We start from the raw sequence: 72,089 nt of genomic DNA on the forward strand, positions 1-72,089 counted from the left end.
AACAAGGGAAGTATGCATACGTGTCGGAGTGAACCAAAGCGGTGTTGTTCGGACATGGAGGAGATACAGAGAGACAGGAACTGTCGATGAAATGCTTCGCTCAGGCCGCCCAAGGGCTACTACTGCAGCTGATGACCGCCAACTACGGATTATGACTCGGAGGAACCCTGACAGCAACGCCACCTTGTTGAATAATGCTTTTCGTGCAGCCACAGAACATCGTGTTATGATTCAAACTGTGCGCAATAGGCTGCATGACGCGCAACTTCGCTTCCGACATCCACGGTGAGATCCATATTTGCAATCTCGACACCATGCAGTGCGGTACAGATTGGACCAACAACATGCCGAATGGACCGCTCAGGATTGGCATCACGTTCTATTCACTGATGAGTGTCGCATATGCCGTCAACCCGTCTTTGGAGGCAACCCGATCAGGCTGAACGGCTTAGACACACTGTCCAGCCAGTACAGTAAAGTTGATGTTCCATGCTGTTTTGGAGTGGCGTTATGTGGGGCCGACGTACGTCGCTTGTGGTCAGGGAAGTCGCCGTAACGGCTGTAAGAAAGGTGAATTTCATCCTCCGACTGATAGTACAACCATATCGGCAGCATATTGGCGAGGCATTCGTCTTCATGGACGACAATACGCGTGCCCATCTTGCACATCTTGTGAATGAGTTCCTTCAGGATAACGACATCGCTCGACTGGAATGGTCAGCATGTTCTCCAGACATGAAGCCTATCCAACATGCCTGGAATAGTTTGAAAAGGACTGGTTATGGACAATTTGACCCACCAACCATTCTGAGGCATCTACGCCGAATCGCCGTTGAGGAGTGGGACAATCTGGACTACCAGTGCCTTGATGAACTTGTGGATAGTATGCCACGACGAATACAGGCATGCATCAATGCAAGAAGACATGCTACTGAGTATTAGAGGTACCGGTGTGTACAGCAATCTGGACCACCACATCTGAAGGTCTCGCTGTATGGTGGTACAATACGAAATGTGTGGTTTTCATGAGCAATAAAAAGGGCGGAAATGATGTTCATGTTGATATCTCTTCCAGTGTTCTGTACAGGTTTTGGAACTGTTGGAACCGAGGTGATGCAATTTTTTTTATGTGTGTATTTTCGCCACTCTGCCGTTAGGGGGCCCCAAATTGTGGCGTGTAACACGGCAGTGTGTAACGTAACTATGTCACTGGGTAAGAAACAACATGCGATAATCGAGTTTCGAATTCGTTGAGGCCTTTCACACATACACGACCCTCTCCCTAAACACGACAATGCCAGACCACACACGAGCGCTGTGACATCTGCAACAATCCGACGCCTTGGGCTCACTGTCATCCATCATCCTCCATTCAGTCAGACTTGGGTCCATCCGATTTACATTCGTTTCCTAAAACTTAAGGAACACATTCGAGGACTTCACTTTGACAGTGAACAAGTGGTTCAAGCAGAGATGAGATTGTGGCTCTGTCAACAAATCAAACATTCAACAGCGACCGTAGCTGTAGTAACACATTCCGACAGTGACATTGAGGTGTCACAGCTGTCGTCTTCATGGACAATACACGTCCCCACCTTGCACATCTTGCCACCACCGGTGGCGCCGCAATCTGCAAACTGTCTCCGCGTGACGCTGTCTGAGAGGACGCCACAAACCCAGAGTTCACGTCACGTCCGTCATATCCGATCTGCTATAACCGTGCGTCTGCCGAGGATTCATTCTCTAGTGTACTCGCTTGGAGGAATGTTCAGTGGACTGGCCACTATCTGTTGACGACTTTAGCTTTGATCTCTGACTACGTATTGGCCCGCTGCATTCTATTTGTGTGACATCGAACTTATACGTTATTGGCTTTACTGTGTGGTTCTACTGTGACAGTGTAATAAGCCAAATAAATTGTTGTCATAACTGTAGATATCTATAGATCAACAAACTAGTCTCTCGTTGGAGAAATGTGTTCCGTAAACTGGGGTGAACAGGGACACGAGGGTGAACAGAAACAAAAACTGGGAAAATTTAACTAAACGAAACTTCTCGCTTGTGTTTTCGTTTAAGGGTTGAGACCAGAGCATTTAAGATGGCCATTCTGTTATCTACAAGAGGTTTTGGTGCCAAAATTGTGTTTTTATTTTTATCATGTTGGCAGACATTTTAATCTGCTAGTTTCATTCTTGGGGCCTTGGTCCCGCGTCACGTGGGGTAGGCCATGTTACTATTGATTTGGCAGTGTTAGTTGCAGAGGGTGGCCGGATGCCCTTCCTGCTGCCACCCCGAACCCCCCATTATTAGTGTAGCACAGCTGTCTGTGTCTAGTGTACGTCATGGAATAGTGCGAACATTTTCAAATATCTACAAGGCGTGTAACTGGGATGGGACGGGAAGCCAGCCCGGTATTTACCTAGTGGGATGTGGAAAACCGCCTAAAAACTACATCCAGGCTGGTCGGCATACAGGCCCTCGTCGTTAATCTGCCAGGCGGATTCGATCCGGGGCCGGCGCGCCTATCCGAGTCCAGGAAGCAGCGTATTAGCGCTCTTGGCTACCCTGGCGGGTAGACGTTTTAATCTGCTAGTAATCTGCTTAAATTTTTATGCCTCTTAAGCTGTTGTTTGTACTAGCTAGTGATTGGATTGCCGTGTTACCGGAGTTATATACTCAGTTCAGTGTATTTTTGTGAGTACATGTTTAGTTATCTTCACTCTGAAAGCAACCATTTAATTTATTTGTTTTAAATAGGGTTTGTATAGCTATTTGGGGTGAATATAAATAAGACGAGAAATATCGAAAGTAGTTCCGGTAACATATTTACCTTAAACGAATTTAATTAGATGAGAAAAAAATGGCTCTGAGCACTATGCGACTTAACTTCTGAGGTCATCAGTCGCCTAGAACTTAGAACTAATTAAACCTAACTAACCTAAGGACATCACACACATCCATGCCCGAGGCAGGATTCGAACCTGCGTTCGTAGCGGTCGCTCGGTTCCAGACTGCAGCGCCTAGAACCGCACGGCCACTCCGGCCGGCAATTAATTGACAGACATAATATATTTTTAACATCTTCATTTACTTGTTGGTTAACCTAACCTCAATGTTGACCTCCTTCCAGTGATTCGTGACGCCTAGGACTTACAAAAGACACCCTCGATCAAACGTACATCGTCCTGTTGATGAGAAGACGATGAGACAGGCAGTTCAGGCAGTTGCTCTTGGAATGTCCACAAGGAAAGCAGAAAAAACTAAAATTTCTAAGTCAGCCCTGTACTGTTATGCGAAGCAGTCAAGAGACATTCCTGCTGGAAATATTGAGTTCAAGAAGAAATGTGAAGAGACTTGTCTTCCTAATCATCTTGAACAAGAAATTGTTGAATACCTTATAATTTGAGCAGATTGTGGCTATCCTTTAAGAGCGTTTGACATGCGTTACTTCATAAGATATCACTCGGACAGAGAGGGCAAGAATGTACTAAATTTAAAGCAAAATGTTGGGTAAGAGTGAGCACTTGGCTTCCTGACTACACACAAAATTAAACTCTCTCGACGCATCTGTCAAAGTATTAAAACGGGCCGAGCACACGTGTTCCCAATTATCAACACTTTCTTTGATGAGCTGATAGCATCAATGGAAGACATTGAAGTCAGTTTGCCATCACATTTGATAATAAACTGTGACGAGTCTGCACTCTCTGACGACCCAGGCCGACGCAAACTCATTTTTAAAAGACGGTGCCAATACCGAGGGAGGCAAGTACAGGTATATGGCATGTTTGCAGCATGATTCTGGGATGCTCCTCTGTAATCAGCAAATCAGCATAGATGTATGGCTTGCGGACTGAAGGCGGCGCTCTAGGTGCCAAGTCCGGATGGATGGAAATTGTTTTCTTGACTGGTTCGAGATAGCTAGAACACCATAGTGCCGTCGATTTGAGGGGAGGAAGCTTGGGGGATAGGTGACAATTTAAGTTCTCACTTACCTCCAACAGTTATCAGGCTATGTGAGGAACATAACGTCTCATTTGTACTCCCTCCTGCAAATCCGATACATTTGACACAAACATTAGATGTTGCCCTATTCTGACCACTCAAAATAAGCTGGAGATAAATCTTGAGAATAGTAAATCCAAAGCAAATGTCAAAAACAGAATTCCGATAAAAGGTATATTCCTTCTCTTCTGAATAAAACATTTAATTTACTGGAAGAAGTGTCTGAAGATACTATCCAGTCTGGTTTTCAAAAGGTAGGTATATTTCTTCTTAATCGGAAGAAAGTACCTGACAACTTGCCTACTGAACATGAAGAGAGTGAGGGAATTGCTGCCCCACTCACTGCAACAGACAGTCTGACATAATTCTTAAAAGTAAAGCGTTACAGGATTATGAAACAGAGCAGACAAGAGGCCGGAAAAAGAGACTGAATGTCTCGGCTGGTGGCAGTGGTACTCTAGCAGACTTTCTGAACAGTAAAGTAGATCATGCTGAACAATTATCTGATGATGAAGATGAAACGATTCCAGATGATATAGACCTTTCCGTAGAAGGTGCGCAAAATGGTGATGCGGCCACTGCAGGTGTTGAGATAAACAAATTAAGGGAAGGAGATTGGTTGGTGTCAAGTTTTCGTATGATAAGTGTATGAAGGTGTTCATTGGAAAGGTTCTTCAAGTTGACAAGGAAAATGAACATCTCAGTGGAAGGTTTCTTCGCCAATCGAAAAAGTGATGAGATGTGTTTGTTTTTCCTGATGTGTCCGATGATCGTGTTTGCTAAAAACTGATATTCTTGGTGTTTTGAAGACACCAACTGTGCGAAGACGAAGTTATACCTTCAATTTATGTAATGATTGATTTGTTGGTTAGTAAATTAGCTAATTTTATGTTACCACTGACTTGAATAATTGTAAATTTTACTGTAAAAATTATGGTTATTGGTTTAAAATAAAGAGAAGTTCATTTGTACTACTGTACTTATACAATAAATAACAGCAAGTCTTTTTTAAAAGATATATTATTTCTCTACAGATCCCACCACGTATTTGGATAGGAAACACAGTGATCATTAAATACATGTCTCTTTTCACCCCGACGGTGGGGTGAATAGGGACACTAACAAAAGAAATATATCTATGTTCAAGAGTACGGAGAACAGATTTTCATTATACGGTACGAATAGCATGAGCAGTGTTACACAATACAAAAATATTACCTTCAGTACAGAAGTTATTTATTGTTCAGGAATAGCAAAAGAAACACCAAACTGTCCCTGTTCGTCTCTAGAGCGACTGTTTTGGGAAATAAACATGTAGACGCGAAGAGTAAAGCCGTAGAATGTTAATAGCGTTTGTTTTATTTAAGAAACTGTAAGAGTTTTCATATAAAATTTCAGAGAAATTACTTTTGAGCACGCCCTCGTGAATAACGCCTTGCGTTCAGAAATGATTCAGCCCGACGGGATTGCTTACACTCGCGCTAATGTTAACTATGCTTCGCGCACGCGACGGCAGCACTTTAACCGGAGCTCTTAACGACTTCCTGCTAATGCTTCTGCCGAAAATGAACGCGGCTAACTCTGAACAACTCCTGCTGCCACGCCGAGCGCCAAAAAGGGGCAACTTAATATCTGACTGTTGTGACAGAGAGGTTTAGCTACTGGTTGCCGCGGCTCACATAGGCTATATTTATCCTACTAACGAGTGGGCGCAGCAATGACCACCTTACACCTGGCAGTGAAACATTTCTAGTTTTCTGATCCATAATGCATTTATTTTTCGACTTACGTTGCATTTAGGTCAATGGACTTTGTGTAATTTGTTTTCCTTATAAGTAGATTGAGGACAATATTATATAAATGGAAGAGAATGTAGATGAAGATGAAATAGGAGATTTGATACTGCGTGAAGAATTTGACAGAGCACTGAAAGACCTAAGTCGAAACAAGGCCCCGGGAGTAGACAACATTCCATTAGAACTACTAACAGCGTTGGGAGAGCCAGGCCTAACAAAACTCTACCATCTAGTGAGCAAGATATATGAGACAGGCGAAATACCCTCAGACTTCAAGAAGAATATAATAATTCCAATCCCAAAGAAAGCAGGTATTGACAGATGTGAAAATTACCGAACTATCAGTTAATAAGACACGGATGCAAAATACTAACACGAATTCCATACAGACGAATGGAAAAACTGGTAGAAGCCGACCTCATGGAAGATGAGTTTGTATTCCGTAGAAATGTTGGAACACGTGAGGCAATACTGACCCTACGACGTATCTTAGAAAATAGATTAAGGAAAGCAAACCTACGTTTCTAGCATTTGTAGACTTAGAGAAAGCTTTTGACAATGTTGACTGGAATACTGTCTTTCAAATTCTGAAGGTGGCAGGGGTAAAATACAGAGAGCGAAAGGCTATTTACAATTTGTACAGATACCAGACGGCAGTTATAAGAGTCGAGGGGCAAGAAAGGGAAGCAGTGGTTGGGAAGGGAGTGAGGCAAGGTTGTAGCCTATACCCGATGTTATGCAATCTGTATATTGAGCAAGTAGTAAAGGAAACAAAAGAAAAATTCGGAATAGAAATTAAAATCAATGGAGAAGAGATAAAAACTTTGAGGTTCGCCGATGACATTGTAATTCTGTCAGAGACAGCAAAGGACCTGGAAGAGAAGCTGAACAGAATGGACAGTGTCTTGAAAGGAGGATACGAGATGAACATCAACAAAAGCAAAACGAGGATAACGGAATAAAATCGAATTAAATCGGGTGATGCTGCGGGAATTAGATTAGAAAATGAGACGCTTAAAGTAGTAAATCAGTTTTGCTATTTGAGGAGCAAAAGAACTGATGATGGTCGAAGTAGAGAGGATATCAAATGTAGATTTGCAATGGCAAGGAAAGCGTTTCTGAAGAAGAGAAATTTGTTAACAGCCAGAATTGATTTAAGTGTCAGGAAGACGTTTCTGAAAGTATTTGTATGGAGTGTAGCCACGTATGGAAGTGAAATGTGGACGATAAATAGTTTAGACAAGAAGAGAATATAAGCTTTCGAAATGTGGTGCTACAGAAGAATGTAGAAGATCAGATGGGTAGATCACATAACTAATGAGGAGGTACTGAAGAGAATTGGAGAGAAGAGAAATTTGTGGCACAACTTGACTAGAAGAAGGGATCGGTTGGGAGGGCATATTCTGAGGCATCAAGGAATCGCAAATTTAGTACTGGAGGGCAGCGTGGGGGGTAAAAATCGTAGAGGGAGTCCAAGAGATAAATACACCAAACAGATTCAGAAGGATGTAGGTTGCAATAGGTACTGGGAGATGAAGAAGCTTGCACAGGGTAGATTAGCATGGAGAGCTGCATCAAACCTGTCTCTGGACTGAAGACCACAACAACAACATAAGCAGATTACACCCTTGAAAGTCTTGAAAGCAGTCATCTACGTCTGGCGTAAACCTGTTACAGGATCAGAAAGTTTTCATGTTACGAATTACCTTATACTTAGGAATATGTGGAAGACGGAGGCCACTAAATCTGGAGTTTATGGTGGCTTTTCCAACAATTCGTACCTCAGATCACTGTTTTCCCACTGTCATTCCACATTCGTATTAGGATTCAATGGTCTACAGAAATCTTGTGTATATGAAATCAATATCACCTACGTTGGTACAGAACCATCGGCTTCCACGTCGTGCTCCATTTCTGGCTTGGATAGATGACCATATGCATCACCCAAGGTAGTACATTGGAGCACAAACGCAAGTGCATTTCTTACCGAACGTTAACGGTGAATCCGTTGCAGAGAAATGAATATGAATTTTAACATTAGTTTTTTATCAGTGTTTAACAAATGGAGCACACATCTTGCACAAAGTTTTCTTATAGTTAGTTGTTTCTAATTCATTTACTCTTTACTTTCTTGTGATATACGTATAAACACAACTAATTCATACACTTTCAACCTCTGATCGTTCAACAAGACACATGCACTCAAGTTTTCATCTGTGGCTACTGTACTTCGATGCCCTTCACGTGGATCATGTAGAAACAGGTACGGCATTCGCAAATCCAGTCTCGTACCAGTAAAAAATTAAAACAATCTCAGTCGATATAGCTAACGTACCCCTGCGTGGGTGCGCTCGATTCGGAGGTAGCTGTTTCGAGGCCTGCTGGTGGAACAAATTATCACCAGTCCGCCGTGGAAAGATCACAAGAAATACCCACAGGCCATAATTTATTATTTAAGGGCTGTAATATTTGGTGAGTGGAGGTATAAATAGCTATTCCATTAACAACTAAGGACACATTAATTGTTCCAGCCGCAGCACTGTCTAGAAAAATGTTATCAATACAGATCTTGCTACCTTGCTGCACACGAGTTGATAAACTAACTACTGAAATTAAATAGGAACACCCAAATAATGCTCCCAGTTTATTTTTGTCATCAGCATATTGTAAGAAATCTACAATGAAATCTCCACCAACTACTAATTGTTTCTTCTTGTCTGGCAAATAGCTCCCCAATGCATCTACTTTTCCATAAATAGATGAAAGTTTTTTAGATGAGATCTGTAGAGCTTTACAATACGAGAGAAGTACCCTGCAGTAATAACTCACAGACGCAAGTTCTAGGTTTTGATCTACACAAAAACTGTTTGTTTGAATATTTTGACTTTTCGTTCAAATTTCACACGAAAATGAAATTTAACACACAGAATTTAGCAGGGAGTCCATTATTTGTACTCGGATACCGGGCGCAAATGTGAAGGGTTTTGGTGAGCAACACGGTGATCCTCCCTTGTACTGGTCAGACATGGTCGACCGGGACCATAACGACTAATATGCCTGCTCTCACGTTGTATTTACATACCCGCCGATAGTTTGTACGTGCACAAAGTTACATTGATATCTGACCATGTTTTCTGAATACTTCACTTTTTTTTGTCAGGAGTGTAGTTACAAACACATCAAACAATATTTAGAAGACAGTATATAGTCCCCTTTTTTACTACAGCCTTCGTAGATTGCTCACCATCTAAGTGCTAAATCCGGATCCCACTCCAGCTATCGCCGGGTCTGGGCGTTACTATGGATTTTTGGCAATGTTGCTTTCAGAGGGTGGCCATATGCCTTTCCTGTCACCACCCCATACCCAGTAGGATAGAAGGAGTGTACCCCAGCTGTCTGTGTCTAGTGTAAACCATGCAAGGGTGCGAACGTTTTTCAAATGTCTGCGAGTGGTGTAACTGAGGCGGGACGTGGGGACCAGCCCGGTATTCACCTAATTGGATGTGGGAAACCGCCTAAAAACCACATTCAGGCTGGCTGGCACACCCGCCCTTCGTCGTTAATACGCCAGGCGGATTTGAACCGGGGCCGGCGCGCCTACCCGAGTCCAGGAAGCACATTAGCGCTCTCGGCTAACCTGGCGGGTCTAATTGCTAAATAACATTGAAAATTACTTTTCTTGTTAACTTATTCTGACTATTTTCAGCTGAAACACATTCCTTTATTAAGAAAAGGTTACATATTTTCGTTCGTATTTATGCACAGTGTGCAGCAGCTCGTAGTCTTCTGGTTAGCGTTGCAGCCTATAGATTACAGAGTCATGTGTTCGATTCCTGGAGGAGTCCGCGATTTTCTTCGCTTGTGAACTGGTTGTTCGGGTTTTCCTAATCATTTCATCTTATACGAGTACTCGTCGACGTTGTGTCAAGTAGAAAGACTTGCACCATACAGCCTAACATCCTGGCCAATAATGCCACACCGTCATTTTATTTTTATGTATAAAGTAAGATCTTTATTTACCCAGGTTTTGTGAAACGTAAATACGTTTTTCCTTAAAACGTTAATAACATTTGATTTCAGATATTTCGTCTCCCTTGTGGGAGAACAGCAGCAAGAAAACTACCAGGCCCGTGGAAAGCGCCACAAAAGGAAAAAAGTAAATAAATAAATATTAAAAAGATGCAAAAGCACAAATCCACTGCTATAACAGAAGTGAACTCGGCGATATTAGGTGTTAACAGATGACGTCAAATTCCCTGTTTCTGCGCACGCCCAGCCTACAGCATACTCAAGAATTTAGAACCCCAAAACTCGGCATAGGCAACTGACCACTGAAGTCAATGTCCCACTCGTGACGTGCTTCGCGGCAGATTTGCGCGCAAGGAGAAGATTTGTACTCACAACGAGTAGTCACTTTTGACCAGAAAGTCGGTGGTGTCGAAAGGACTTTAGTGTATCAAAACTGTAATTATTAAAATGGCGTCCCTCTAGAAGTTTTAGGAGCGGTGTTCATCGGGCGGGTGTCCGCGGTCGGGCGGGCGCATTGGCGGCCATCGGCGGCGAGTGATAGCCATCAGGTCTCGGCCGGCTGGTCTAATGAGAACGGCCACCTTGCGCTCACCTTCGCGACGAGCCATTGTGCGCCAGGCCCACTTCCGCCAGTTCCTGCCCAATCTCGCGCCCATCGCGAGCAACCGGCTCGAACGGATCCTGCCTTTCCTAATTACCCCTGCCCCTGCTGCTGCCCCGGCCGAGATGTATAGCGACGGGCCGGCGCCTTATCTGATAACGTGTGCATCGGCCGACGGCTCCCCGCCGCGGACGAAATCTGCGTCAGAGTGCGGCACTAAATTACGAGGGCGGCGGCACGCCTCGGCGCCGCCGTCGGAACTGACCGTCGTTAAGCGTCCGCGTGTTGTGCCTTTGCGTGTACGTCGCGCGTCTGGGAATGCAGTAATGAATAAGGCCCCACCGGGAAACCGTCGCCAGCTGCACTCACGCACTCCGTCCTGTCACCGTCATTATCACTTAATTTGGCCGGCGTAAGGTTATTGCACCCAACTAGAACTTTTTTCTGATTTTCTGTCTCTTTTGTTCCCGTGTTGGACAGGTACTTTAAATTTCCCCTAAATGAGTCGGGCCTTCGCTCACCTTAGCTTCCCTAGACCCCGCCTCCACGTTTCATAAAGGTGCTTTCAGTTAAATATCGTGCAGCTGCAAGGACGACAAGAAGCAAGACTGGGGTTTAACGTTCGATTGTGAGGTCATTAGAGATGGGTACAGCTCTTCAGCAGCAGTAACACACGTACTAATGTTCAGGCCCGAAGTCGTAGGTTTGGTTGGCTCACAGTTACGGCAATTATTAGCACGAAAGCTAATTCGATCGACACAGTGATTCACTAGACGTGGTCCTATTGGATATAATATGCCTTTATCTGCTTCCAGTCCGTGAAGCAGATGATCCAGCCAACAACTTACAGTTTTCCAAATACCGATGAACGATTAATTTAGCTTACAGTTAGTACTCTGACAACTACGCACTTCAAGAAAGGAGCCTCAAAATAGCCCACTTACTGAACGCTCAGTAACCAACATTGAAGATATAGTTTTTATAGCTCCGTCGTCATTAATTCGAAGGTACAGTCCAGTGTGTTCCTCGGCTGCTTTGCTTTCCTTAGTTATGAAACATTTATCTTCGCTATTGGCTAAATTAATAACATGCTAGCATTTGTGAAATCTGCAACACGAAGAAGGATAGATGTGAAGTCCACTTCACTAGACAGCGATGCTACGTAGAGACTACGAAGGCCGATGAAAATAAGGTTCATCTGAGGAATACACGAAGAACGTTCTAGTGTTATGCTGCTGCCGGCTTATCCAGATTTTTCTTGGAAAATGGGAAACATTTTATGCTGCGAATCACTTAATCCTACCACACTAACATCAATCGAAATACACTCCTGGAAATGGAAAAAAGAACACATTGACACCGGTGTGTCAGACCCACCATACTTGCTCCGGACACTGCGAGAGGGCTGTACAAGCAATGATCACACGCACGGCACAGCGGACACACCAGGAACCGCGGTGTTGGCCGTCGAATGGCGCTAGCTGCGCAGCATTTGTGCACCGCCGCCGTCAGTGTCAGCCAGTTTGCCGTGGCATACGGAGCTCCATCGCAGTCTTTAACACTGGTAGCATGCCGCGACAGCGTGGACGTGAACCGTATGTGCAGTTGACGGACTTTGAGCGAGGGCGTATAGTGGGCATGCGGGAGGCCGGGTGGACGTACCGCCGAATTGCTCAACACGTGGGGCGTGAGGTCTCCACAGTACATCGATGTTGTCGCCAGTGGTCGGCGGAAGGTGCATGTGCCCGTCGACCTGGGACCGGACCGCAGCGACGCACGGATGCACGCCAAGACCGTAGGATCCTACGCAGTGCCGTAGGGGACCGCACCGCCACTTCCCAGCAAATTAGGGACACTGTTGCTCCTGGGGTATCGGCGAGGACCATTCGCAACCGTCTCCATGAAGCTGGGCTACGGTCCCGCACACCGTTAGGCCGTCTTCCGCTCACGCCCCAACATCGTGCAGCCCGCCTCCAGTGGTGTCGCGACAGGCGTGAATGGAGGGACGAATGGAGACGTGTCGTCTTCAGCGATGAGAGTCGCTTCTGCCTTGGGGCCAATGATGGTCGTATGCGTGTTTGGCGCCGTGCAGGTGAGCGCCACAATCAGGACTACTTACGACCGAGGCACACAGGGCCAACACCCGGCATCATGGTGTAGGGAGCGATCTCCTACACTGGCCGTACACCACTGGTGATCGTCGAGGGGACACTGAATAGTGCACGGTACATCCAAACCGTCATCGAACCCATCGTTCTACCATTCCTAGACCGGCAAGGGAACTTGCTGTTCCAACAGGACAATGCACGTCCGCATGTATCCCGTGCCACCCAACGTGCTCTAGAAGGTGTAAGTCAACTACCCTGGCCAGCAAGATCTCCGGATCTGTCCCCCATTGAGCATGTTTGGGACTGGATGAAGCGTCGTCTCACGCGGTCTGCACGTCCAGCACGAACGCTGGTCCAACTGAGGCGCCAGGTGGAAATGGCTTGGCAAGCCGTTCCACAGGACTACATCCAGCATCTCTACGATCGTCTCCATGGGAGAATAGCAGCCTGCATTGCTGCGAAAGGTGGATATACACTGTACTAGTGCCGACATTGTGCATGCTCTGTTGCCTGTGTCTATGTGCCTGTGGTTCTGTCAGTGTGATCATGTGATGTATCTGACCCCAGGAATGTGTCAATAAAGTTTCCCCTTCCTGGGACAATGAATTCACGGTGTTCTTATTTCAATTTCCAGGAGTGTATTACTGACTAAGATAAATGTAATTCTAATGAACTTCATGCCAAAGATCAGCGACACGGCAATGGACAAATGATTAAAATTACAGAGCTGTACGCGGTGTCTGATTGAGAAATCAGTATGTTGTGGGACGGTGCTCCAGTCAGAGCCTCTAAATGTCTTTCATTAGTATCAAAGAGGGCCCGGTTATGAATGTGCCAAATATCCCTCCATGCTGTTTGAAAAAGAATTCACAAGGCACCAACAGTGGTTAGAGTGGGATAGTAAAGAATTCGTTGCCCTCCTACCGCGTCTAACACGTACCCAACTGGCGGTGGCAGTATGTCAGTCCTTGGAACCACTGGTACCCATCTTTCTGCCCTGAACAACATGTGACTAAGAATTCTCGTGTTAAAGCACGATATGTAGATTTGACTGAAGAAGGAGCAGGACCTCAGGGTCAAAAACTTCTTCGATCCAGCGACTGCATATCAGATTACGCTGCTCAATGCGATTCGAGTTAGCGTGTTGTATCCAGTGGCGATGTAAGTCATTATACTGGACTCTTGTGCACGACGACGTTTCAGTCCCGCGTCCGGTCATCTTGATTTGGGTTTACCGTGATTTCCCAAAATGGCTCCAGGCAAATGCCGGGATGGTTCCTTTGCAAGGGCACGGCCTATTTCCTTCCCCGTCCTTCCCTAATCCGATGAAACCGATGACCTCGCTGTTTGATCTCTTTCCTCCAAACTGTCCAATCAAATTTTGTGCACGGTAGTAAAACACATTTGCAGCCATCACTATAAGAAAGCACAATGTGGGGCTCCTCCACAAATATCAGTCCGGCACCGTCATTTCATTGGAATAAGAATCATTTGTGACATTTGGATAGTTAAAACCAACGCAGCGGCATGCACTGCATCAACGCATTCCATGGCGGACTGTATCAGATATTCGGCACGAACAAGTTCATACTCATTATAATATTCCATCGTTGAGCTGACAATCTGGATGAAATAACATGGTTCGTTGCTGCCTAGCAGAGGATATAGTTGTCAATTGTAGCTTAGCGTGGTCCAGCACCTGCAAGACGTTGCGTAAGACCTTCTCATACTATCTGCTACTCTGTACAAACCGAATGTTACGCATGATAAACACGTCCTCCAAAGACTAGCAATAGCAATCACATATTAACATTGTATTCTTTAATACCGACGAGGCTTACTGCCACTTTCCTTCATTTCTCCATTTCGTCCGGTAGGTCTTTAACCGTGGCAATGACCTTCCTGGTCATATAAGGGAGAGCGCTGCTGAGCCTAAACGTACATCGTCTCTCTGCTCTCTTAATTACATTTGGCATAGTGTTCAGCACAGCCTCTAAGTTTCATTTCATTGGGTTATTCATTCTAAGAGCTGAAGTTTTTCACAAAACTTTATTCTAAATCGAACCCTGTGGTTGTTAATCTGGATGATGCACTGAAATATGGTATTGAATAGTATACCTCTCCATCCCTTTCACCTACTAACTGCCTCATCCAGACAGTTATTGGGATATATAAAGAGTAAAGCTGATCAGAAGCACGGCGCAACCAGAAGTTCTCACAGATCACGAAATACGGCCAGAGATGAAAGCAACAGAAGTCACTGAAAAAAAGAAGGTTGTATACTTAGAAGCGACCTGGAGACACTGGAAGGTTTCAGACTGATTACATAATGGTAAGACAGAGATTTCGGAAGCAGATTTTAAATTGTAAGACATTTCCAGGAGCAGATCTGGACCCTGAAAACAACTTATTGACTAGGAACTATAGATTAAAACTGAAGAAATTGCAAAAAAGGTAGAAAAATAAAGAACTGGGATCTGGATAAGTTGAACGAAGCAGGGGTTGTTGAGCGTTTCAGAGGGACTGGAATAGGAAGGGAACACAGTAGAGAACAGAAGGGTAGCTTTGAGAGATGAAGCAGTGGCGGCAGTAGAGGATAAAATAGGTAAAAATAGAAAGCTTTGTAGAAATCCTTGGGCCGGCCGGGGTGGCCGAGCGGTTCTAGGAGCTACAATCTGGAACCGCGCGACCGCTACGGTCGCAGGTTCGATTCCTGCCTCGGGCATGGATGTGTGTGATGTCCTTAGGTTAGTTCAGTTTAAGTAGTTCTAAGTTCTAGAGGACTGATGACCTAAGATGTTGAGTCCCATAGAGCTCAGAGCCATTTTTGAAATCCTTGGATAATTCAAGAGGAACTGAATTTAATTGATGAGAAAACATAAAAATGCAGCAAACAAAGCAGGCGAAAGGGAGTGCAAAGGTCTGAAAATGAGAATGACAGGAAGTGCAAATGGCTAAGCAGGAATGGCTACAGGACAAATGTAAGCACACACTGTTATGCCAAGACATTATGACCACTGTCCACCGTAAAGTTGGGTGCAGCTGGGTCACACTAGCGAAGATATGGGCTGCAAATGGGGATATCAATTGACATAGGCAATTTTGACAAAGAGCAAATTATTATTACGCAGAGCCTGTGAACGAGCATTTTGAAAACGGCGAAGCTGTTCGAATGTTCACGTGCTACTGTCGTGAGCATCTATGGAAAGACGTAGAAGGGCACTGAAACTACCACTAAGCGCTAAATGGTTGGACGTACACGACTGTTCACAGAACGGAGGGTTCGGAGGCTTGTCTGCTCTGTAAAGTAGGATACATGATGATCTGTGGCATCTCTGACGAAAGAGCACAAACTGGTGAACGCACAAGTGTTTTGGAACACACCGTTCGTGGTACATTGTTGAACATCGGGTTCCACAGCATACCACCCATACGTGTTCACATATTGACCCAACGACATCGTCAGTTGCGACTGCAGTGGGTACGAGACCATCGGGATTGAACCGTCGACCAATGGAAACGTGTCGGCTGTTCGGGTGAATCACAGTTTTGCTACACTATGTCGATGGTTACAAAACTCTTCCATCCGATGTTCAGGATGTATGAATCTGGCGAAATACCCGCACACTTCAAAATGAACGTAATAATTCAAATTCCAAAGAAAACACCTGCTGACAGGTAAGAATATTACCAAACCATTACTTTAATAAGTTAGGTTAGTGTTAGGTTAGTGTTGTTTTAACGTCCCGTCGACAACGAGGTCATTAGAGACGGAGGGCAAGCTCGGGTTAGTGAAGGATGGGGAAGGAAATCGGCCGTGCCCTTTCAAAGGAACCATCCCGGCATTTGCCTGAAACGATTTAGGGAAATCACGGAAAACCTAAATCAGGATGGCTGGAGACGGGACTGAACCGTCGTCCTCCCGAATGCGAGTCCAGTGTACTTTAATAAGTCATGGTTGTGAAATAGCAACACGAATTTATTACAGCAGAATTAAAAAACTGGTAGAAGCCGACCTCTGGGCGGATCTTTCTTTTTTCTTTTCTTTTATTTTTTTTATGGGACTTAACTGCTAAGGTCATCAGTCCCTAAACTTACACACTACTTAAACTAAATTATCCTAAGTGTAAAGACACACACCCATGCCCGAGGGAGGACTCGAACCTCCGCCGGGATCAGCCGCACAGTCCAGGACTGCAGCGCCTAAGACCGCTCGGCTAATTCCGCGCGGCCCCCTGGGAGGATCAGTTTGGATTCCGGAAAAATGAAGGAACACGCGAGGCAATACTGATCCTACAACTTCTGTTAACAGATAGGTTAGCGAAAGACAAACCTGCGTTTATAGCATTTGTGGACTTAGAGAATGCTTTTGGCAATGTTGACTTGAATACCCTCTTTCAAATTCCGAAGGTAGAAGGGGTAAAACACAGGGCGCAAAAGGCTTGTACAGAAACCAGAAAGCAGTTGTAAGAGTCGAGGGGCATGAATGAAAAGCAGTGATTGAGAAGAGAGTGAGACAGGGTTGTAGTCTGTCCCCGATGTTATTCAATCTGTACAATGAGCAAACGGTGAAGTAAACCAAAGAAGAATATGGGGTAGAAATTAAAGCTCGGGGAGAAGAAATAAAAACTTTGAGGTTTGCCGATGACATCGTAATTCTGTCAGAGACAGCAAGGGACTTGGATGAGCAGTTGAACGGAATGGATAGTGCCTTGAGAAGATGAGAAGAGGATATAAGATGAACACCATCAAAAGCAAAACTAAGATAATGGAATGCAATCGAATTATAACATGCGATGTTAAGGGAAAGGAATTCGATAAGGAAACTAGATACTTAAAATAGTAGATGAGTTTTGCTATTTAGGCAGCAAAATAACTGATGATTACCGAAGTAGAAAGGATGTAAAATGTAGAGTGGCAATGGTAAGAAAAAAGTTTGTGAAGGAGAGAAATTCGTTAACATCGAATGCAGACTTAAGTTTTAGGGAGTATTTTCTGAAGGTATTTGTATGGAGTGCAGGCATATATAGAAGTGAAACAAGGACGATAAACAATTTAGATGGTTCAAATGGTTCAAATGGCTCTGAGCACTTTGGGACTTAACATCTGAGGCCATCAGTCCCCTAGACTTAGAACTACTTAAATCTAACTAACCTAACGACATCACACACATCCATTTCCGAGGCAGGATTCGAACCTGCGACCGTAGCAGAGCGTAGTTCCGGACTGGAGCGCCTAGAACAGTTCGGCCACATCGGAACAATTTAGGCAAAAAGAGAACGTAAGCGTTTGAAATGCAGTGCTACAGAAGAATGATGAAGATTAGATGGATAGCTCACGTAACTAATGATGAGGTACTGCACGGAATTGGTGAGAAAAGAAATTTGTGGCACAACCTGACCAGAAGAAGATATCTGTTGCCATCTACGGATCACTAATTTAGCACTGGAGGGAAGTGTGGGAGTAAAAATTGTAGAGGGAGAACACTAGATAAATACAGTAAGGAGATTCAGACGGATGTAAGTTGTAGTAATTATTCGGAGATGAAGAGGCTTGCATAGCATAGGATAGAGTAGCATGAAGAGGTGAATCAAACCAGTGCTTCACTGAAGACCACAACAGCTGTGAAAGGATCAGGTTTTTCTGTGATCTTTTGTAAGTAATAACATAGATGTAACAAATTATTTTCTAGTTCTTTAACAACATTTTTCTTTTCGCTCTCTGTTTTCTTAACACTTTTTTTACTAAGAATAGTAAATGCTCTTTTAATTGATGATATATTACGAATATTCTTTCACAGTTGCTTTACAATACATTATTTTCTGTACATTATGATGACCTACTTACATATATGCATTATTTTAAACTAATACTAGCAGGTACAGAGAGACTATATCTTATGTGCAGAGGGAGATACAGTTTACTCTGATACTAGTACAGAATCAGTATACTAAGTTTCCCATTTACTTACTCTTTCTCTGAGTAGTTCTTTAAATTTTCATACAGCTCACCTTCTTTTAGAACAATCTTTTTTTTCTATACAACTGTGATTCTTTTATACAATATAGCTAGTCTCGGAGTGAACCATAGCGATGTTGTGTGGACATGGAGGAGATACAGAGAGAGAGAGAAACTGTCGATGACATGCCTCGCTCAGGCCGCACAAGGGTTTTTACTGCAGACCGCTACCTACGCCGGCCGCAGTGGCCGTGCGGTTCTAGGCGCTACAGTCTGGAACCGAGCGACCGCTACGGTCGCAGGTTCGGATCCTGCCTCGGGCATGGATGTGTGCGATGTCTCTAGGTTAGTTAGGTTTAAGTACTTCTAAGTTCTAGGCGACTGATGACCTCAAAAATGGTTCAAATGGCTCTGAGCACTATGGGACTTAACATCTGTGGTCATCTGTCCCCTAGAACTGAGAACTACTTAAACTTAACTAACCCAAGGACATCACACACATCCATGCCCGAGGCAGGATTCGAAGCTGCGACCGTAGCAGCCGCGCGGTTCCGGACTGCGCGCCTAGAACCGCTAGACCACCGCGGCCGGCGACTGATGACCTCAGAAGTTAAGTCGCATAGTGCTCAGAGCCATTTGAACCATTTGAACCGCTACCTACGGATTATGGAACCCTGACAACGCCGCCACCATGTTGAATAATGCTTTTCGTGTAGCCACAGGACGACGTGTTACGACTCAAACTGTGCGTAGTGGGCTGCATGATGCACAACTTCAGTCCCGACGTCCATAGCGAAGTCTATCTTTGCAACCACGGCAGAGGGGTACAGATGGGCCCAACAACATGCCAAATGGACCACTCGTGATTGGCAACAGGTTCTCTTCACCGATGAGTGTCGCATATGCCTTCAACCAGACAATCGTCGGAGACCTGTTTGGTGGCAACGCGGTCAGGCTGAAAACCTTAGACACACTGACCAGGGAGTCCAGCAAGGTGGAGGTTCCCTGATGTTTTGGGGTGGTATTATGTGAGGCCGACGTACGCACCTGGTGGTCATGGATACAGACAGTTCCATCTAATGTGTGAAAGGTTGCAGCCAATATGAAGTAACAAGGCGCCATCCCAACGGATTCGATACATCTGGAAATGCGGACGATAATTCTTATGACATAATAACTTAAGACAAGGAGGTTGTCAGCCTCATGAAAGAGAAGGGGAATAGGTTACAGCTTGTGACGTTTGTGGGGCTCCGATCTAAAATGCATGCACACTATAAAAATACAAGCTCCACCCAAAGGCTGGCTAAGGTCGTGCACTGTGCGGCTTCAATGTCTCTAACGCTGTGCACTGTGTGGCTTCAATGGCTCTTGCAGTAGGTGATCACACGGAATGTCGGCTCAATTACGGCATCCACATAATGTCCACCAAGTAGTCTTTCCATCACGAGACCATACACTCATCAAAAAAAGTTTTGCATCACCTCGGTTCCGAGCGTTCCGGAAACTGTACAGAAAATTGGAATAGAGATCAACATAAACATCATTTAAGCCCTTTTAACTGCTCATTAAAACCACACATTGCATGTTGTACCACCATAGAGCGAGGCATTCAGAGGTGGTGGTCCAGACTGCTGTAGATACCGGTACCTCCAGTACCCAGTAGCACGCCCTCTCGCATTGATGCGTGCCTGTATTCGTCGTAGCATACTATCCACCAGGTCATCAAGGCACTGTTGGTCCTGATCGTTCCACTCCTCAAAGGCGATTCGGCGTGGATGCCTCAGAGTGATCGGTGGGTCACATTATCCATGACCAGCCGTTTTCAATCTGTTCCAGGCATGGTCGATAGGGTTCATGTCTGGAGAATATGATGTCACAAGATGCGCACGAAGCGGGTGCGTATTGTCGCCCATGAAGACGAATGCCTCACCAATATGCTGCCGATATGGTTGCACTATCGATCGGAGGATGGCATTCACGTATCGTTCACCCGTTACGGCGCCTTCCATGACCAGCAGCGTCGTACGTCGGCCCCACATAATGCCACCCCTCAACAGCAGGGAACCTCACCTGTCTGCACTCGTGGACAGTGTGCCTAAGGCATTGAGCCTGATCGGGTTGCCTCCAAACACGTCTCCGACGTTTGCCTGGTTGAAGGCATATGCGACACTCATCGGTGAAGAGAACGTGATGCCAACCCTGAGCGGTCCATTCGGCATGTTGTTGGGGCCGTCTGTACCCTGCTGCATAGTGTCGTGATTGCAAAGATGGACCTCGCCATGGACGTAGGGAGTGAAGTTGCGCATCATACAATCTATTGCGCACAGTTTGAGTCGTAACACGACGTCCTGTGGCTGCACGAAAAACATTATTCAAAACGGTGGCGTTTGCTGTCAGGGTTCCTCCTAGTCATAACCCGTAGGTAGCGGGTCATCCACTGCAGTAGTAGCTCTTGAGCGACCTGAGCGAGGCATGTCATGGACAGTTCCTGTCTCTCTCTATCTCCTCCATGTCCGAACAATATCGCTTTCCTTCACTCCGAGGCGCCTGGACACTCCCTGTTGTTGAGAGCCTTTCCTGGCACGAAGTAACAATGCGGACGCGATCGAACCTTGATATTGACCGTCTAAGCGTGGTTGAACTAGAGACAAGAGCCGTGTACCTCCTTCCTGGTGAAACGACTGGAACTGATCGGCTGTCGGACCCCCTCTGTCTAATAGGCGCTGCTCATGCATGGTTGTTTACTTCTTTGGGCGGGTTTAGTGATATCTCTGAACAGCCAAAGGGACTATGTCTGTGATACAATATCCATAGTCAACGTCTGTCTTCAGTAGTTCTGGGAACCGGGGTGATGAAAAACTTTTTTTTGATGTGTTTATAATATACTGAAAAATTTTACGATATATTTTGTACTAGTCCTTTCTACCAGTAATTCTTTTTTCGTACAGGATTTACATTTGACTACAATTAGACACACCCACATACACGCCTTCTACACGCTTTTAAAAAGCTATGTGGCGTCGACACAGTTGTCAAGCATATACAGGGTGAGTCACCTAACGTTACCGCTGGATATATTTCGTAATTGAAAACGGAAACCACGTGTGTATGTTTACCTCACCCCTCATGGTAATGTACATGTGCGTCAGTGAAAAAGACCAATAAAAAGGTGTTAGCATGTGGACGTAATGTGCTGTTCCAGTCTCTTCTGTAACTAAGGGCCATCACCGTTCCCTTTGGATCCCTACGTAATTCGGTGCTGTCCGATACACACGATCGAACAGCGGAGGAGTGGTACTCAAGCGTCAACTTTAGGTTATAATATCTCCAGATGTAATTAACATTTTACAATGCAACAAACGGCACTGATTACGTATTTGTTTATATGTTCAGATGTGCTAACAAAACTAACGGGGTTCCATTTAAAAAAAACGTAGGTTTGTGTTAAAAAACATACTTCCGTGCATTTTTTTATGGTTTGTATTAACCAATTACACTAGCCCCTCTCCTCACGTTCGGTCTGTGGAATCGATTCGTCAGTATTTGATGTGGTTTACGAAATATATCCAGCGGTAATGTTAGGTGACTCACCCTGTATAATGATTTCGATTTGAGTTTTAAGTCAGTTGTCTTGTGTATTACATTTTTAGTTATAATACAGTCCAAATCGCAATATATTGGACGTCTCAAAATGAATATATGGGATTTAACGCTTTGTAGCATTCATTACATTCAACTTACAATAGTAAATAATGCATCAAAAGAAAGAGCAACTGAAACAGTTTTGTCTGTATACTTGTGCGCAAAGGGAAGAGCAGGGAACTAGCGAGAGTGACTGAAGAATGTGTTCAGCAAATAAGAGTCTTCCCTGCGTAGCACCAAGAAATCAGTTCGGAAGACTAATCGCGAATTAGCAGCTCTGGGTGGAGATTTTTAAGAAGACGATAACAACTACATCCTTGTCGTTAACGGCCGATGCAAGTCCTATGGTTTACGTGCCAACTTTGCAAACGAAATGTTGGTGGATGATGATCGTGTCGTACTCAATGATGAATCGTCATTTCATCTAAGTCGAAATGTGAACACACAACGCGCATATCTGGGGGTTAGCACATCCCCACGAGGTGGTACAGCTGCAACGAGGCCCCACTAAATTTAATGTTTTTTGTGCCGCATCCCAGTACAACGTTCACGGGCCCTTCTTTTTCATCGAAGCAATTGCTAACTGGTGCTTCTCATCCTGAGCCGGCCGCGGTGGCCGAGCGGTTCTAGGCGCGACTGCAACGGTCGCAGGTTCGAATCCTGCTCGGGCATGGATGTGTGTGATGTCCTTAGGTTAATTAGGTTTAAGTAGTTCTAAGTTCTAGTGGACTGATGACCTCAGATGTTAAGTCCCATAGTGATCAGAGCCATGTGAGCCATTTTTTTCTGATGCGCTAGAACTGTGGCCCTTTCCTCGACTGGGAGAAGCCGAACCACAGAACAGGCAGCAAGACGGTGCGCCGCCTCTCTCGCATAATTCAGTACGCCACTGGTTAAACGATGTCGTAGCCTACCACTGAACTGGCCGCGAGGGATCGGATGACACAGCTTGTTTCGCACGGCGCCTTCGTTCACACACGGTCTGACGGCATGCAATTTCTCCCTGTGAAGGGTTCATAAAGGATCATTTCTGCGTGCCTCCGCTACCAACTGATCTACCCGACTTAAGAAAACAGGACTGAAGTAGCTGTTTCAACAGCTACTCCAGACACACTGATCAAGTTTGGGAAGTACTCGCCTCTCGATTTCCTGTGCGACGAACGGCTTCGAGTTTAACACTTCTAGGAAAAATTGATTGAGTTTCTGTTTCATTTGATGCACTGTATATAGCTGTTCGTTGAGTGTAATAAATGCTACGTTTGAAACAGTCTGTATGACAATTATTGCTACCATTTTCGATGATCTTGTCGTCAGAGTATTGTCATTTTTAGATAAATTGTACTTAACGTCTTCACAAAGCTGCGTCAGCTTTTCTTGCCTTCCTACGTCACACAACTAATGATGTGAAGCAACGGACGCAACGTCAAGACGTGAAGAAAGATTTCTTCAGGTAGACGTTTGATCAAAATCTGTATTAAAATGTATTATTCCCTTCATAGATAGATTGTATAATACGATGTACCATAGCCAAATGAACCTGATTGTTGGCCGAAGGAAAACAATTCGCCAACGCAGACTACGGTTGCCCGCTCTCTGTCGCCATGCATGCGCAGTCCTCATCCCCTCCACGGTTTAAAATCGCTCCGCTTCTATGCGCAGAAGCGCCTTCCTAAGTGATGTGGGCTATATAGCGACTCGACACGACACAGGTGTACGGCTCTGTCTTCACATACTGAGTAGGGTACGCAGGTCATAGAGGGCTGGCTGCGATAACAGTTGCCTGGTGCTGGACATTTAGCAGTACTCACGTGTTGTGTTCCTGGCAGAGTACGCTACTCTCACTGTCTGCCAGCTGTTATTATTATTTTTATGGAAGCAGTGCATGCCATGGCAGCTAGCTAAAAGGCCCTGAATGGTGTCGAAGCCTATGTATGACCTCGATAGCAGCCACATTACTGACCACCAGTGACGGAGCATTACTATTCAAAAAGAAGAAACAGATTTCAAACATTTATTGCTTCAAAACTACAAAGATAGAAACACAACTCGAACATTCCCCTGGAAGAGAAAAGTTCAAATTTTTATGCATTTAGTGTGAGCATCATGTGTTACACGACAAATATTAAAATGGTGGCTATTTTCCTGCCACTTGCGAAGCAGCTGGTCTCTCGTTATCGTGTAGCACATTATGAAGGCGACACCACTACCTCTCATACAACCATCACAGAATGGCATGTGCCATATGCAGTGGTTTATCAGGTTGTATGCCCATTCACTCTAACCTCAGTCATTTCAAAAAATACGTCAGGGATAATCCTGTGAGATGGTTTTCACCAAGCTCGAAAAAGTTCCGTCACGTGACTTACACACCGCCAGGAAAAAAAACACCCCTCAGATATTTGTAGTTCACTCAAGATTTATTGTTGCAACAGAATGTACGGAGTACATGAAATAATTACATTTACTAATCAATAACACAACCGCTTCTGAGGTCCCAGATATCGACCCATACTGTAACATCTGTATTAGTACGTTGTGTATCCTCAAAAGGTGGTAATGCAGGCGCTGAGTCTGGCATCGAGTCGATCGTCAGATGGCAATTACTGTGCTGGGATACGTTATGTCACACATGCTCGACCTGTTCACATAGTTCGGTAAGAGTTGTTGGTTGACGAGCCTCACGAGTGACTTCTCGTCCCATCACATACCACACATACTCGATTGGAGACTAGTCCAGAGATCGTGCTGGCCAGGAAAACTGCTGAACGACTTGCAAAGAACATTGAGTTTCATGGGCACTGTGTGGACAAGGATTATAATGTTGAAGCAAAACATCACCTTCCTGTTTCAAAAACGGCACAAGAACGGCTCCAACAACATTCTGCAGGTACTGAACGCTGGTCAGCGTCCCCTCCAGATACACCAAAGGTGAACGAAAGTTGCAGCACATCGCATCATATACCGTAAGACCTGTGGCTGGGTCAGCGTGTCTTGGACGAAGGCACTGTTTGCGACAGCGCCCATCAGGTCTACGTCGTACACACAAATGACGATAACTTGCATGCAGGCAAAATCTGCTTTCATCGCTGAAGACCATGGCGCACCGGAAATTTTCCAAGTGGTCAACAATTTCTGGTTGTAGGTCTGCCTTGATGCAAAATAGTTTTGTTATTTATTCCCAAAGTAGTTTCAGCGACAATATCGCCATCACCATGAAAAATAGCAGACTTATGAAGATTGTAAAACATTATTACATGTGATTCTCAATATTGTTTTCTGTGACTAGTTTCCCAATACCTTATTTAGTTTACGTCACAGTATGGTTTTTACGATTGTTTCCGCTGTTTCCGACGTATTTCGTGTGTATGTGTTTTTCTGCCGTTTTTTTACATGCATCATGTCATCTGCAACTGTATGAATGGCTGTCATACGAAAATGTTGTGGATACAGTTTTAGTGTGTACTGGTAATTTGTGGTAACGTCTTATAGGACCAAACAGCTGAGGTCATCGGTCCCTAAGCTTACACACTATTTAATCTACCTTAAACTAACTTACGCTATGGACGACACAGACACCCAGGTATGTACTGGATTGTTACGTAGTTTACCATATACTCACGTTCGTTGGATGGATTGCAGCTACTTTTAGACAAAGGAAAACATGGTTTCCGCACCTTGTTCGTGATCCAAAATATTACGCCATCTTGCTGTTCGCGTGTGTCGCAAGAAATATTACGCGTATTGCGAGGAGGTTATGAAAATTGTTGCGGGAGTTCTGAGGACTTCTGTTCCTTCTTTATCTCTTTGTAATGGAGGAGTCGTTTTGTGTGTGTTTGAGTGTTTGTTTTCCTCTTCTGTGTCATGTGTCGGTTCTCTTAGAGCGGTAAAGGATGTGTTGTTTCAAAGAGTTGTGTTTTCTTTTATTACGTTTTCCCCTTACACTATAGCCCTTTGTATGTGATAATTATCTTCTATGTCAGTTATCGGTATAAACTGTTGCTGTGTTTCAGGATGTGTAGATCAGTTTGAATATTGGTGGGGGTGGTGATTTTTATTCTTTAGGTGTTCTGCTAAAGTGGTACGTGTGCTATCACTCTTTACAGCTCTCATGTGCTCTGCGTACCTTGTTCGGAAATTTATGCTTGTTTGTTCTACGTACTGCTCCTGACAGGAGTGACATGTGAGTTGGTATATTCCAGCATTGCTGAATTTGTTTGAGGTTCTTCCTCTGGTCTCAGCCTTTGTAAAACTATATTTTTGTTGTGAATGTTACTGGGATTTTCATAACCTTGCAATATGCGATATATCTCTCACAACAATCGCGAACAAGAAGGTGGTCTAATGCTTAGGATTAAGAACAAGTTGCGAAAGTTATGTTTTCTGTGTCTAAAAGCAGCTGCAAGGCATCCAACGAACGAGAGTACATAACAAAATACGTACCAACCTAGTAAACACTAAAACTTTATCGCCAACACTACCGCAATCCCAATTGTATAGCACTGACATACGTAAGTTCACGTTTTCTATTTGCTTATTTACAACCACTCATATAGTTGCAGATGACATGGTGTATGCCAAGAAAAACGGCAACAAAAGACACAGAAAATATGACAGAAACAGCTACAACAATCGTTAAAGTCATGCTGTGACATAAATTAAATAAGGTATTATGAAACTATTTATAGAAAACAATATTTGGAACCAAAAAGTACACATGTAATAATGTTTTACAATGTTTATAAGTATGCTATTTTAGCGTGTTTTAAAATTAAAGAACCCACTGGTGATGGGAATAAGTAAGTAACAAAAGTGTTCTGCATCAAGGCGGGCCCACGATCCCAAATAATACGTTTTCGGTCAGATATTGAGGAGAGGAAGTAGATTACCAAATAAAAAATATAGGATATTGTTTAAAAAAAGACGTACTAACGTTCATAACTTCGTAACGCGCAGTGATACAAGAAATGCGGGGCTAGTTTATGTTGCACTGGTAGTAAACAACTTGATGATACATTTTTAATTTTGCTTCTGGACAAGAGATTGTTTGTTGTGGTCAAGATAAATGGGCACACTGTATAGCTGCAGAATTGTATTGCGAGAAAAAAGAGGTTGCCTCTTACGCACAAAAATAGCATGTGCAGTATTTCACGAATAGAATCTGTATTTTTTCTCATCAACTGAAATGCCCCGCACTGCAGATAAGACATTAACTACTTTAAAATATAAATTATTGTTAGTAAAATTGTTTGCTGCGTGATACGCTCGGATAAACACACCCACATTATAATGACATACTATGGACGTGAAAAAGTTCAGCGCCGTTCCTTACTCACTACGTCGGTAATTACTCCAAAGCAGTTACGTACTTAACTTCAGAAGTGCTGTCGTTTTCCCATGCGGAAGACCAACCTCACCCCTCAATCAGCACGTTGAATATGTCGAATGTTAGTGTACTGTTTTCCTAATTGTCAAAGAGCACTCATTATTAAATGTCGCTTTAATCTAGTCGACTTTCCAGAAATTGGTAGACAAAATGTACTAAAAGCAGCAGACCGCTTCCAACCAAAACAAGTTCCTCTCTTCACAGAACACGCTTCCTATGAAAACTCTCACAGAGATGTATTGAGTGATAGATAACAAGATCTCTGACTTTAATTGTGGGTATTTTGTTCACTCACGTTTCACATCAGAGAAAAGGTTCTCACAAGTGGGAAATGAAAGTAAGAAAGATAAATGGAAAGTAACAGTGGCGACGCAACACATAGGTAATATTTTGTGATAGAACGGGAAGTTTTTACGGTACAAATCCCAATATAATTCCTTCTACAAGACCAAGAGCGGTTCCTCTTTTCTTTCCGTTGGACCGTGCGAGTTTTTGGACTGGTTAAAGCAATGACCTTGCATTCTGCAGGAGTAAAGATCAGATCACCGTGTGGTCTCCAGATGTAGGACTCAGTGGTTTCCCTAAGGTACTTAAGGAAAATGACAAGAAGGTTCCTTTTAATATAAAACCCCCGATATCCAACCCCGGCCTTGGCAAATCCAAGGCTGTGCTTCGTTTCTGATGACCTCGCCGGCGACGGAACGTTAAATCCCAATCCCCAATCCTTATCCCATCCCTGCCGATTCTCAGTTGACAAAATTTTAGATCTGGTTACAAGAAACTGCTAATTTAGTGACGTAAGATACACAATCATGCCCAACATGATCCGATTTCTCTAGAAAAATATTACTATCGTTTTTAAGACTGACAGTCATGTAGCTAACATTCCCCTTTGTCTGACAATACAGATTCGGGAGTAAGCTTTCCAGTACAATATGATACAACGATGACGGATTTCTTTTCTTGTTCTTCCTAAAAGGCTGAGCTAGGTGGTGCAATGGTTAACAGATTGGATTTACATTTGTGTGGAGTGGGGTCAAAAACCCTAGGAGACATCACAATGGTATTGCATAACATTCCATTTTGCCTTGATTATGGTCTCAACTGGGCAAGGAGAAAGTCTATAAGTTTCTTCAGGTATGTCAAATATAATTCAAGCCACTCATTCATGATTAGACCCCTCTAGAGCTATCAAACTAAGAGGTTGTTTATTGCTATGTTTCATCCTGTGGTCGAAGTAGTCCCAGATGTAAATATCGGGTGGTTTTGTAGGTCGGCCGAGGTTCGAGAGTGTCCTGAACGTATGAATGCACCCCTGTGAACACGGCAGTCCACAGTACATTCATCGTGAATATGTATTTGAAACGGCAACACTTGGTCACTGAGAATGTTAGAATAACCATCGGGTTTAATCTCCACCGCAACCGGGATGGGTGGTTCCTTGACGATGCAAGAGAAACACAACCTAAACCTCACTGACTCACGTCCGGCAGGAACTAAACCTTCCACAATTGGCATGTTAAGCGTTTCATTCGGTCGCTGGCGCACTCGACACGTTGGATCAATTGAGAAGAGACAAAACCGCAAATCTTTTTATCACACTACACGCTTCTGGTTAGCTAATGCCTAGTTACAGTGGTGTCTGGTCCACTGCGTAGCTATATGTGCGGCTGCGAGGTGTCCGGCTCAAAATGTCCATTTCATTCAGTTATTTTCCAAAATGGTTGAGGCGGACCTCAGTTTGCTGACTCTCATCGACAAGGCATCATACTCGTCTCCAGGCCCTGTCAGCTAGCAGCTTTTTACCGCCAATGTTCTCACGCCATGTTAGTTCAAAAAATGGTTCAAATGGCTCTCAGCACTATGGGACTTAACATCTGTGGTCATCAGTCCCCTAGAACTTAGAACTACTTAAACCTAACTAACCTAAGGACATCACACACATCCATGCCCGAGGCAGGATTCGAACCTGCGACCGTAGCAGTCACGCGGTTCCGGACTGAGCGCCTAGAACCGCTAGACCACCGCGGCCGGCCCATGTTAGTTGGTCGTGGGTAGTACACCATTCCTTTTATACACGTTAGACAATCCACACTTACACACCAACAATTCGGGTTTCTTCATTTATACTGTCGTCATGTGCACGTCAAAACACGGTAGCTCCATCTCACATTCTTCACTGCTCCACACGTCGACCCATTGTACAGCACTGATTCCATCCAGTCGACTTCCGCATACACACCACTTGCTTTACGTCAGAGGTGGAGCGTAACAGCACTCCAAAGCGACTAGTCTGTACGTTTTGGGGTGGCTAATATTTTGTTCGGTTGCTTATCCTCAGTGGGCAGCAGAAGATAGAGTTTCTGTGGTTTCCTTAAATCTCGAAAGATGAAGCTCTACTTCTGTCGATTTTGCTGGTGCCGGGATTTTGAAGCCTAATCCTCCATCTTCCTAAATCATAATGAATGATTGTAGCCACGGCTTTCGCTGAAGATATGTTCTGTGGGGTGCTGTCTTAAATGTTATAGAAACCGGTGGGGTTCACAAGTAACAGGTTTATGTTTACTCTCCCTTCAACTGATGTCCAATTCTGCAAGGCCTCTTTTGTTTCCTGTTCGTCTTCTGGTGTTTAAGATGCTGTCAACAATGTTGTAATCACAGTCGTTAAACAATTTCAGCTGCGAAAGCTGAGCGAAGAAATCGGCTCTGGTAGCATTCAACCTTCTCTCCTTCCCATTCACCTGAAACGATTTATACAAACTGTTAAGACTTATATAAGTATAGCTGGACAGAGGTTTAGATGCGACTTAGTGTGGTGCCATGAGCGTTGACCACATCATTCAATACCATCAGTTCTGCCACGAAATTATTCACTATTATTGTATATTCCCTTAATCTATCTCTGACAGAAAAGCGCAGTGTACATATCAGTATTTATTATCAATTATTTCAGAAAGTTATTTTGTTCTCGTGCACGCTATTTGGGTCAGGGCTCTCGCTTGGCTTTTTCTAGTTCTCTGGAGGTTTCATCTCTTTACTATTAAGCAGTTTGAAATTTTTATTACACACTGAACCAAATTAACAATATTTTGAATATTTAGTAAGAGGAACAACACTATATAATCTTGCAATCCAGTACTGTGTTCAAGAGTATGATGCAGCAGGATTATATATATAATCTCCTGTAAGTTTCGCACGCTAGCAGCATAACCTTAACAGAGCTAACGACAGAATAATTTTACAATACATAAGGCAGAAACGTCAGCAGGTTATCATTGTTAGAGTCGTTTGGCCAAGAAAGGATTACAGTCACATCGTCCTGGTTCCTGCTGAATGTATCGATCACGATGTCAGTTCAACGGCCGTTAAAGCTCCTAAAGCGACCTTAGCCATAACTAGCATTATGGTTACTCCTAGGACGTCAGTGACGGCTATCATGAACCTTTCTTGGGAACTTGGCTTCAAACCCGAATGCTGATCGCCAGGCTTCCCCTCATATTTTGCTGCTGTGGAGCCAGACTTCGATAGTGTGTAGGAGTGCAGCAGTTGAAGTGAATAACTAAAGATTCTTTTAAATTTTGTTTGTTGATGAGAATACGTTCTGCATACTCATCGTTTATGGTCGTTTGCGAGTGAATTGTCACCAGAAAGAGCAGTAATTATCAGATCCATTTCTGGAGGGGGAGGAGGGTCGTGAGTACTCTTCCATTCTCTTTAGTACCTAGATAAAGGCACGTTAACGCTTAATTTGGATTCGGCGTTCTGGGAGGTGAGATACAGTCACGGCTCATTGCTTTATGCAGAGAAAGAAGTAATTTCGCTAAGTGTGACCTCACAATGGATGTCCCCAATTCCTCATGCTCGGTGAAACATCGCAACCAATGCTATAAGAAACATATAGTTTGTCCATTAATTACAATCCGATTCGGAATCCTAAATTCATTGCAGGCAACAAACGTGCTTGCTGATTACATTAACTAAGCGCTGCAGTTCTTTACAGAACCAAGCGGCATAAAATGATCGATTGATAAACATTAACCTGCAAATCTGTTCACAACATCCATGACGGCCTACTATAAGGCAACAACAAAGTGAAAAGCCATCACTAAATTGCTAACACATTACGTCAAACATTTACGTTTGCGTCACTTTATCGATACCTGTCATTGCTTCTTTTTAGTAGTACCTCACTGAAATAACACCATCTATTTATCTTAGCGCAGACTCCGAGACATCCAAGTGAGGCTCCAATTTCGGATATTTTATGTAGAAGCATCTTTGCGTGGTTTTCATGTAGTACATTCATGTAGCAAATTCAAGATAATTCTTTACTTCACGACTGTAATACAACCACAGGCGATGTATAACTAATATTGAGCCGAACAATAAATATTTTTATTCCCATCTCTTGTGTGAAGTTTAACTTCATCCTCTCGTAACCATTATCAGTGTAGTCACTCATTCTGGTGGGAGATCCATAACCAAGGAATGGTCCATGGTGAAGTACTTCTGTTCAAATTCTGGTTCAAAAAAATGGCTCTGAGCACTCTGGGACTTAACATCCATGGTCATCAGTCCCCTAGAACATAGAACTACTTAAACCTAACTAACCTAAGGACATCACACAACACTCAAATTCTGGAAGGAAATAATAATATGTCACAACAAGGCACTCATATTTACATCACATTTAACAATTTAAAGCAAAACAAAATACAGTAATCTCGATAGAAGGCTGTAAAATGTGCCGCCAGATGTGAGATTGCGTTGTCTAGCGGTTTCAGGTCAGGCGGTGCAGCGCAGAGAACAGCACCCGTTTCGTGGGAACAGGTAGCAGCATATCCTGTTGAGTCAAGCGGAACTTCTAGGACAGGTTGAGCAGAACAAGGCGTCTTAATAAAGACATCCGTAGACACGTCCACAGGAACTCATGTGAGACACAAACTCTCAAAAAAGACTGGAAAGTCATTTTCGTTTGATTTTTTTCTGTGTAAGAGTATCTGTTAACTCATATTTATACAATTATTTAACAAATAAGTCAATTTTACTTCAGTCTCTTGGTCAGACGTAAAATATCCGTATGTACAACAAAGCTAGGCACATGTCACAACAGAACCATTGCGTTAACCAACATAATCCTACGCTAAACTGCATCTGATAAACATGTCGTATTATAAAACTTCAACAATAAAAAATCAGTTATTAGTTTCAAGGAACAACCACGTTCTAACAAGACCTAACATAGCAAAAGGTGGTACGACACACTGAGAATGAGTTTATTTTTTTTTTATAGCGTCATACTTGGTTTTAGCTGCAGTTTTTTATTTTAATATTACAATTCCAGGACTTGTGCTGTTTCCAAGCATCTACAAAGCAGTATACAATGTACTGAGAACGATGTAATATGAGATTAACAGTATATACAACCAATCTGATGTGGCACCATGGTAAGGTGAAACACTGCACTTGCTTTTTTCTGGTTCTGCTTCTCGCGTCAGTGTCATCTCTTCATCTATATTGTCACAAAGTCCTGAGACATCCTATATTTTATATAGCATTTGGATTTATTTACCCTGAAGTAATAATCTGAAATCTTTTTATGTAATTATTGAGGATGTTCTTTTGCTTTAGCCAACTGCCTTGCCGCAGTGGTAACACCGGTTCCCGTCAGATCGCCGAAGTTAAGCGCTGTCGGGCTGGTCTGGCACTTGGATGGGTGACCATCCGATATGCCACGCGCTGTTGGCAAGCAGGGTGCACTCAGCCCTTGTGAGGCAAACTGAGGAGCTACTTGATTTAGAAGCAGCGGCTCTGGTCTCGGAAACTGACATACGGTCGGGAGAGCGGTGTGCTGACCACATGCCCCTCCGTATCTGCATCCAGTGACGCCTGTGAGCTGAGAATGACACGGCGGCCGGTTGGTACCTTTGGGCCTTCATGGCCTTTTCGGGAGGAGTTTCTCAGCTTTTTTGCTTTAATTCAATTTGGTTCATTAGAATAGATAGCTGAGTGGTTCTTATATCATGCATTCACTGTGTTCGTATTGTTACAGGCATTATTGTTAAAGGTTCACCATCCATTAGTATGCTCTTATTTTTACATTGATTAATACTACATAGTTTTTAATTGTTTTTTTTTTATATTTCTATTGTATCAATGATCTATATAGGATGATAGTCTTAATAGTTTCTTGTACGGCTTGGGTTCAAGAGATGTTAGTTTACCGGGAGTTCAGAATGGGTACAACTTAGTGACAGTTTATGCATGTTCTGTCGCATAGTGATAATGACCTTATGAGTGGCATTGCAGGTGGTATGTTCACTTACTTAATGTTGGCTACACCCGAGGGTGTTGTAATCGGTTTTACTGCAGGCGTTGTTATGCCTAATAATAGTGCGTCTCTCGTAAATGAGCGGCGTTATCGTGCAAGTCAGAATATTTACATAAAGAGGACATATATTGTGTACATTGACACTGTTAGGTGCACGGTCTTTGTATCTTTTTCCTGTTTCAGTGTGCGAAAGTCTGTTCACCACGCCTTATAAGGGCGCATGTTAATGAGAAGCTTAAGCCTGGGCCTTTGTAAGTTTGTTTTATAGTTTGTTCGGTAGTAATTAGTTTTCTCTGATTTGCTTCTGAGTGGTTACGCTCTTTTATATATGGGGATCTCCAGTATTTTATGTAAGTCCAGTACTGCGAATGGTTATCCGCGAAGCCTTGGAATACATGGGATAAATTTTATACTTACATGCCATTTAGCAGGAAATCACTGTACGAGGTGCATTCAAGTTCTAAGGCCTCCGATTTTTTTTCTAATTAACTTCTCACCCGAAATCGATGAAACTGGCGTTACTTCTCGACGTAATCGCCCTGCAGACGTACACATTTTTCACAACGCTGACGCCATGATTCCATGGCAGCGGCGAAGGCTTCATTAGGAGTCTGTTTTGACCACTGGAAAATCGCTGAGGCAATTGCAGCACAGCTGGTGAATGTGCGGCCACGGAGAGTGTCTTTCATTGTTGGAAAAAGCCAAAAGTCACTAGGAGCCAGGTCAGGTGAGTAGGGAGCATGAGGAATCACTTCAAAGTTGTTATCACGAAGAAACTGTTGCGTAACGTTAGCTCGATGCGCGGGTGCGTTGTCTTGGTGAAACAGCACACGCGCAGCCCTTCCCAGACGTTTTTGTTGCAGTGCAGGAAGGAATTTGTTCTTCAAAACATTTTCGTAGGATGCACCTGTTACCGTAGTGCCCTTTGGAACGCAATGGGTAAGGATTACGCCCTTGCTGTCCCAGAACACGGACACCATCATTTTTTCAGTACTGGCGGTTACCCGAAATTTTTTTGGTGGCAGTGAATCTGTGTGCTTCCATTGAGCTGACTGGCGCCTTGTTTCTGGATTGAAAAATGGCATCCACGTCTCATCCATTGTCACAACCGACGAAAAGAAAGTCCCATTCATGCTGTCGTTGCGCGTCAACATTGCTTGGCAACATGCCACACGGGCAGCCATGTGGTCGTCCGTCAGCATTCGTGGCACCCACCCGGATGACACTTTTCGCATTTTCAGGTCGTCATGCAGGATTGTGTGCACAGAACCCACAGAAACTCAGGAGGCGATCTGTTCAACAGTCATTCGGCGATCCCCCAAAACAATTCTCTCCACTTTCTCGATCATGTCGTCAGACCGGCTTGTGCGAGCCCGAGGTTGTTTCAGTTTGTTGTCACACGATGTTCTGCCTTCATTAAACTGTCGCAATCCATAACTCCATCACCACATGTCTCCTTCAACTGTCGATGAATTTCAATTGGTTTCACACCACGCAAATTCAGAAAACGAATGATTGCACGCTGTTCAAGTAAGGAAAACGTCGCCATTTTCAGTATTTAAAACAGTTCTCATTCTCGCCGCTGGCGGTAAAATTCCATCTGCCGTACGGTGCTGCCATCTCTGGGACGTATTGACAATGAACACGGCCTCATTTTAAAACAATGTGCATGTTTCTATCTCTTTCCAGTCCGGAGAAAAAAAATCGGAGGCCTTAGAACTTGAATGCACCTCGTATTATCCTCTTTTAGTTGACTAGTAAAGGATATTCTATATCCTCTTTTGAATGTTACTACAAGTTCAATCATTTTACTAGGATCTGACACTCTACGTCTACATCAGTACTCCGAAAGCCACCTGACAGTGTGTGGTGGAAGCACTTGTGATACCGCTAACTGATGGCCCCTTGCCTGTTCTATTCACGAATGGCTAATGGGAAGAATTATTGTCGGTAAGCCTGTATATTAGTTCGAATTTCTCGAACTTTTCGTTGTGTTCATCTGGTGAGACGTACGTGGAAGGAAGTAAAATGTTGCCCAACTCTTCCCGGGAACCACTTTCTCGAAGTTTCAATTGTACGCCTCTTCGTGATGCACAACGCCTCTCTTGTAGCGTCTGCCACAGAAGTTTATTGAGCATCTTTGTAACGCTCTCTCGCAGACAAAACGAATCCTCGACGTGTTGGTTTCTATCTGCAAGAAAATCTGGAATCCAGTCGCAAATTTAGACTGAAACTCGATAAGCTCGTACTTTTTACACTTAACCCTAGTGCTGGGACAGTGTCAAATGCCTTACTGAAGTCGAGGAACACGTCATCAGCCTAAGCGCCGACGTCTGCAACGCTGTGGATCTCATAAAGGAATACAGAGAGCTGAGTTTCGCAAGATCTGTTTGCAGAATCCATATTAATTTTTGTAGAGGAGGTTTTGGTTCTCCAAAAGCGTCACTGTAGATGAGCATAAAACGTATTTTACAACAGATTGACGTAAACGTTGTAGGCCTATGAATACGTGCATCTCTACCACGGCCCTTCTTGAAAACGGGAATGAGCTGCGCTTTTTTGCAGTCGCTAGATATCCTTTGTTGCCCCAGCGATCTATAATAAGCTGCTGCTGTAAGGGGAGCAAGTTCTTTCGCATAATCTGTGTAGAATATTATGTTGTCTGGCCTTGTTGCCTTTCTTGTACTAAGCGACTGCAGTTGCTTTTCTATTCCGTGATCAGTTATCTCAATATCTGCCAATTCCAAGTTCACGCGACGATTGAAAGGAGAGACCGTGGACTATCTTCCGCGATGAACGTTTCGGAAGACCTAATTCAGTATTTCGACATTCTCTCTGTCATCTTCCGCTTCGGTCCATTATGGTCAGTCACTAAATAGACGATTTCGCACCGCTTACTGATTTTACTTAAGACCAAAACCTCTTAGTGTTTTTAGTCACATCGGTGGACAAAATTTTACATTGAAGCTCATTGAATGCTTATCATTTTCGCTCGGTGCGTTTCCTTTGCCGGCTAGATTTCGACTTCGCTTGAATCCGTAATGCTCTCTTGGTTTACATAGAAATTTTCTAAGACGGCTATTAAACCACTTTGGGTCTCTTCCATTCCTTAAGACCTTGCTCGGAACATACTTCTCTTCTCCAAGTTCTGTCCGAAGCTCTCTACCTTTACTGTTCATGACGCTGGTGATCAAGAAAAGCATTCGATTGTCATTTTTGAACCCACCCCCCTTTTGATTCTTAACTTCACCGATATTATTCATTTTCAGAATCCGTGATAAGCTCGATAGATACTATTGAATTCTTTACTGAAATAAACACGCCGGGAGGAGTCTTAACATCCACAGAGACGCAGGACGGAACTAACTGAAGGCAGCATATCAGTTTCTTCAGAAAGCTATTTGCGATCTGTGGAGACTGAAGAGTATGGAGGGACTGAAAGAACTGTGGGTTATGTTCCTTTGCCTGGGTGCGGATGTTCATCTGTAGTTCCGACTTCTGACGTCGTGTTATGATTAAGCGCGGATGTGCGATAAATTATGGCTGTAGGTACAGGTAGTGATGGCTGGTCAACGAGTATGTAGTTCAAAGTACAGCCTTGGAAGTGGATATATAGAAGAAGATGGTGCTGTCAGTCGAAGCGAGCACTCCGTGAAGATAACTAGTGGTCGGAGGTTCTTTACAAGGCGAATGAACTACACTGTGCAACAGAATTAAAGGATTCCTTTTTTCGATACCCCATAATTGTCTCCCATGGCAGTTGACACTAAATAACGAAAAGTGTGAGGTCATCCCCCATGAGTGTTAAAAGGAATTCATTAAATTTCGGTTACACGATAAACCAGTCTAATCTAAAAGCCGTAAATTCAACTAAATACCTAGGTATTACAATTACGAACAACTTAAATTGGAAGGAACAAATAGAAAATGTTGTGGGAAAGGCTAACCGAAGACTGCGTTTTATTGGCAGGACACTTAAAAAAATGTAACAGATCTACTAAAGAGACTGCCTACACTACGCTTGTCCGTCCTCTTTTAGAATACTGCTGCGCGGTGTGGGATCCTTACCAGATAGGACTGACGGAGTACATCGAAAAAGTTCAAAGAAGGGCTGCACGTTTTGTATTATCGCGAAATATGGGAGAGAGTCTCACAGAAATGATACAGGATTTGGGCTGGACATAATTAAAAGAAAGGCGTTTTTCGTTGCGGAGGAATCTTCTCACAAAATTCCAATCACCAACTTTCTCCTCTGAATGTAAAAATATCTTGTTGACGCCGACCTACATATGGAGGAACGATCAGCGTTATAAAATAAGGCAAACCAGAGCTCGTACGGAAAGATATAGGTGTTCGTTCTTTCTGCACACCGTACGAAATTGAAATAACAGAGAATTATGAAGGTGGTTCGATGAACCATCCGCCAGGCACTTAAATGTGATTTGCAGAGTATCCATGTAGATGTAGATGCCACAAATAAGTTTGAAACATGGCTTAAAGTTGCCTACAACCTTCTCTGATGGTATAAAACCGTGGCTCCCTGTGACGTCACCATCAGGCTCGGCAGCGCTTCAAATAGCAAGGTGTCGACACTTAAAATAAGAAGGCCGGAGTTAGGAGGTTCATGTGAGGTATCGGGTGGCTAATGTTGTCACGTTGACGCCAAATTTCACCACGATGCTTCCCACCGCCACCGGGAACGTGTCACACGATGGGAAGGTCGTCACACACCCTGTTACCCACATTCCACCACTTCTTTCGAACCCTCTACGATGGTGGTCAGAACCGCGACGCATTCAAATCGAGCGATTATCTTATGGGTGGCTGAGGAAAACATTTCGAACAAACCGACCCTTAGAATCGACACGAAAAAGCCTCAGGGCTAGCGTAAAAGGCGTCATAGAAATCAACCGTTCCCTTGAAAGATTGATCCCGGCATATTTCGCGGTCGAAAATTATTGGCAACCTTTGACGCTGCTGACACTAGCTGGACGATTGAACACCTCTTTAGAGACACTGTGGGCCAGTAACGCCGCTGAGTGTAATCGCATCCATTTGGAGTGCGGTGTGGCCGCAATTTTTGCTCTGGTGTACAGGATGGAACCACTTGGGGCGTTCAGCACCACTTGACGAAATCTGAACGTGATCCGAAACAGCAAAGGCTGCTTATGCTTTTTCAGTTCTACTGTTCCGCGCCCTGCTGTGGCTTGATCATAGGGAAGACGGGCGGGGTTGCGTCATTGACATACGTGTGAATGAAATGGCAAAGGGTCCCTCTAAGACCTGCACAGTTTGGCAACACCCTCGTTGCCACCCGTCCCCCTTTGTTGAGCAACACCCTGACACTCCTCCGAATGCGCCAGCCCGCAAGCAAGGGCAGAGCAGCAACATGCAGGCGCCTAGTACTCCTTCACGGCTTCCCTCCGTACAAGTAGATTTTTAAAGTGCTCAACAAAAGAGGGTAGGTGCGATCTAAGAGGGACCCTTTGCCGTTTTATTCACTCATGTGTCAGTGTCGCATCCCTGCCCTTCATCCCTTTGATTACGCCACAGCAGCGCGCGAAACAGAAGGACTGAAAAGTATAGGCACCCTCTGCTGTTCCGGATGACGTTCAAAATTCGTCGAAAGGTTTTGGACGATCCACCCCGTACAGCAGAGCAAAAATTGCGTCCGTACAGAACTCCAAAAGGGCGTCCCCAAGACCAGTGTGGTTGCTGGCCCACAATGTCCCTTCAGTTCTAAAATGAACTTACAACGCAGAGGTTTCCTTAAGATTTCATTAGCCATTGTCGGTCTGATACTTTAAAACAGTGCGAAAACGCAGATGCAGTATGCTAGTCCTCCAGCCAGTTTCGAACCGAAAGCTCATGCCTAAGATGGCAGTCACATTACCACTGCGCTAACGAGTCGCTACCGTGTTCTCTGCTCTGTCATTCCCATAGGGATGGTTAATATAGATACTTTTTCTATGTGCCAGACAAAGTTAGTTGTATTTTCTCTCTGGAATGACCCTCTTGGACTCGAAACCATAAATTTTGTAACCCAATCTCGCACCGTACAAGAAAATTGCTCAGATTGTTTAATAGAACTGACAAAGAAGCAGCAAGTGAAGTGAGTTTAGCCTGACAATTCTGTGCCACTCCAGCAAATACACTCCTGGAAATTGAAATAAGAACACCGTGAATTCATTGTCCCAGGAAGGGGAAACTTTATTGACACATTCCTGGGGTCAGATACATCACATGATCACACTGACAGAACCACAGGCACATAGACACAGGCAACAGATCATGCACAATGTCGGCACTAGTACAGTGTATATCCACCTTTCGCAGCAATGCAGGCTGCTATTCTCCCATGGAGACGATCGTAGAGATGCTGGATGTAGTCCTGTGGAACGGCTTGCCATGCCATTTCCACCTGCGCCTCAGTTGGACCAGCGTTCGTGCTGGACGTGCAGACCGCGTGAGACGACGCTTCATCCAGTCCCAAACATGCTCAATGGGGGACAGATCCAGAGATCTTGCTGGCCAGGGTAGTTTACTTACACCTTCTAGAGCACGTTGGGTGGCACGGGATACATGCGGACGTGCATTGTCCTGTTGGAACAGCAAGTTCCCTTGCCGGTCTAGGAATGGTAGAACGATGGGTTCGATGACGGTTTGGATGTACCGTGCACTATTCAGTGTCCCCTCGACGATCACCAGTGGTGTACGGCCAGTGTAGGAGATCGCTCCCCACACCATGATGCCGGGTGTTGTCCCTGTGTGCCTCGGTCGTATGCAGTCCTGATTGTGGCGCTCACCTGCACGGCGCCAAACACGCATACGACTATCATTGGCACCAAGGCAGAAGCGACTCTCATCGCTGAAGACGACACGTCTCCATTCGTCCCTCCATTCACGCATGTCGCGACACCACTGGAGGCGGGCTGCACGTTGTTGGGGCGTGAGCGGAAGACGGCCTAACGGTGTGCGGGACCGTAGCCCAGCTTCATGGAGACGGTTGCGAATGGTCCTCGCCGATACCCCAGGAGCAACAGTGTCCCTAATTTGCTGGGAAGTGGTGGTGCGGTCCCCTACGGCACTGCGTAGGATCCTACAGTCTTGGCGTGCATCCGTGCGTCGCTGCGGTCCGGTCCCAGGTCGACGGGCACGTGCACCTTCCGCCGACCACTGGCGACAACATCGATGTACTGTGGAGACCTCACGCCCCACGTGTTGAGCAATTCGGCGGTACGTCCACCCGGCCTCCCGCATGCCCACTATACGCCCTCGCTCAAAGTCCGTCAACTGCACATACGGTTCACATCCACGCTGTCGCGGCATGCTACCAGTGTTAAAGATTGCGATGGAGCTCCGTATGCCACGGCAAACTGGCTGACACTGACGGCGGCGGTGCACAAATGCTGCGCAGCTAGCGCCATTCGACGGCCAACACCGCAGTTCCTGGTGTGTCCGCTGTGCCGTGCGTGTGATCATTGCTTGTACAGCCCTCTCGCAGTGTCCGGAGCAAGTATGGTGGGTCTGACACACCGGTGTCAATGTGTTCTTTTTTCCATTTCCAGGAGTGTAATTTGTCGATCACGGTGTTTCCAGACATGTTACGCAATTCTGCCAATTGTAATAAACTGCAGGAATAATAAGTTTGCACGGACGGTGGTTTCAAGAGCGGGCTTGGAGGTAAGGAGTGCAGCTCGCGTCTCAAAGCTGCATAACCAAGTCGACCAAGAAGAAATAGCAAACATAATCGCCAGTGATCTTATTCTCACTTCTGTAACTAGGCTTAGGGATTATAGTGTAAGTGCTACTAGCGTTCACATGCACCAAGTGCAAGCTGAAAATCATAAATCAGTAGCTGTCACAATTATTCTTTTTCTTTCCTAAGTGTACTAACGATATTCGTAGCGTAAGCGTTAAGCCTACTTAAGATATCTTTTGATTTTTATAGGCTTACAAAAATATTTCTTGAGAACGTTGTCGTTGGAACTGCCACTAAGACAGAGGAACGCAAGTGAGAGGACAACAACAGGTCATTTGCAAAACTTGAACATCCACAGAGAAATTCCATAAGCAATAAGTAATATAAAGTCTCAAATGATTGAACTGAACTGCACAAAGAAACAATCAAATCTCACTGCAACGGCATAAAGAAATTAAAGCAGGGAGTATAAAAAAGAACACAGCATGGAAACGGTACAGTCTTTAATATTTCACTCTAAAATAAAACTGCCATTCAGTCTACAATAATCAGAGGAACGAAAAGTAACTTCTATCTGCAATGTTTTCAAACAATCCTTGCTGCTGCTTCATAATCTTATGATGACTAGATTGTTCAATCGGCAGTTCGCTTATGACAACAAAGATAGAAATTCCAGTATGGGGTTCACCTAGCTGAGCATGAGGCACATTTGCAAAGCAATCCCTCGCAGCCAGTGTTGTTTTTTCTTAGGTTATTGCATGATGGTTTCACATGAATTACTTATCTAGCCCATCACAATATTTATATCAGAAGTAGCTAGAAGGAATTGCTAGAACAGACTGCTACGTTATGAGGCAATTTACAAAATAAGGTAGTGCTTATTGTTTGATATCAGGCCTTGAAGCATTCAGCATGTCCCGAAACAATCATAAAGCCTCTACACTACTGTGTGAGTTTAATAACACCTTCAAGATAGCATTTGAGTGCATTTGGTTGTTGGCAGACATTATTGCTCATCAGATTTTCTTTAACTGAAAAAAAATTGGGTAGGCAATTAGTTACAACCAGAAGACCTCATAGACATCGAAATTAGCGTTCTTAAGATGAAATCACCACGGATATACATCAAAAGTCACTGGATGGTCGGGAAATGAAACAGAAATATACGTCGACTGACACCCAACTAACAGGCTTCAATGTCATCAGAAATTTCAACACAATAAAAAAGCAAGTCAAACAAAATAACGCCGTTTTCTCTCAGTTTGACGAGACTCATAAAGACAATGAATTCTCACTGCCAGTCATTTGCTTTATATGGCTGCCTACGGTTCCTTACAGAGACTTCTTCTGTCTCCATACACCATACTTTGAAGAACAAAGCTGCTGATCCGTGGTTTTTCCTCAGTTTGACGAGCCTCATAACGACCATTGAGCCCCATCACTAGTTATTTGCTCTAAAGGCTGCCTTCTGTTAGTCACACAGACTTCTTCTGTCTCCAGACGCCATGCTTTAGAGAACAAAGCTGCTAATTCCCTATCAACACGGGAAGCACCCACCGTCAATCCAAGCGCTTGTTCGCTAGGTAACAACTCTCGCCTTCAGATGTCTAATACTGATGGCTCAATGCCCACACATGGAAACAGAACTTATTTTGGGATCTGAGACTTTCCCAGCGTATATGCTGCTTGAAGAGTTCTCGGCTGTACAGTCGGCTACGATCGTCGAATGCCCACGATATTTCGGCAAACAACCATTCCGCCATCATCAGGTGGTGCTGATGCAGTGGTCTATCCGCTCTCTGCCGCCAGTATTTATCCCTCTCGGGTCCAGGTGCTATTCTGTTCGCCGTGTTGGAGGGGGGGGGGGGGGGTGCCCACTATCTCTTCGGTGGCCATGGCAGAATCATGTCCGCTTACACCGTTGCTCCTTCACAGACCTGATATTGGTTTTCAGGCCCTTACTTAGTTGGTAACCAGTGCCCCTGTTGACGAGGTTGTCCGTTATGCAAATTTCTATGTCCTCTTTGAAGATGCAGTCCCAGTAGTTATTTGTGGAGGACAGTACTTTAGTCTCATCATAATTCGCTGTGTGTCCATTGTTTATGCAGTGTTCTACTGGGGTAGATTGGTTCGGTTGGCCTAGGTGGGTGTAGCGCTGGTGTTCCTTACGTACGAATTGTTAGGCCAATACAGGATTTGCCACTGACTCAAGGAATTTTGTATACACCCGCTTTCTTGAGACAGACATCGTCTTTCACCGTTCCTAGTAAGGCGCGCGTCTTAGTCGGTGGTCGGAAGACTGTGTCGATCTTGTGTTGCCTCAATGGTCTCCCTATTTTGAACGACATCTTGCCTGCAAAAGGTAGAAACGGCAGACCTTTTTTTTCTTCCGTGTGTTCTTCATCTTGGTCTCTACTGCGCTCCTGGTGTTTTTGAAATTTGTGGTAAGGTCTTATGGGACCAAACTGCTGAGGTCATCGGTCCCTAAGCCTACACACTACTTAATCTAACTTAAACTAACTTACACTAAGGATGGCACAACACCCATGCCCGAGGGAGAACTCGAACCTCCGACGGGGGAAGCCGCGCGAACCGTGACAAGACAACACAAAAGAGGCGCCGTAGTGACCAAGATGAAGAACAAACGGAAGAAGGGAAAAGTGGCCTGCCGTTTCTACCTTTGCAGGCAACGTGTCGTCCAAAATAGAGAGACTATTGACGCAACACAAGATCGACACATAGGCAGTCTTTCGACCACCGCCTAAGCCGCGCGTCCTACTAGGAACGGTTAAAGACGATGTCATCCTCAAGAATGTAGGTGTATACAAAATTCCGTGCGGCTTTGGCAAATCCTGTATCAGCCAAACAGTTCGTACGGTGGAATATCAATGCAAAGAACACCAGCGCTACAACTTGTAGGGGGTCCGTAGGCCCTTACTATAAGTTTTGCGACAGCACAGGGCGACAGGACAAACAATCGATAGTGTGCGTCGGGTGGCGAGAGCGAGAGCGAGTGTTGAGACAGTGTAGTGTGGTACGCGCGGCGGGCCGAGCCGGGTGGTCTGTTGCTGGAATGCAAGACCGTACCAACAAAGTGAGTGGCCTTTGTGTTAGAAATATACGGGAAAGTGAAAAAGTATAATTACTAGTGTGATTCAGTGACATTTTTTGTGCTGATATTTGTAATTACGCGTCTACCGCGCCGGCATCATTTGGATTGCAGTGTTGGATTGCAGTGTTGGATTGTAGTGTTGGATTACAATGATTGAAATTGCGTGTGACGATAAGGAATAACGAAAGGGCCTGTGCTGAGATTAGCCGTTATTAATTCTGTACGACGAAGGCAGTGGCTGTCTCCGTACTTTATGTTTTTGTGATGAATATAGGTCGTTGATTAATGAAGCTGTGTTGTTGTTCTTCTTGCCACCAGACATTTTATTATTGCAGCATTCGAGAAGGACAAAATGGAATGTAACAACTCCGTAGCAGTCCAATCCGATTGCCAGCCCCATTAGGTACACGGTCACATTAGTTATTATCTATTTGGGCTGCTATCAGATCCCGATCGAGCGGGATAAGTCAGTAAGATCAAACCGGAGTGTTACAAACTGCTTAGGCCAATCAAGCCAATCTGACCTAGCAGAACGTTGCATGAACACTGGACACACAGCGAATTATGACGAGACAAAAGTAATGGCCTCCACAAATTACTACTGGGACTGCATCTTCAAAAACTCTATAGAAATTCGCGTAACAGGGAACCTCGTCAACAGGGACACTGGTTACCAACTAAGTAAGGCCTGGAAACTAATACTAAGCTCTGTCAAGGAGCATCGGTGCAAGCGGATATGACATCAATCCGCCACGGTCGCGCGAGGAAATATTGCCCCCCCCCCCCACCACCACCACCACCACCACCACCTCCACCACCACCACCTATCGCAGCCATCACTTCGTGCGCCGACACGCGTTGTCGGCGCACGAAATCGCACCTGGACCCGCGAGGGATAAATACTAGCGGCAGAGAGCGGACAGACCACTGCGTCAGCACCCCCTGATGATGTCGGAGCGGTTATTCACCGAAATATCGCGGGGCAATCGACGATCGTATCCGGCTTGACACCCGATACCCTTCAAACAGAACTTATTCTTGTAGCCTTTCCATATCCGAAATGAGTTTGGCCTATGTCTATGGTACCCTATGTCTGTTTTGATAAATTGATACACTACCGAAACAAATCTGCATCCCTGTGGTCGCTAGGATCTCTCTTCTGTCCCCGACGAGGGACGGCATGAGTTCTTGGCGGTCCCTGAAATATTTTAAGATCTATACATTTTCGCTGACTGGCGCTGCAGCTACAGTTTGTGTGGCAGCCATCACTACTGGGAGCTACGGCCGTAAATCCCGCACCTCTACACTAAATCACAACATGAGTTCAGAAGTAGGAATCAGTGGATGAACGTCCGCGCTTAGGCATGGGGACATAACTTATAGTTCTTTCAGTCTTTCGGTACTCGAAATGTAGCTTTTCCATTATCCATAGATCCGAAATAGCTGTCTGAAGAAACTGATATGCTGGCTTCAGTTAGTTGCGTCTGCGGCTCCCTGGATGCTAAACAATGTAACAGGGAAGAGAGTAGAAGTGCAAAATGAAAAACTGAAAAGTAAGAAAGTAAATCCTATATAAAAGTATGTCACAGTTCCTTTGTTTTCTCAAAAAATGGGTGTGAAATCTTATGGGACTTAACTGCTAAGGTCATCAGTCCCTAAGCTTACACATTACTTAACCTAAATTATTCTAAGGACAAACACACACACCCACGCCCGAGGAAGGACTCGACCCTCCGCCGGGACCAGCCGCACAGTCCATGACTGCAGCGCCTAAGACCGCACGGCTAATCCCGCGCGGCTTGTTTTCTCAGAGGAGAGAGAAAAGGGATAAGACAAGGATGTTTACAGAACTAACAATGTGTAATAAAATGCAGATTCAAAAGAAAACTGTTTCATAGGTTTTGGGAGGAATGACAGGAGAAAGTGAAACAGGTAGAGGGAGACATTACAAGAAAGAGTATAATATCAACAAAACTTCTTGATTTGTTTATCAGAGTGACAGGCAACTGAGACGAGACTCTACAGGCAGAAAGCAAATAAGAGAAATGTAATATTCAAAATATGAATTTCAAAGAAACTTATTTCAATTAAAAAGGTAACTCAAAGGAAAACTAATTCATATTCTATTGTCACTGATCAGTACTTTTCTGTCCCCAGGTGATTTTCCACTGGCTCTTACTGGCATAAAATTGAGCAAAAGAGCGACTAAATGAAATAGAATATTTTCAGTGCCCTAATATCTTGTCCAGAATCCCCCATTACTTCTAAGCTGCCATGGAGTTTGAGGGGTCGGACGTAATTGCCAGAAGAGTCAACCCCGTCCAATTCGTCCCACGCTTCAAGAATGCAGTCCCAAAGGGCGTCAGCTGTAGTCAGTTGGTATCGTGAATATCAGACAGTGTTGGTGCTACCTCAGCCCATATGTCCTCTGTTGGATTCATGTCAGCAACGCTTGGCGCCCAGTCCATGACTTTAATGCCCATGCTGGCAGCTGGTGCTGAACGAGTGTTGACTTATGCACAGGAGACTGATCTTCCTGTACCTTGAATTCTCCTTCAATGCCTATTATTCGCACTGAAGACAGCATCATATTCTGCACGATTTGGGCGTACTACCTTCTATCAAGAGTTCCCTGCTCCTCTCACAGAAATCCGAGCCTAGCAGGAAACCGACCGCCGCCCACTTCTTCCTGTCGTCCCTACGTGTACTTCACGATGTCTTGTCACTTGCGATCTGCAAATCACTCTTGGGCTGTCGTTACACGTAGCAGCACCTCTCACCACTTACGTTTTCCCAGTGGAACTTCGCGAACGCAAGCCGATAAAACATTTTTTTCTCTGAGTTCCTGTTCCCCAGCGGATCATCATGCGTGCAATCCAGCCAGCTTCCCTCATCCTTTAGTGACCTGTGTCTGTGAAACCGAGGAAGTTGCTCTGTCGCCACAACTGTTTCGTATTTAGGAAGGGTATCAGTCGCAAGCTTTGTGTCCTGCTGGTGTGTGCTCATTCTCTTTCCGTATCAGCCAGCAGCTCTGTTGGTAGTGCTTCTTTCAACATCATTCCTCCACCAGCTCTTTGCAGTAGTAGGTTGCACGCCGTGATCCCTGATAGCATCTCTAATTGAAAACCTGTATTCTTCAGTCAGAGCGACGACTCTGACTCGAACTCGAACTGAATGCTCCCCATGATCCATTCCAACTGACTGCCCATGATGTGATTGCTGTTCTTATGCTGATTCCTGGGGAGAAGTAAACATACTCGTATTTCCGTAAAATGGTGTGGCAGTGGTGACAGACTAAAGAAAGATATACAAGGGTTGTTTGAAAAGTTCTCAGAATCACCACGAGAGGTCAGGCGCTAGCGCAATGAGTTTTTCACGTGATATTCATTGGACTGTTATCTGTAAACACGTGCCTCGTCAGTGCTCTTGGAAGAGAGCTGTGGCGATGGCCTGGCTCTGTTGTTCCCGCGTAGTGATTTGCGAAGATGAAAAATTTGAAATTCGAGCAGAGATTAAGTACTTCGTAAAGAAAGGTATGAAAGCAAAGGACATTCATGCCGATTTCCAGAATACACTGGAGGACTCACCTCCTTCATATTCAACTGTTGCCAAGTGGACAAATGAATTTAAATTTGGCCGAGAGAGCTTAGATGATGATCCGCACAATGGTCAGTCAAGATGTGTCACTACTCCTCTGCAAGACGGGTGCCGCGACTCTTGACGCAGGGTCAAAAACGCATGAGAATAGACATACCGAACAATGTTTGGCCCGTTTTAGGAGAAACAAACAAAATTTTTTGCGCCAGTTTGTGACCACAGATGAAACTTGGGTGCACCACTATACCCAAGAGACAACACAACAGTCAAAGCAGTGGAAACATGCTGATCCCCCGCCACAAAAGAAAGTAAAGACAATTCCTTCGGCGGGAAAGGTCATGGCATCAGAGTTCTGGGTTGCGAAGGGGATTCTGTTTGTAGATTATCTCCCCACTGGGCAAACAATTACTGGAGAATACTATGCTAACCTCCTGGGCGAATTGAAACAAAAGATATGCGAAAAAGGGCCAGGTTTAGCAAGGAAGAAAGTCATCTCCCATCATGACAGTGCGCGCCCGCACACATGTGCCGTCGCCATGGCAAAATTACACGAACGCAAGACTTCCATCTCTTCACAAAACTGAAAATTTTTCTTGGTGGACGAAGATTCACTTCAAACGAAGAATTGATAGCTGGTGTTGTCGACTATTTTGCAAGGCCTCGAGGAAACTCATTTTCTAGATGGAATCAAGACCATGGAACATCGCTGGACCAAGTGCATTAATCTACAAGGAGATTACATTGAAAAATAAAAAAATTTCAGTGATGTAAGTACTTTTTTTCTATTGCACTCCGAGAACTTTTCTAACCACCCTCGTATTAAAAACTTCTTGCAGCTTCAATTGTGTCCACGTGCCTCTATGAGTCTGGACTAAGGAGGCCCAGTGAGCCACGACACTAAAGACACTTTTTCAGAGGTCGTCGATTCGAATCATGACCATAACACAGACGATATTGTCTTGAGTTTAAGTTCGTCTATGTGTGACTGTACGTGTTTCTGAATAAACATTTGTGAGCTAGTCATTAAGAACCATTTTTGAAGTTGAAAAAATAATTGATAGCTATATTGTAAAGATACCAAATGGCAGCAGTTAGCGTCTATAGCAAGCCAGTTTCTTTGAAACATATATATCTAACCAATGAAAAAGAATTCTGTTTCGCAGACTCAATGCTGCAGATGAAACCAAAGCGGTAAGGTACAGGAAGCACATTTGAATATGGTCCAAGGCACGGTGATTTTGCCGGCCGCGGTGTCCGAGCGGTTCTAGGCGCTTCAGTCCGGAACGGCGCGACTGCTACGGTCGCAGGTTCGAATCCTGCCTCGGGCATGGATGTGTGTGATGTACTTAGGTTAGTTAGGTTTAAGTAGTTCTAAGTTCTAGGGGACTGATGACCTCCGATGTTAAGTCCCACAGTTCTCAGAGCCATTTGCACCACGGTGATTTTCGTAGAGAATTTGTGTTGCCTTTTTCAGTAATTAATGAGTAGTAACAATGACGATAAAACAGAGTGAATTTGTTTGCCTTATGGTCGAATGCTAATTTCGAGATTATGAATAATTGTTACATATGTATCTAACGTTGAATTTATAAAAGAAAGAAACGTTTAGTCAATGTCAGGCTGTTGTTGGTTTGCCGAGAATACCGTGTATTTACTGGGTCCAGAGATCGATTCTACGACTAGAACCTTGACATTCCGAGTTTCCAACTATCACATGAGTTAATATTTAACCCACAGTTCGCAATACACATTCAACTTCCATTCCCGTAGTCATGCATGAGGTGAACTTGTATGGCGTTCTAGAATAAATGTTGCTGCCATTTAATAGTTATAACATGGATGCAGGGTTCCTAAATATTCATAATATGTCAGATATACGACGCGCATGGATAGTCATTCACTTTATCTGCATACTGTAGGGTTTTGCTGAATCTAGTGCAGCGTCAGCTAGGCTCGCAGTGGAGGACAGCCCGTGTGAACGAAAAAAAAAAAAAGTTCTAAACACCTTCGTATCATCAGCGTGATGACAAATAAATCAACATCAGATCAATATGTTATGTCCGACATAAGAGTTATAACCACTTTGAAACACGTCAGTTACAGTCATCCATTCACAATCAGTACCACGAGCATATTACAGTTAACCGGATGTCAACAGTTCGAGTTAAACCCAGGACATGAGTAATTACATCCAGTGGAGCGTTCGTTTGTTTGCCTCTGTTTATTCGCTATGTTTCTTACTAGCAGTTAGTGCCCCGCTATTGTTCATAGAACCCTCACATGATTGCCGCTCAGCTCGCCATCTTCTTCCTCGTTTTACCCTTCCCGTTTTCTTCATTACTGTGTCCCAGAACTCGCGTGCAGAGCACAAACCATTTATGACTAAAACATGAATAATATTATAAAACCCATAAAGAAATTGGAAACCTATTTTCCATAGACGGTTTTGTGGAATTGCATTTCACAGGGTCGACACTGCACTGGATCCTATGCAAGCGTTTACTCATGGGGGTGGAAAGTGAAATAATAGTTCCGCACATGTGATCGGTGAAAGATACAGGTTTATAATAATGATGAAACATTTTGCTGAACTAGATCAGTGAAAGGAAGATTCAGCGACTCATGATCGTACTGTTTGCATCCTTTTACCGTGATGTTTGGTTTGTATATAACGAACTAGACCAAATTAAAGAGCCCTTATCTGCACTTACCTCATTACTCAAAATACGAATATCTTGAGTTCGACTCATGTGTAAAACTTTAAACTGTGGGCATAATTTATTTCTAGAAGTCCGTAATAGGGGTAGTATATATTAGTGATTCGGTAACGTCGTTACTAATCTTACAATACTGCATATTCAGGGAGATTTAATGGCTATTTATAGGCGCACAAGTACTCGTGGCATCGTTACTCGTTGGCTGTTGGTAGAAGTATTCTGCCGTTAATTTGTGAGAAAATGTAAACAATGCTGCTTAACACTCAGAGATAACAATTAACCGGTCTAGCTGCAAGTTTCTTACTCTAAACTGGTGATGATTTTATGTTTGGTTGGATCTTTTAAGAATTGCGCCCCAAAAATTGCTTTCCTGGTTGAGTATTTTCTCTGACATACGACGCCATATACTTCGCGACTTTAGATACTTCAAGAAAAATATATGAATTACAGCAAAGCCGATATGCAGTAAGGCCAGCTATGTCATTACTCCCAAACTCGATTTCATAATTTGGATTAAAAAAAAAAGTTCAAATGTGTGTGAATCCCTAAGGGACCAAACTGCTGAGGTCATCGGTCCCTAGACTTACACACTACTTAAACTAACTTGTGCTAAGAACAACACGCACACACCCATGACCGAGGGAGGATTCGAACCTCCGGCGGTAGGGGCTGCGCAGTCCGTGACATGGCCCCTCAAACCGCACGTCCACTCCGAGGGGCAATTTGGGTAAACATTGTACGAAATTTCACCACTTTTTTCTAGTGAATTCTTACAAACGACAAAAAAAATGGGAACATGTAGCTTCGACCTTTGCACCTTGAAATTATGACTCCAGCCTTATAACAATTACGCTACTCGAAATATTGACAATATTTGTCTCCTTGAACACAAGAATCCATACGCTCATTGAAGGTAATTTTGTTGCTTTATAATTCCTTCCAAAAGTGTGAAGTTACCTTTGCTAGTAGTAAAAGATGGAGATAAGCAATTTTAGGAAACAAACTAGTTAGTACAATTAGTCTTTCGTTCTTGGTTAAGCCGGAATGGGAGACAATGAGCCGTTATAAGCGGTTTCTTAAAATTTTTATAGCCACTGTGCTTCATATTTTTTGATACACAGATACTGCCGCTGCGATTCGAAGATTCAATCAGATCCACAATCAGTGTTGTAAAGTAAGCACTCCACAACACACGAGGCATAGGCGAATACATAGTGGTTGTCGTATATCTCGCATTTCATGAATCGATGACCCATTTCCTCTGTGTGACATCACGTCCTGATCTGGTTTTTTTGCTGTTCTTGCCAAATGGTCTGATTTTTCTGCCGTTTTGTCTACAGTGGCCGAATTTTTTTGCTGTTAAGTGTTCAATTGTTATTCATTCTCAGAACTTAACGAAGGCCTAATGTGCTGAAATCATAAACTGCAGCTACAGTCGCAGGTTCGAATCCTGCCTCGGGCATGGATGTGTGTGATGTCCTTAGGTTAGTTAGGTTTAAGTAGTTCTAAGTTCTAGGGGACTGATGACCACAGATGTTAAGTCCCATAGTACTCAGAGCCATTTGAACCATAAACTGCAGGTTAGAAATCGTGTATTCCTTAATAAAAATCGAACCCGGATATGTAATCTGTCAATCTGCAAAGATTGTGATGAGGTCCTAAGTCACCTTGCGCAAAGGTAATAATTACTTGTTTCCTCGTTAGACAGTCTCCTGTGCTCGCAGACACCAAGTCAAACGCAGCAGAGTTTCGCCGCTGATGAGTGCGCTCCTAGTATAGGGCTGCATTGTGTTCGGCTCGGACATGGCGGTTTCAGTGGCCTCCCACAATGATTTCGTGTAGACATACAGCTGGCAAGTAGCGACACCTGTCAAACTTTTGTTGTTCCTCAGCAATTTTATTGCAGAAGATACCTCTATTTTTCTGAATCTTTATCATCCAAGTGTCAACCAAGAAAGATGCTATCTTATTAGAAAAGGGATTCACACGTGCATAGTGTTTGTGATGAGCGTCCATTTGTGCTTTATATTTTAACGCAATATATTTTATTTGCTGACAAGACAGCGGCACCCAAATTTTACGAGGACCTGCCATCCTCTTTTTCTGATGTCACATAAGTGTTTCGAAAGTTTCAAATTTTTCTGAGGAGTCGGTGTTCCTCTCTAGATTATTAGGATCTGGCGGTATTTGATTTATATCTGACTGATTCATTCATGTTTTATGAAAGCAGTCAGACAGTCATGATTTCTGTAGTGTTATTTTACCTACGCATTTCATGTATAACTCAGGTCAACGAGATTTTAGAAAATAATTTTTCATTGTATATCCTGGTAGTCTTAAGTTTTTAAACGTGATTCTTTCACTGTAATAAGACACTAAGTCAGTTAGTGTATTACAATCAGTGACCTTGGCGGAATTCGCCCTCATAATAACAAAAAAATGGTTCAAATGGCTCTGAACACTATGGGGCTTAACTTCTGAGGTCATCAGTCCCCCAGAAATTGGAACTACTTAAACCTAACTAACCTAAGGACATCACACACATCCATGCCCGAGACAGGATTCGAAACTGTGACCGTAGCGGTCGCGTGGTTCCAGACTGTAGCGTCTAGAACCGCACGGCCACCCGACCAGCTCATAATAACAACCAACTGACGACATCACTATCTTAACAAGATGTTATTGGTCACATCATTCATAATCTGAGGTTCAAAGGGATGGCAAATCCTGTGAAGAAATGTGTTTTCATACAAAATTCTGTTTTCATTACTTTTTGAGAAAGAAATCACATATTCAATGGCATATCGCGCGAATAAAGTACAATGAGTAAGTATCCTTCTAGTCTTACAGTAATAAAGATTCCAGTTGGCCGAGAAAGGGATTATAGGTTGTATACGCACGACTATCTACGATCCAAGTTAGTTTTTTCATTAAATGTTCCTCAATACTGTTCCCGGCCTTGGCGACTGCACTTCTAACTTGCCACGATTAGACAATTGAATTGACGATATCGAGTCAACGCCTTATTTTATTGCGGCTGAGCGATACATACTTACGAAGCAAGTGGACACGATTTGTAGTGACGGGATTGCAAAGGAAATTTCTCTTGGACACGTGATCTTCTTTGCGTCGAAGAGCGTCTATGTGGATGCGCGTCTCATCGGCTAATTCCAGATGCTCTATTTCTTCATACATATTCGCTGTGCGATTTCCATGTACATTTGTAAGGCTGCTATACGACCTTCTGTAATCAGATAAATGTCATTTCTTGGTGTACAGTTGACAGTTTTATAATTCTCCGATGACATGTTGCCCTTATTCAAATGGTTCAAATGGCTCTGAGCACTATGGGACTTAACTTCTGAGGTCATGAGCCCCCTAGAACCTAGAACTACTTAAACCTAACTAACCTAAGGACATCACACACACCCATGCCCGAGGCAGGATTCGAACCTACGACCGTAGCGGTCGCGCGGTTCCAGACTGAAGCGCCTAGAACCGCTCGGCCACAACGGCCGGCAATGAATAAATCTCTCCGGTACTATGTTATAATGTGGACAATTTGAAAATGTTTATCGCACTTGTCCATCGGTTAATGAACCTAGGGTGGTATTAAAACAATAGCGCTTAGGCGGCAACAGAGGAAAGATTTTCCCCGTCCATTTACTTCTGGTAGTAATTTTGGGTTCTCTACAAGCTCAGTTCAAATGCAGTAATTTTAAATTTAAATTTTTCTGACAAATGTATGTCCCGATTTTCTTGGATATCGTTGTTGATACAGGTAATAATATTTTTGGTGATCTGATGTCAAGTAGTTTTGCATCGCGTTAAAGAGGCTGATGGAAATATTACGCAGTGACATTCACAGCAGGGAAATTATTTGATCTGCGTGAACAGTTTTTCCTTATAAAGCATAATTACAGAAATGTTTTTTCTGACATTAATATGAAGATTTCGTAGTATTGAAAAATACTGGAAAATTGAATTGTTAGGATACGTAATTAACGGTTATTTTCATGTATTGTTATTATCGCATGACATTTCGTCAAATGACTACAGCCGACATCTGACGCAGTCTCCACGTTCGGTTTGATCATTGTGTAATATCAGAGTACTTTCATTGTTTATACCAACGTAAAAGATGTCGTTGTTGGAATATTTTCGTTGAAGCGTCTTCCGTGCAAGTTTCTGGACACAGTTGAGGGGAAAAATTTTGCGACAACGAAAACCACACAGGAACAAATAAAGCTGAAAGCAAAAATTTATTTTATTCAAGTTTTATGATTTATTATTCGGTACAACAATACCATTTTCGGATACTGTAATTTTTCAAAATGTTAGACTCAACTATACTCCATACGAGTATCTACTAAGTACATGAAGTTGAATGACTGCCGGACGCGGTGACCGAGCGGCTCTAGGCGCTTCAGTCTGGAACCGCGCCACTGCTACGGTCGCAGATTCGAATCCTGCCTCGGACATGGATGTGTGATGTCCTTAGGTTAGTTATGTTTAAGTAGTTCTAAGTTCTAGGGGACTGATATCCTCAGATGTTAAGTTCCATAGTGCTCAGAGTCATTTGCACCATTTTTGAACTTGAATTACTATTTCATCATCTGATATTTAAGTGAATGGGGAAAGATGCCGCAGAAGATGATGAAGTACAACGTTAATGAGTGGAGTACAAAGTATTACGGAGAGCGACGCAGTGCTATCGTCTCTTTCGGGTGGCAGACTGGGAGAAGTCAGGGACAAGTTTGTTTCTGAAAACAAAGTCTCACTGAAAATGTAAGCGAATCACTGTGATGTCGTTAGTTGTGGTTGGACGCCTTCCCCAGAAGCATAAACGACATGGAGGACAACATTTTCATCTGTAAGATTTTTTGTAGACGACATAACTGTGCACATGAACGTAACGTCATTAAAGAAGAGTTATGAAATAATATGTTGTCGAAAACTGACATGTAGTGACAGGGCATGTGCAAAAATACAAATTAATTCTACAATAAAGTAAAAGCAGCAACCAGTCACTGTTAACAATAATATTTACTAGGACCGAAAAGCGTAGTTACCAGTTTCGAAACTGCAAGTTCGCCTTCAGACGACTGTTCACATTTAAAATTACATGATGCTTTACATGCGATGTTTGCTGATTGTGGCGATAGTTCCTTGGGATGATCGTGCTCTAGGATATAGAAAGATGTAAGAGGACAGGACTAATTCATCGCAAATGGACCTATCAGTAAACTATAACAACTTAAACAAGTCCCTACAAAAGAACTGAATTGACTTAATGCTACCTAACATCGAAAATTCTGCCTCTTTTTCGTGCACTACTGACTGCTCTCGAAGACATTCATATATCGCAGAGCACACACATACACAGTCACAGTCAGAAAAGTTACAATTTGTACATAGACGTTGCGTCGGAGAATTCGCTGGGCATAGATGTTAACGGTAAATTCAACATACACTGAATGAATCAGTAATTGTAACTAATGTAAACAAATAAAAAAAGCCAGTTCATCATAAATATAGATGGAAACAGATGTTCTGCAAATTTTATAAAAGGCAAAAATTTGAGAAACAAGTATGTACAAATACCATGGAAGTAGATATTACGATAGCTCGCGGGTAATTACCATTACGGTGATTATTATATAGTGTATGATAGACAAGCTGTTGGAATATAATTTTACGTACGTTGTTATTATTACAATGGGTTCTATATTAACAACGTGACAGCTTGCTGAAACTCTACTTTAATTTAGCTGTCGTATTAACTCAGAAAAAAGCATACTGTTATATTTTAGGACAGGGAAATGTTTGAATTTTATTACTATCAATGCGAGTGGTGTTTATTTAGGTTTCAAAGTAGAAAGTAGGTGGAAAAAACTCTGTAGAAATGCTAAACTGGAAAACTCGGTCTGTTGATTGAGAAGATGTGGATCACTGCATATTACAAATTAAAGTCCCCTGTCGCGTTTTCCTGTCTGTAAGTGAAGACTAATTAGGAACTACAGTAGGTGTTTTGATATGATTTTCACTAACAATCAGACTGATCTACGAGGAAGTTTTGTTTATATAATTTATTACCGCTACAGCAAACAATTCGTCTGGCCGTACTTGGTGAAGTCGGGGCTGGTCGCTAGTGTATGTACTCGTATATTTCTATCTCCTCAAGCAGATTCATGAGTTTACCTTTTTCAGCATGGTGCAATATATGGAGGCAGTCTTCGACGATTTTTTACTCCATGTCTTCTATCGCATGGCATCTACATGTTTTTGTATCAATCTCCGAACCTGACATATACAGAATAATATAATTTTAAACGTTAACAGTCGTCTGAGAATGAACCAGTCGGTTCGAGGCTGGTAAGAGTACTGCTCGTTTTAATAAAAAAAACATCATTAGTAGGTGCTGGTGGCAATTTTTTTTACTTTTTTGTAACGATAATTCCATTATGAACTGTTTGATCAGCGCTTGGTACAAAATCTGACAGCTGGCTCTCAACGTACACGAACATATCATAATGGTCATAAAGATACACGTTATCGTTTGACTATACGATCCACAGTTACTGAAATAAGTTATAACTGTCAAGTGTCTGAGATTATCCGTCCATAGAAGATTAAGGTGGAACGAACAAGTATATTTATTTATGACGAAGGCAGATGCCATCCTAAATAGTTATGGAAGGATTCCTAAGGAATTCATACATGTATCAGGTCGTTAGAAATTCTTCTTTCGGGTTGTTCATGAGAATTATTGAACTTTCTGCCATCGTTGTCAACTTCAGTCAACGGGAAAGAAGAGCTACTCGTTATACGACGGATTTGTTCAGCTAGCACAGTCTGGAGCCGAACTGCCGCTACGGTCGCAGGTTCGAATCCTGCCTCGGGCATGGATGCGTGTGATGTCCTTAGGTTGGTTAGGTTTAGTTAGTTCTAAGTTCTAGGCGACTGTTGACCTCAGAAGTTAAGTCGCATAGTGCTCAGAGCCATTTGAATCATTTTGTTCAGCTAGCACGTGAGCATCACAGAATTTCCCAACCAGGTGGAATGACAAGCGCTTAAAGAGAGGTATTGCCTACCGCTGTTAGCCGTACGGTCGAAATGAGAGAGATCACGTTCCTATTCGATTCGAGAAGCATATCTCTCCCTCCAACCTTGCACCCGTGAAATAAAACTGGCGGTAAAATTAGAAAATTTCGGAGAATCATTCTTACCTCACACCACTCTCGCAATGAACACGATGGAGAGAAACAACAAATGTTTCGCTACTCGTACGGCTATTTGCGGTCTTCAAATGGTTCAAATGGCTCTGAGCACTATGGGACTCAACTACTGAGGTCATTAGTCCCCTAGAACTTAGAACTAGTTAAACCTAACTAACCTAAGGACATCACAAACATCCATGCCCGAGGCAGGATTCGAACCTGCTACCGTAGCGGTCTTGCGGTTCCAGACTGCAGCGCCTTTAACCGCACGGCCACTTCGGCCGGCGTTTGCGGTCTACTGATGTAATTGTAGACGTCACTTACTCCATAGTATTGCTGGTAGCGTGACTGCATCGTCATCAACGACCATTTGGTGACAACACATTTAATATAAAATCAAATGTGCGGTAATGGACGCAGCCGTTCACTGCGGCGTGAAATGCGTGGTGACTGCCGAAAGCTGACAACCACTTCCTGTTGCAGGTGTTTTCCCCTCGACAGGAGGTGCTGACATTTCCGCAAGTCTGTCGTTATCTGTTTACGACGTCTACTGGCAGCTAATAACGATCTCGTTTACTACAGAGCGTCACAGTTAATTAGAAGCTTTATCCCACTAAACCTGTTACTTTATCCAAATCATACACGCCTTCTGTGCCTCAACGTACAGCAGTATACGGCAGTCCAGTGAAACAATCAGTTATAACGTCTGAGTGTTCCAGGCAGCTTTTTCCCTCTATAATGACGTCGTCGTCAACGTGACGTTAAACCCCATTTCCCTTACTTCCGAAAACTGTTTAAAAATACATCTCATTACAGCCCAGAACCAAAATACTAGTAAGACCCGGAAAACTGAATAGAAAAGTACGAAAATAGAAAGGACCGCACACAATGACGACGCTAAACCCAGTTAATTTTAGAACAATGTAACGACAATATTAATTAATATCCTGCATTACAATAGGAATTTTTCCAATCAATGCCGGCCGGAGTGGCCGAGTGGTTCTAGGCGCTTCAGTCTGGAACCGCGCGACCGCTACGGTCCAATCCTGCCTCGGGCATGGATGTGTGTGATGTCCTTAGGTTAGTTAGGTTTAAGTAGCTCTAAGTTCTATGGGACTGATGACCTGATATGTTAAGTCTCATAGTGCTCAGAGCCATTTTAACCATTTTTTTCCATCCAATATATTCGTGTCATGATGTGCCACGCGGGGTAGACACGCGGTCCCAGGCGCCTTGCCACGGTTCTTTTGATCGGAATTTCGAGTCCTCCCTCGGGCATGGATGCGTGTGTTGTCCTTAGTGCAGTGCCGGCCGGAGTGGCCGTGCGGTTCTAGGCGCTACAGTCTGGAGCCGAGCGACCGGTACGGTCGCAGGTTCGAATCCTGCCTCGGGCATGGATGTGTGTGATGTCCTTAGGTTAGTTAGGTTTAATTAGTTCTAAGTTCTAGGCGACTGATGACCTCAGAAGTTAAGTCGCATAGTGCTCAGAGCCATTTGAACCTTAGTGCAGTTTGGTCCCATAGGAGCTTACTACAAATTTTTTTGTCATGTGTGTGTGTAAGGTACGGCTCGCCTCTCTCTCGATACGAATCTACTGTTCACTGATACCGACCTTGGCGGGACACATTAACTCAGTTGCCAAGTGATTCATTTACGAATGACGTACGAATTTGCCGCAATGGTCAAGACACTGGACTCATAACAGCCGTTCAACAATCATGATTAGGAGATTAAAAAGGTAAGGAAATGGTCATCAAAGACCGAGTACAAAACCTGAAAGGACGAAACTGAGGAAGGAAACTGATCGTGTCATTTTTAAAGGTAGCATTCCCTGAGTACACTCAATCAGTTTACAAACGGGTTGGAGCTCTGGAAGGTTGGGAAGGTTGTAGCGAGATTTGAACTTCAGAAGAGTTGCGGGGGTAGTTCCTTAAGTATGCCACAGCCTCTTTCTTCCTGCATAGTCCACTTATCCAATTGAGCTAATGCACCAGTTAGCATAGATCTCGAAGAAACTATCTCTAACGAACCTATATTCGCAATTAATCTGAAGAAAATTTACAGCACAGCGATGGTGTTGTGCTAAGTGAATCCTGTGGCAGTACTCACATAACTTATCAGTAATTTTTGTAGTCTGTATCAGGGGTCTGCAAACGTTTTAGTCCGCGGGCCACATTGACTCCTCCACGAAGTCATAAGGGCCAAGATCTACCTAAAGGGATTAAAGCACCCTAGCACTCCATGATCACCGTAATGTAAGGCTAAAGGAAAGATGAAATCGCAAAAATCTAAGGTTTCGGGAATAGCTAACACTGAAACGAACAACGATTTTTATTTAATTACATAATTTTGATTGGTCGACGTACCTGACCGAAATTGTGGCGTATTTTATTCTGGCGAATTTCACCCACAAAAAACTATGTCACTGCACATTCTTCACGAAAGCGTCCTGCAAAGTTAACGAAATCTCAAAATCATTGTTGGAAACACTATTACTGCAAGGCGTTGAGGTAGAGAATGTCAACGCATTGTTATTTCAAGCGGCCCAACAATGAGTTTAGTTGTGTGGTCTTGTAGCGAGTAGCAGAGCCAGAGCATATATTTGATAGTTCTGTTCCGTGATTGTGTCCGACAATGTCGCGGTGTATTGGTCGCGATAGGCCTCGAAACTCAACTGTCGGCAGTATAGGTACTACCTAAAATATTTGGCGGGCCGGATACCGGGGATGTCCGGCCAGCTAACGTGGGCCGGTTTGCCGGCCCTCGCGGGCCGTAGTTTGGAGACCCCTGGTTAATGCGCATGGGAGTTTTTCTGCAGCGTAAATTTGGTTGTAGAAACGGCTCTATTCCCTGAAACATTTGAGGAAAATGAGAGGTAACAATGTACACAGTTTGGGCGATATAGCAAAGAAAGTGATAAACGCGTGAGAACAACTAATGGACTCCCTGCAGCCGCAACCCGGGCGTAGGCTGCCGTTAACACCACAATACAAACGGTTGAGTTTGAAGTGGTGACATCAACGGTAAGCTGGACTGATGATGAATGACGTCGCATAGTGTGCAGCGATGCATTGCGATTCTGCTCTTCCCTAGATGACTATCGTCGGTGGCTATGGTGGCGACCTAAGGAGAAGTCCCATTATTCCAATGTTTTGGAGAGGAATAGCAGTACTATTCCTAACGTCGAACTGTGGGGAGCCACCAGCTTTGTCTTCAGGTCTCTGCTGGTAGCGACCGGGGGAACTCTGACGTCACAACAGTATGTCACGGACATCCTGTTCCCTCGTGAGTTACTTCTCACGCGACAATATCGCGGTACCATTTTAAAACAGTATAATGTCCGTCCACACAAGGAACATATCTCTGTTAACTGTCTGTGTGATTTTGAGGTAGTCCCGTGACCAACTATGTCCTCAGGTCGAGCCCCGACAGAACATGTGTGCAACTAGCTTGGACGTCCACTCTGTCCCAAAGCCACAACGTAGGTTACAACAGTACGACGACTTTATGACAACCTTCCCAACGGAATTAGTGGATGCATTCTAGACACACGCCGGTCAGTGTGGCCGAGCGGTTCTAGGTGCTTCAATCTGGAACTGCGCGACCGCTACGGTCGCAGGTTCGAATCCTGCCTCGGGCATGGATGTGTGTGATGTCCTTAGGTTAGTTAGGTTTAAGTAGTTCTAAGTTCTAGGGGCCTGGTGACCTCCGATGTTAAGCCCCATAGTGCTCAGAACCATTTGAGCCATTTTCTAGACATACTGATAAGTGGGCTCATACTGCCACGTTTTTGTTAATTTGATTCGCTTTTGTAATTACTGAAATGACATCACCTACCGTCTCAACCCGTGACGTTTATGTTCCAAGTTCTTTGTAAATTTGATTCGATTTTGTAATTACTGAAATAACATCTCATACCATCTCAACCCGTGATGTTTAATTTCCTTTCCTCGTTCACTTTTTAGGAATGAGTAGTTCCTCCACTTATTGAATATAGAATCTAACTTACTCCCCAAGGTACTGTGGCCTTTCCTCTATCGAACGACATGGGCTGTTTTTAAAATGGTTCAAATGGCTCTGAGCACTATGCGACTTAACTTCTGAGGTCATCAGTCGCCTAGAACTTAGAACTAATTAAACCTAACTAACCTATGGACATCACACACATCCATGCCCGAGGCAGGATTCGAACCTGCGACCGTAGCTGTCCCGCGGTTCCGGACTGAGCGCCTAGAACCGCTAGACCACCGCGGCCGGCGGGCTGTTTTTAAATTCTGCACTCAGTTATCTGTAAAGTGTGTCCCAATGAAAACGCTCAATTTAATTCTTGAATAAAACGCGTTAGCTGATTGAAAAATTGAAATATCTTTAATTTCAATTTCATCAATACGTAGTGGAGTTATGGGTGGAAAACAATTTCCGACATATAGTCTCAAAAACTTGGTTGATCAATTCTTGTTGTTTTTAAAAGAAAATGAATGACATTCATAATTTTTGGGTCGATTTCCACAAAGACGAGCTCAATTTTTTCCTTTAACACAGGAATCGTTCTCAGTTTTTGGTGTAAAGGCGCGACTTCACGTAACACTAGAGGAAATAGCCACACGGCGCCATGTCGCGATATCTTGGTGGCCAGTTGTGATCGTCATGACATGAGATGACACGACCCGGAAATTTCTCCTACAACAATGCACGTGATTTGCTATTGGTAAGAAAGGTGGCGACATCTTTGAGTATCCATTTATTTTTCAGGTCCATCGCCACCTTACTTACGGCGTTCTAGGAAAAGTAAGGCCCAATCATTCCTCCCGCTCGTAATGGGCATCAATCAGTGGCTCATTACGTATGCGTCCGCTTTTGATGTGTGTGCGAGGGTTCCCATAACTTGAGATGCAACAGTTATGCTTGTTGACGTAACCATCCTGTTGGAAATGCACCTCATCGCCAAAGATGACGATCCTCTCAAAATCGTCATCCACAATTTGGTTTTGCAACACCAAATCGAAGAGTCTTTGCAAGAAATAGCAGCGTGGTGCTGTTGGAAATTTTTAGTTCTCGTGGTCGAGGGCGAATCGGGATTCAGGGAGTTGGGGTGACATTGTCATTTACTGGGGCAATATATCAGCTGAACGGCTGGTACGACGTCACTTCGGTCTCATAACGTCAGCAACTCTAGCACTTTCTTCAAATCTTTCAATTACTCGTAAAACTGTCGATGACTCGGGTACATTACGTAGACCGAAAATTGTACACAGTTTGCAAAGTGTCTCCAAAGAACATTCCTCGTACCTGTAATACGTTGGCCGGCCGAAGTGGCCGTGCGGTTAAAGGCGCTGCAGTCTGGAACCGCCAGACCGCTACGGTCGCAGGTTCGAATCCTGCCTCGGGCATGGATATTTGTGATGTCCTTAGGTTAGTTAGGTTTAACTAGTTCTAAGTTCTAGGGGACTAATGACCTCAGCAGTTGAGTCCCATAGTGCTCAGAGCCATTTGAACCATTTTGTAATACGTTGTGCTCGCTTTTCGGCGGTAAAGCGATTCATTTTTTGCTAACCGCAACACCTTTAGTTGAAAACTGAACAATAGCAAGTGTTACTAACCGATTTAAACGAAAGTGGCGTGCAATAAAAATTGTGCAGCCCTGTTGGGACATTCCACGCATCTATCCTTTTCATATGCTTCCTAAACGTCGATAGGTTACACAGCACTGTTTCGGGGCATCTTGGCCAACGAAGACTTGGATTGGCTACTTTATTCCATTGACTGATTTTATTTAGAATCAAAAAATTTTTATTACTTTCTGAAAACTCAGCATATGACATCGTATTCTCAGATTCATTCAACACTTTTCCCACAGCTGTCCTTGCGTTTGTTTCACTTAGTTAAGCATTTTTCTTATTTTATTTCGTTTATTTGTTATTTTTTTTATTTTTACCTTTTTAAGCAATGATTTCGGTCTGTGTGAAGCTTCCTTCTTAGTATCGTACTAGAATCCTAATATTGTCAGTGAACCACGATGGATTTTTCCATACTTTGCTATCCTCAGTGTCAAAAGTTATCTTCCACAAGGCCTACACATATGAAATTATGGAAGAGATTCTCCACGTTTCCCTGCCTAGAGCTGAATGTTTGCTGCTGACTTCTCAAATGATTCACCTTTCTACGTCTCTTAACTATTCGTTCAACACCAGCAGTCAATGGTGTCTTCGTTCTCTTATTCTGCCAGTTAGAGAAGGATATGAAGCGGACTGACAGTAACAGCGAACCGTGCGCCAGATTGCCTCCTTAGTGCTATACGAGGGAGTAGGCTATATGCTGGTAACGCGTTTCAGCCTATCTCTTCTTTACATTCCACACTCATCCGAAAGAACACTTAACAAGCGCCTATCGCATACATTCACGTGATACAGATATACACTTGACTCTTCATAAAGATTCGAGTAAAAGTCCAGTACGACATTTTCAATTTATTCATAACTTTCACAAGTGTGGGTCAGTTCAGTTGTGAACTTACTGAGCACTTCTACTTATTTTCCGTCAGACAGGTGACACTGTTCATTTAATTTGAGCCACATCAGCCATCGGGTAACGTTTTTGTATTTCAAACCAGTGCCTCTATATAGCTCTTAACCGACCGTGATATTTACCACATAGCTTAGCAGGGAGGAACCCATCAAACATCGACACATGCATACTGTAAATAATTGAAAGCTTATTAGAAGAGTAAAAACTAGGCTAGATTCCTCTAAATACATTCTTACAGGTGATCTACCATTGTCTTCATCCGACTTGCGTGTATCACACATACCCTAGTGTAAATTGCTCTAAAGCAGGGATTCCCCAGCTTTTCCTCTGACAAAACACCTTCAGAAAAGTGATACATTCTTGGAGTCCGTTGATTATTTCGATAGTTACAAAAATTTTTAAAAATGAATAATATTGTTTCATTAAGTAACTGCTTCAATTTTAAATCATAATTAATAACACAGAAATCATAATAAAATTTAAAAAGTAATTAGTATCGTAAAAATGACGAAAAAGGCCATGTTTTTAATGGTTTTTCGGGGAGCACTTATTAACTCCCCGTGGAACACCTGAGTTCCACGGAACACAGTTAGGAAAACCCTGCTCTGATGAGTATATAGTTAACCCTCATCGTTTCATCATCATCATTCGTGACAGTGGATGGATTGGACTGTGTAAAAATTGGACTGAGTAAAAATTGGGGCTTTGTACGGGCGCTGATGACCGCCCCACAAACCAAACATCTACAGTTAACCCTTGCACTGTCGTGAATGAAGCCGTTGTCAGCAGGAAGCAGTCCTCTCATTCTGTAAAGTTCTGGGAGATTAGTAACTGTAGCACACAACCTGCTTTTCTCCTGCGGATAGAATGCAGTTGGAAATTTCTTCTATAGCCAGGATTCGTGCCAGCTGCCTCGAGCTCGCATGCGAAAGCACCACAGAGATTTAGCGTCTTCGGCTGCGACGAAGCGAGGAATTCTCTTGACACAACGGAACACAATGTCAAAAAATGGTTCAAATGGCTCTGAGCACTATGCGACTTAACTTCTGAGGTCATCAGTCGCCTAGAACTCAGAACTAATTAAACCTAACTACCCTAAAGACAGCACACACAACCATGTCCGAGGCAGGATTCGAACCTGCGACTGTAGCGGTCGCTCGGTTCCAGACTGGAGCGCCTAGAACCGCACGGCCACTACGGCCAGCCGGAACACATTGTCATACAGAATATAAGTCTAAAAATTCCAAACTTTCCTTATAGACTAACACACAAGTGAAGCGGAGCCAGATTTCGTGGCACTGTGCCGTGTTGCAGAGATAGCGAGATAAGTGCCTGACGTGTTGGTGAGTATTTGTGTAGGGTCGGCGGGCAGCTCCCGCCCACGCTCCTGCCACTCCCCTTTGCTCTGGCCCTGCCCTGCCGGAAGTCACGCGATGTGCCAGTAAAGCAGGTGCGACAAGCTGCCTCTCCTTCCTTAGGACAGCTGCATCAAATACTGCCTGCTGGCACGGCGGTAACAGATAACCGCCGCTCTCTGGAACATACGGACGTCACATTTTACCCTCCCGTCTACTACATTAGAAACGAACCATAATCTCGGACTGAACAAAGGTGAGAAAGGAAATCTTAATTAAGAAAATTAAGGAATTTTCTTGGCGTTCGATTCAAATGATTTAGGGGCACTGCAATGGGATTATGTAAAATTTATAAACGGAAGTGTTGTGTAAGATTGGTTTTTATTCAACATCTTTTTCTGACCCATAAATTGTAACATTTGATATTGTCATAAAACTCCAGAATTTTAAGTGGTTGCTTGAGAACAAAAGTGTAGTAAGGGAGGAAGGGGAGCTTAGGATTTCACGTCCATATGAAGACGAGGTCATTAAGGATGGAGCTCAAGCATAGAATGGAAATAAAAATAGGGTGTGTCCTTTTTTAATAGCAAAAGCATGGTATTTGCGTGAAACGATTTACGGAAACCCAACTAGGGATGACTGCTCGGGGATTTGAACTGCCAACTTCACGAATGCGAGTCCAGTGTCTTATCAGTGTGCCAGCTTGCTTGGTGCATTATATTAACATGAGACAGTAAAATATGTAGACTTGTGGCGCAGTTGCAAGTCCCTCCAGTGCAGTAAAAAAACTTTAGGGTATATTACGCAAAGGATGCCAAAGGTGTTAAGTTGAAGATTGATTCGCTGGTATTTGTGAACGACAAAAAATGGTTAAAATGGCTCTGAGCACTATGGGACTTAACATCTGAGGTCATCAGTCCCCTAGAACTTAGAACTATTTAAACGTAACTAACCTAAGGACATCACACACAGCCATGCCCGAGGCAAGATTCGAACCTGCGACCGTAGGGGTTGCGCGATTCCAGACTGAAGCGCTTAGAACCGCTCGGCCACACCGCCCGGCCTGTGAACGATAAGCGCAAGTTGTAAATATCTCGGGCAGGCAGAGAAACATTGTTATGTCAAATGCCACTTTTCCGGCGGTGTTCCATTTTAGGCAAATACACTTTGCCTGATTTTCACCCTGTAACTGCATCCTCTGATCTGTAAATCGAAAATGTGCGTATAAAGTCCTACCTCTGCCTTCGAAACAGTTTTACGTTTACTGATTCTTGCAAAATCTAGCTCTATGACCATCTAACAATGATAATGCTGATTATTTTACTTTCTTATTTGTTTGTAACACAGAATACTGTCAACATCAGTTATGAAAGCTGCATAATATACGCTAAATATCGGAGAAATGGTGATAATTTTTGAGGAACTGACCTTATGCAATTGCAAATTCTTAAACCAATTGTATTATGTGCGTGTGTGTGTGTGCGTGGATTAAGACTGCAGAGAGATGACGGGACACTGAGTAGACACAGTAACCCCTTTTGTGTAACCTCAAGGGTTAGTCCCACGCCAGGTTTCGAAGATAAAAAGCCATCAAACAAAGTGAACGTCTGAGCATGGAGAAGAACCTTTTAAGAGATATAGAAAGGAAATTGTTTTGCAGGTAGTATTTGAATTAACCTGATGATAAGAAGGGAAAGTCAAATATGTTCATGTACACTGACACTGACAAACACAGTTTATCTCTTCAGGGAACAAGTACTTTACTACTTCAGATACAAAACCGTTTTTCGTCAAAAGTGATAAACTGAAGAAAGTATGGAAAACTGATGAATGTCTCCTCATAGATGGTGGAGCAGTAGTTTGACAAGTGAGCACAGTGTAGTGCCATCTCCTGGTAACCGTGGTCGGGAACCAGGGATATTTTATATCTACGTATTTCTTCTCTTACTGAAAAAGATAGCTGACACATCTTGTGTCATGAGAACTAAATAATCAATTAATATTTCGTTAGATTAAACAATACTGACATCGACTGACTTGTCTCTCCCTACTGAATGAGATAAATAGACGCCATTTTATATACAAGATACGCAAATTGTTCTCGTCCTGCAAGCAAAAGGAAAATAACTTATGTATACCCAAATCTTTTCTGCTGGCAGAATTCGTAAGGAGTACCTCTACAAATAACATTTAACGCACAAATATGCCACATATAATCATGGAAAACATATCCACTTCTATATTCTACAGCCTCTGATGTGCTTAGTCCTCCACCAAAATCACCTAACGTGATGCAGCTCATCTCAAGAGCGTGACAAAGAAACAACTTTGAGATTACAATACACAGCAATGTTATAAAAAGGAAGCAATCAATATGGCAACAGTAACTTTCCTATTTACAGTTGCAGCCAAAAGTACCTTGAGCAATATCAATACCTGGAACACTTACGGCTGATGCAGTACCTCATAGTCAGTATTTGAAGCCTCAAGCATGATGAATTATTCTTCATTGCTCTTGATATCGGTGTCTGCTGCAGACTTTCGTCGATCCTACACATCCATTCTATAATGAACATCCTTCCTTGGTCTCAATTATTTCAAACACATGAATGATCAAAAAAAGATTCAAAAGTCGTCTCTTATCCTAAAATATAGTCACATATTAACACCTAGTCATACAGAAAATGTAAATACATATTATACTCCACAAGTTCCATGTAAGACAGAGCATTTCAACAATATGTGCCAGTGTGGATATTCACGTAACAATTTTACATTTGAAATATGACAGACCCTTTTAATTTCTTGGTTCGTAGATTGGTTGGTTGGTTTAAAAGAGGGGGGAGGGACCAAACTGCCAGGTCATCGTTCCCTCGTTCCGATTAAAATATTTCCACAATGGTGGGAGTAAAATAATCGAGGCATACAAACCACAGCTGGAAGAAACGAGAAAACCACAATAATGACAGAAGGGCAACAAACACTAAAATGGACAAAATCGGACAAGAAAACCACAGAGAGAAACATGTAGAAGGGATCGAAACAAGAGAGCAGATTACAGTGGCTGGCTGACCATGAGAATAAAAAGGAGAAGCCAGCCACTCTGACACACATTAAAACCTCCACCCTAAAAGCACTGGATGGAGGACACAGAGGGACAAAGGACATGCGCTAAAACTTAGATCGAATGATAAAACCCATCCTCACGAATAAAACGTAAAACTAAAGCTGCTGTTGAGGCATTGTCACCAGCACCGAAGGTAGGGTGCTGGGAAAGTTAAAAGTCCGCCGCAGAGCGGCTAAAAGTTGACAGTCCAGCAAGAGTTGGTAAACATGCGTTAGTCACGTACGGCCAATGCGGAGCCGGCAGAGGACAACTGATTCCCTACGAGAGGACCGCATGGAAGACCTCCACACATTCGTAGTGTCCTTAATGACACGTAGTTTGTTGTGCGTACTGTTATGCCATTCCGTCCCCCAAAGCCGAAAAACCCTGCGGCGTAAGACAGAACGCAGGTCAGTTTCGCACATGCCAATCTCCAGAATCGATTTCCGACTAGCCTGTTGCCCAGCCAGCCAACAAGTTCGTTCCCTGGGATTCCAACGTGTCCTGGGGTCCATGAAAACACCACTGAAAGACGAGACCGTTCGAGGGTATAGATGGACTCCTGAATGGACGCTACCAAAGGATGGCGAGGGTAACACTGGTCGATAGCTTGTAGGCTGCTCAAGGAGTCATTACACAGGAGAAATGACTCGCCAGGGCATGAACGGATGTGCTCAAGAGCACGTGATATGGCCGCCAGGTCTGCAGTGAAAACACTGCTGCAGCCATCTGAAAAGGCGTGCTGTTCAGTATGTCCTCCATGAACATACGCAAAGCCTACGTGACAGTCAGCCACGGAGCTGTCGGTGTAAACCACTTCATGGTCCAGGTACATTTCGAGAATCGAGAGGAAGTGATAGTGGAGAGCCGCAGGGTTAACAGAGTCCTTAGAGCCAAGCGAAAGATCCAGAAGAATCTGCGGCCTAGGTGTACACCAAGGAGGTGTATTTGAATGGACCTCGAGGAGAGGTGGCAACGGGAAGGACTCCAGTTCAGACACAAGGGACAGGACGCGAACCGCAATCCTAAGCCTTGACTTGGGCCGCCGATGTGGGAGACGAACCGGAGTGGTTCGGAAAAGAAGATGGTAATCCGGATGGGCAGGAGAACTACGAACGTGTGAAACATAACTGGCGAGCAGTTGTGCACGCCTAACCTTCAATGGAGGGACTCTGGCCTCCACCAGGACACTGGTCAAAAAATGGTGCAAATGGCTCTAGGCACTGTGGGACTTAACATCGGAGGTCATCAGTCCCCTAGACTTAGAACTACTTAAACCTAAGGACATCACACACTGCCATGCCCGAGGCAGGATTCGAACCTGCGATCTTAGCAGCCGCGTGGTTCCGGACTGAAGCGCCTAGAACCGCTCGGCGACCGCGGCTGGCGACACTGGTCACCGGACTCGTTCTAAAAGCTCCCGTCCCTAGTCGAACGCCACAGTGGTGCAGTGGGTCAAGTAAATGCAACGCTGAGGGCGAAGCCGAACCGTAAACCAGATTCCCATAGTCAAGGCGGGATTGAACAAGGGCTCTGTAGGTTGGTTGGTTGGATTAAACGCTGGGGAAAGGGAATAAAGAACGAGCTCATCAGTCAGTCCCCTGTTGCGAATAAAACAATGCTGCAAGTGTGCGAATAAAACAAACGAGATTGACAAATCAGAACGGAATGAAAGGAAAAATCACAAGAACGATGAAGAGCAACAAACATGTAAATGGACAAAAGGGGACAATAAAACCACTGAAACGCAAGAAACGGCATGAACACATTAAAACAACAAAGCTGATTACCATGGCTGGCTGACCATGAGAAAAAGAAAGGAGACGCCAGCCACTCTGCAACACAGTAAAACCTCCACCCTAGAAGCACTAGGGTGGAGGAAACAGAGGCACAAAGGACATGCGCTAAAACTTAGATCACATGATATAACCCACCCTCAAGAATAAAACGTAAAACTAAATCAGTCGATGAGGCGTTGACAGATAAAATCAGCGGCAACGAATCCGGTTATCCATGATTTCGTCACTGGGCAGTCAAAGTGGGACAGTGCACCAGAATATGGGCCACAGTCGACAGGGCGCCGCACCGACACTCAGGCGGGTCTGCACGGCGCAGGAGGCAACCGTGGGCCGCCCAAGCGTGGCCAATGCGGAGCCGGCAGGGGACAACCGATTCCCTACGAGAGGCCTGCATGGAAGTCATCCGCACATTCGTAGTCTCCTTAATGACACGCAGTTTGTTGTGTGTACTGTTCTGCCATACCATCTCCCAAAGCCGAAAAACCCTATGGCGTAGATCAGAACGCAGGTCAGGTTCAGAGATGCCCATCTGCAGAAGCGGTTACCACATAGTCTGTTTGGCCAGTCTGTCATTAAGTTCGTTGCCTGGGATGCCAACGTGTCCTGACGTCCACACAAACACCACTGAACGACGGGACCGGTCCAGGGCATAGATGGACTCCTGGATGGATGCTACCGAAGGATAGCGAGGGCAGCACTGGTCGATAGCTTGTAGGCTGCTCAAGGAATCAGTACACAGAAGAAACAATTCCCTGGAGCATGAACGGATATTCTGCAGTGCACGAGAGATGCCCACCAACCCTATAGTGAATACACTGCAGCCACTGGGCAAGGAAAGCTGTTCAAAATGGCCTCTGTGGACGTAGACAGATCCAACATGGCCATCAGCAATCGAGCCGTCGGTGTAAACCACTTCAGAACCCCGGAACACGTCAAGAATCGAGAGGAAGTGACACTGGAGAGCGGCAGGAGTAACTAAGTCCGTAGGGTAATGTGAAAGGTCCAGACGAATCTGCGGCCTAGGTGTACACCATGGAGGTGTATGCGGATGGATCTGGATGGGAGGTGGCAAAGGGAAGGATTCCAGTTCAGACAGAAGGGAT

At 43.9% G+C, this 72,089-nt stretch overlaps 1 pseudogene; it reads left to right on the top strand.

The window, feature by feature from the left end:
- The first annotated feature begins 33,152 nt into the window (after window positions 1-33,152).
- On the top strand, window positions 33,153-33,270 carry LOC126472177 (5S ribosomal RNA; annotated as a pseudogene).
- Window positions 33,271-72,089: the final 38,819 nt, after the last annotated feature.

Source organism: Schistocerca serialis, chromosome 3 (genome assembly GCF_023864345.2).
Source record: "Schistocerca serialis cubense isolate TAMUIC-IGC-003099 chromosome 3, iqSchSeri2.2, whole genome shotgun sequence".
NCBI lineage: Eukaryota > Metazoa > Arthropoda > Insecta > Orthoptera > Acrididae > Schistocerca > Schistocerca serialis.